This window comes from Coregonus lavaretus (genome assembly GCF_964263955.1).
Source record: "Coregonus lavaretus genome assembly, chromosome: 30".
Classification (NCBI taxonomy): domain Eukaryota; kingdom Metazoa; phylum Chordata; class Actinopteri; order Salmoniformes; family Salmonidae; genus Coregonus; species Coregonus lavaretus.
Window position 1 is genome coordinate 36,882,285 of NC_140017.1, and position 63,253 is coordinate 36,945,537.

A 63,253-nucleotide genomic window follows, 5' to 3' on the forward strand; every position below is an offset into this window, starting at 1 on the left:
ACACTAGGACAGAGAGGGGGGCGGGGGGGGGGGGGGGGGGGCAGGCATTCTTTCTCGCTGGTTTTGAGAATCCCAGCGGGGGTGGGGGGGGGCAGGCATTCTTTCTCGCTGGGTTTTGAGAATCCCAGTTATGTGATTTTCCCGTAATTTGTTTTTATTTATGTCCATTATATATTTAGTCAGTCATTTACTTAATTCCTGTTAACAAGACTGTGGTGCCAGTCTAGCAGGAGAGCTGCTTCTCTGTCTCATCTGATAAAACACAACGTGGTCACACACACACACACACATACATACACACACACACACACACACACACACAGAGAGAGACACACAGACACACACACCACACACACACTGGTGCTGTGTTTTTGCTATCCCTGGTCATCATGACTGTAAATTGCTTTGGATAAAAGTGTCTGCTAAATGGCATATATTCTATATATTGTAATTATATGGTAACTGCTGTGTCAGAGGTGATAGTTGTTCAGGTCTTCGTGGTGGTAAAACAGGTCATTAGGATTTAGGTCTGAAAAGGGACTGATGTAATTTCAGACGCTTTGGGTTGGCACAGCAGGAGGTTTTCCTATGTAGGGCACTGTTCCTATACATACAGAATCACCAGCTGGTTTACAGGAATACTCAATCCCACAGATTACTCAAGCCACTAGAATGAGATCAATCCCACAGAATACTCAAGCCATTAGAATGAGATCAATCCCACAGATTACTCAAGCCATTAGAATGAGATCAATCCCACAGAACACTCAAGCCATTAGAATGAGATCAATCCCACAGATTACTCAAGCCATTAGAATGAGATCAATCCCACAGAACACTCAAGCCATTAGAATGAGATCAATCCCACAGATTACTCAAGCCATTAGAATGAGATCAATCCCACAGAACACTCAAGCCATAGAATGAGATCAATCCCACAGAATACTCAAGCCATTAGAATGAGATCAATCCCACAGATTACTCAAGCCATTAGAATGAGATCAATCCCACAGAATACTCAAGCCATTAGAATGAGATCAATCCTACATATTACTCAAGCCATTAGAATGAGATCAATCCCACATATTACTCAAGCCATTAGAATGAGATCAATCCACATATTACTCAAGCCATTAGAATGAGATCAATCCCACAGAATACTCAAGATTAGAATGAGATCAATCCACAGATTACTCAAGCCATTAGAATGAGATCAATCCCACAGATTACTTTTGATATACTGTACATGCTGTAAAACAGTCACTGTTGGGCCAGTTAGTTAGCCTACTCTGATATAACTATCTTTCAGTTGAATCATATCGGTTACTATGTGTCCTCTTTAGGACAACATATTCTCTGTTCACAGGACATTATTCTGTGTTGTTCACATGGACAGACAATACTGTGGGGATTCCCGTGCAGTCAGAGAGGGTAAATACCTTGTTCTATATTTCAAACAACGCCACAAGAATGTAAACAGACGCTCAACAAAATATAAACACATCTCTCTTTCTACACACTTTAGAATAAAAGGTGCTGTCTAGAACCTACAACGGTTCTTCGGCTGTCCCCAAAGAAGAACCCTTTAAAGGAACCATTTTGGTTCCAGGTGGAACCCTTTTGTACAGAGGTTCTACATTGACCCCAAATAGTTATACTGGAACCATAAAGGGTTTTCCTATGGGGATAGCCGAAGAACCCTTTTGGAACCTTTTTTTCAAAGAGTATCCTTCTTCTACCCACACTTACTTTCTTTCTTTCTTTCTTCTTTCTTTCTTTCTTACTTTCTTTCTTTCTTTCTTTCTTTCTTTCTTTCTTTCTTCTTCTTCTTTCTTTCTTTCTTTCTCTCTCTCTCTCTCTCTCTCTCTCTCTCTCTCTCTCTCTCTCTCTCTCTCTGTCTGTCTGTCCTGTCTGTCTGTCTGTCTGTCTGTCTGTCTGTCTGTCTGTCTGTCTGTCTGTCTGTCTGTCTGTCTGTCTGTCTGTCTGTCTGTCTTCTGTCTGTCTGTCTGTCTGTCTGTCTGTCTGTCTGTCTGTCTGTCTGTCTCCTTCTCGCTCTCTCTTAACCATAGTGTGTGTGTGTCCATGTGTGATTAGTACTTAATATGGGAAGGTAAAGGGCAGCAGCAGTGTTTTTAGTCAGGTATTTTCCACTACATCACATTTCCTACTCCTCATTCCCACAACATGCTAAACAACCCCAGTGAACTTGTAATGTGTCATTTCACAATGTTGATTTACACACTCAGGCTGCCGATTCATAGGAGATTCCACTGGGAACATTGTATAGGATTGTTGGCCCGCTGCCCTGGCTGGATAAACCACACGCACAAACACAGCCTTTCTCCGTTGAGTCACTGTGACTCCATTAGAAACAACACCAACTGCAGAGTGACTGAGTGTACTGTAATACTACTGTAGTAATACTACTGTAGTAGACTGACTGAACTGTAATACTACTGTAGTACACTAACTGAACTGTAATACTACTGTGGTAATACTACTGTAGTACACTGACTGAACTGTAATACTACTGTAGTAATACTACTGTAGTACACTAACTGGACTGTAATACTACTGTAGTAATACTACTGTAGTACACTAACTGGACTGTAATACTACTGTAGTAATACATAGTACACTAACGGGACTGTAATACTACTGTAGTAATACTACTGTACTACACTAACTGAACTGTAATACTACTGTGGTAATACATAGTACACTAACTGGGACTGTAATACTACTGTAGTAATTCATAGTAAACTAACTGGACTGTAATACTACTGTAGTAATACTACTGTAGTACACTACTGAACTGTAATACTACTGTAGTAATACATAGTACACTAACTGGGCTGTAATACTACTGTAGTAATACTACTGTAGTACACTAACTGGACTGTAATACTACTGTGGTAATACATAGTACACTAACGGGACTGTAATACTACTGTAGTAATACTACTGTAGTACACTAACTGAACTGTAATACTACTGTAGTAATACATAGTACACTAACTGGGATGTAATACTACTGTAGTATACTACTGTACTACACTAACTGAACTGTAATACTACTGTAGTAATTCATAGTAAACTAACTGGACTGTAATACTACTGTAGTAATACTACTGTAGTACACTAACTGAACTGTAATACTACTGTAGTAATACATAGTACACTAACTGGCTGTAATACTACTGTAGTAATACTACTGTACTACACTAACTGAACTGTAATACTACTGTGGTAATACATAGTACACTAACTGGACTATAATACTACTGTAGTAATACTACTGTACGACACTAACTGAACTGTAATACTACTGTGGTAATACATAGTACACTAAACTGGACTGTAATACTACTGTAGTAATACATAGTACACTAACTGGCTGTAATACTACTGTAGTAATACTACTGTACTACACTAACTAATACTACTGTAGTAATCCATAGTACACTACACTAACACTACTGCAGTTCACTGACTGGACTCCCTCTGGCCCTGACCGGAGCACCAGGGAGAAGAGGGGTTAAAAGAAACGGACGGAAGGGTGGAGGTGGTGAGATAAAACCATTGCATTTCTTGCGATTTATCTGTAATGTTGTTTGAATTCTTCTCTGCCCTGCCCACTAGAACAACATGTGGTTCAAATAACTGGCCCTGTTAGGCCCCCTGCAGACCCCTCAGGTCTACCACTCATTAGAGAGAGAGAGAGAGGAGAGAGAGAGAGAGAGAGAGAGAGAGAGAGAGAGAGAAGAGATGATGAGAGAGAGAGAGAGAGAGAGAGAGGGGGGAGAGAGAGAGAGAGAGAGAGAGAGAGAGCAGAGAGAGAGAGAGTGTGTTGAGATAGAGAGAGAGAGCTGAGAGAGAGAGAGAGCAGAGAGAGAGAGCAAGAGAGAGAGAGAGAGAGAGAGAGAGACAGCAACAGAGAGGCCCTAAACAGAGAGTACACAGTGGTAGAATACCTGACCACTGTGACTGATCCAAAATTAAGGAAAGCTTTGACTATGTACAGACTCAGTGAGCATAGCCTTGCTATTGAGAAAGGTCACCGTAGGCAGACCTGGCTCTCAAGAGAAGACAGGCTATATGCACACTGCCCACAAAATGAGGTGGAAACTGAACTTCCTAACCTCCTGCCAAATGTATGACCATATTAGGAACACATGTTTCCCTCAGATTACGCAGACCCACAAAGAATTCGAAAACAAATCCGATTTTGATAAACTCCCATATCTATTGGGTGAAATACAACAGTGTGCAATCACAGCAGCAAGATTTGTGATCACTGTTTCATCAGCCCAGCCAGGCAATTTATAAACTTGATCTCACATTTCTTTTAGACTAACATTTAGTTTTCAACAGCGGAGATTTGTATAAACCTTGCTGTCTGTCTCTCTGACATTTGCAACATTGTTTCAAAATTCAAATTCGATCTCCAGCTGTCCCATAGTAATGAATGTGTCGGGAGTCGGGACGAGACAGACAGGCAGCGTTTCTCCTCCAGTCGAAATCATGAATCAGCTGGCATCATTTTTATGGATATTACAAAGAAATGTCAATTGAAAAAAGGTCAAACGAAACAAAGTGCAGCTAGTTTGCAGTCTTTCCAGCTTCAGTTTGAAATGATTGTGTTGGCTTTGTTGGCTAGCTCCTCTGAACAACAGCGTCCTGACGAGAGAGCACATTTCCTATGCCAGGCGAAATCGCCTGGCATAGGAAGATACACTAACTAACACACACAAGATACACTAACTAACACACACTGTGTAACATACACTAACTAACATACACTAACTAACATACACTAACTAACATACACTAACTAACATACACAAACTAACATACACTAATTAACATACACTAACTAACATACACTAACTAACATACACTAACTAACATACACTAACTAACATACACTAACTAACATACACTAACTAACATACACTGACTAACATACACTAACTAACATACACTAACTAATATACATTAACTAACATACACTAACTAATATACACTAACTAACATACACTAACTAATATACACTAACTAACATACACTAACTAATATACATTAACTAACATACACTAACTAATATACACTAACTAACATACACTGACTAACATACACTAACTAACATACACTAACTAACATACACTAACTAACATACACTAACTAATATACAATAACTAACATACACTAACTAACATACACTGACTAACATACACTAACTAACATACACTAACTAACATACACTAACTAACATACACTAACTAATATACAATAACTAACATACACTAACTAATATACAATAACTAACATACACTAACTAACATACAATAACTAACATACACTAACTAACATACACTAACTAACATACACTGACTAACATACACTAACTAACATACACTAACTAATATACATTAACTAACATACACTAACTAACATACACTAACTAACATACACTAACTAATATACATTAACTAACATACACTAACTAATATACACTAACTAACATACACTAACTAATATACACTAACTAACATACACTAACTAATATACACTGACTGACATACACTAACTAATATACACTAACTAACATACACTAACTAATATACACTAACTAACATACACTAACTAACATACACTAACTAACGAACCATCAAACAGGCAAAGAGTCAATACAGGGCTAAGATTGAATCGTACTACACTGGCTCTGACGCTCGTCGGATGTGGCAGGGCTTGAAAACTATTACAGACTACAAAGGGAAGCACAGCCGCGAGCTGCCCAGTGACACAAGCCTACCAGACGAGCTAAACCACTTCTATGCTCGCTTCGAGGCAAGCAACACTGAAGCATGCATGAGAGCACCAGCTGTTCCGGATGACTATGTGATCACGCTCTCCGTAGCCGATGTGAGTAAGACTTTTAAGCAGGTCAACATTCACAAGGCCGCAGGGCCAGACGGATTACCAGGACGTGTACTCCGAGCATGTGCTGACCAACTGGCAAGTGTCTTCACTGACATTTTCAACATGTCCCTGACTGAGTCTGTAATACCAACATGTTTCAAGCAGACCACCATAGTCCCCGTGCCCAAGGACTCTAAGATAACCTGCCTAAATGACTACCGACCCGTAGCACTGACGTCTGTAGCCATGAAGTGCTTTGAAAGGCTGGTCATGGCTCACATCAACAGCATTATCCCAGAAACCCTAGACCCACTCCAATTTGCATACCGCCCCAACAGATCCACAGATGATGCAATCTCTATTGCACTCCACACTGCCCTTTCCCACCTGGACAAGAGGAACACCTACGTGAGAATGCTATTCATTGACTACAGCTCAGCATTCAACACCATAGTGCCCTCTAAGCTCATCACTAAGCTAAGGATCCTGGGACTAAACACCTCCCTCTGCAACTGGATCCTGGACTTCCTGACGGGCCGCCCCCAGGTGGTAAGGGTAGGTAACAACACATCTGCCACACTGATCCTCAACACGGGGGCCTCTCAGGGGTGCGTGCTCAGTCCCCTCCTGTACTCTCTGTTCACCCATGACTGCATGGCCAGGCACGACTCCAACACCATCATTAAGTTTGCCGACGACACAACAGTGGTAGGCCTGATCACCGACAACGATGAGACAGCCTATAGGGAGGAGGTCAGAGACCTGGCCGTGTGGTGCCAGGACAACAACCTCTCCCTCAACGTGACCAAGACAAAGGAGATGATTGTGGACTACAGGAAAAAAAAGAGGACTGAGCACGCCCCCATTCTCATCGACGGGGCTGTAGTGGAACAGGTTGAGAGCTTCAAGTTCCTTGGTGTCCACATCACCAACGAACTATCATGGTCCAAACACACCAAGACAGTCGTGAAGAGGGCACGACAAAGCCTATTCCCCCTCAGGAGACTGAAAAGATTTGGCATGGGTCCTCAGATCCTCAAAAAATTCTACAGCTGCACCATCGAGAGCATCCTGACTGGTTGCATCACCGCCTGGTATGGCAACTGCTTGGCCTCCGACCGCAAGGCACTACAGAGGGTAGTGCGTACGGCCCAGTACATCACTGGGGCCAAGCTTCCTGCCATCCAGGACCTCTATACCAGGCGGTGTCAGAGGAAGGCCCTCAAAATTGTCAAAGACTCCAGCCACCCTAGTCATAGACTGTTCTCCCTGCTACCGCACGGCAAGCGGTACCGGAGTGCCAAGTCTAGGTCCAAAAGACTTCTCAACAGCTTCTACCCCCAAGTCATAAGACTCCTGAACAGCTAATCATGGCTACCCGGACTATTTGCAGTGCCCCCCCACCCCATCCTTTTTACGCTGCTGCTACTCTGTCAATTATTTATGCATAGTCACTTTAACTCTACCCACATGTACATATTACTTCAACTATCTCAACTAGCCGGTGCCCCCGCACATTGACTCTGCACCGGTACCCCCCTGTATATATAGCCTCCCTACTGTTATTTTATTTTACTTCTGCTCTTTTTTTCTCAACACTTTTTTTGTTGTTGTTTTATTTTTACTTTTTTTGTTAAAAATAAATGCACTGTTGGTTAAGGGCTGTAAGTAAGCATTTCACTGTAATGTCTGCACCTGTTGTATTCGGCGCATGTGACCAATAAAATTTGATTTGATTTGATTTGATTTGATGCTCCAGATACTCAACTAGTCTCAAGAAGGCCAGTTGTATTGCTTCTTTAATCAGCACAACAGTTTTCAGCTGTGCTAACATAATTGCAAAAGGGTTTTCTAATGATCAATTAGCCTTTTAAAATAATAAACTTGGATTAGCAAACACAGCGTGCCATTGGAACACAGGACTGATGGTTGCTGATAATGGGCCTCTGTACGCCTATGTAGATATTCCATTAAAAACTGCAGTTTCCAGCTACAATAGCCATTTACAACATTAACAATGTCTACACTGTATTTCTGATCAATGTGATGTTCTTTTAATTGACAAGAAAATTGCTTTTCTTTCGAAAACAAGGACATTTCTAAGTGACCCCAAACTTTTGAACAGTAGTGTAGGTTGCATCATTAACAGCCTGAGGTGAATAACAGCCTGCGGTGAATAACAGCCTGAGGTGAATAACAGCCTGAGGTGAATAACAGCCTGTGAGGTGAATAACAGCCTGAGGTGAATAACAGCCTGTGAGGTGAATAACAGCCTGTGAGGTGATAACAGCCTGAGGTGAATAACAGCCTGTGAGGTGAATAACAGCCCTGAGGTGAATAAAATGACTAATGTATATGTTGTTAAATAGACAGTACTAGAATTCAATGTCAGTCAGTCCCCCCCCCCCCCCCCCCCCCCCCCCCCCCCCCCCCCCCCCCCCCCCCCCCCCCCCCCCCCCCAGTCCCTCGTATATATCTACTATCCTCTCTCTGTGTTTGTTTAAACTTCTCAGGACCCCACAAAACGAAGACTCATTAATCTTACACCCAGGAGGACAGAAATCTCCTCCTTCCACTCTCCCCCTCACCACATTGCTACCTCTGCCACCCACACTGTCTGTCTCTCGCTCTCTCCCACCCACTGTCTCGCTCTCTCCCACCCACTGTCTGCACTTTCTCTCTCTCTCTCTCTCTCTCTCTCTCTCTGGGTTCTAACTTTAAGCTCTTCTCTCCTCGTTTACCTCAAACACTCCTCCATTTCCTTCCATCCAGGTAAACAGGCCTCTGATGTCATCAAAAGAAAGAGGAGTCTTAGATGAAGTCACTGAGAGAAAGTGAACTCACAGTACTGCTGTGCTGCTCAGTCCTGTGGTGTTAAAAGACAACTGTGAATCACCACAGTGCTTGGCCTTTCGCTCCCTGTGGCGGGATGTCCCTGGTCTGGCCCAGTGAGTCAGGGGGAGCAGACTGGACTGGGACATATCCTCTGTGTCAGACACAACACATCACACACAACCTCAACCCCTAATATCTGACTGTCTGTCTGTGAGACTGGCTCACTTTTTCTATGACACTCTATGGATTTCTGTTATTTGTACTGAGTGAGCACTGCCCCACATTGGGACAGGGATGAATGGGTTATATGACGAGTATGGACTTTAGTATCTGGTCAAATTATCAGGAAAAAAAAAACTATTGAGTTACAAGATAGACTGTGTGTTTGTTACCTGTGAGCTCACAGCTTAAAGGACAAGTAAAACATTTATTTTGGGACAAATTTGTATTTTGGATCTTATCTTTATTCACAGCGTTATATTACATTTTTGGGGGGATTTTAGCAATACTTTTGTGTGTTGCCCCCCGCGCATGCGCACGCGGAAAAGTATCGCTCGAGTCCAACAAATTGGAATATAATGTTACGGATGAATTCGGAATGACACAATTTAATATGTACAACATCTAAACACCTGCATCACTATACTGAGCGTTTTGTAGTTCCTGTAAGGTCGCATTTGGGTGTTTTTGGAACCTTTGTTTATGTTGTGATGTAATGCACTGTTACCCTACTTTTAGTTTTTTCGTTTTTTATGCATCCTGCTCAGGCCTTTGTTTATGGGAAATAATTATGATAATACTATTTTGCCTGTTGTTGCAAATTGCACTTTTGTGAATATATATATATATATATATATATATTTTTTTTTTAAGGTCCTTGACCGTTGGAGCTTTGAACCAGCACAGATGTTAGTAATTTGCTAGTTAGCGATGTTAGCGATTTAGCTAAATTGGGCTAACTGTAGAATTTCGTGACATTTGTAGGGTGTGGATAACAAAAACATCATGCACTTCCTGTACCGTTTAGTTCAGGCATGACGTGCTTCCTGTGTGCCAATCATAAATTCAAACTTTCCTCACATACAATGTTATTTCATTCAAATCTGTTTTCACACATGCATATAAAACATTTATTTAAACTTTTTATTAATACACACTTGTACATATACAAATATAAGCACCCACCAAATTATTATTATTATTATTTTTAAATGACAATCAATGTAATTTGACTGTTTTTGGCAAAAAGCAAGTAAATATTATGTAGAATTTTCTGTAAAAATAAGTAATTCTTACATTTACAGTGCAGAGAGAGAGCTGATTAGCCATTCAACAATACTTTTGTTAACAGGGGTCGTGGCTTTGGCCATGAAAGGTGTTTCTAGTGTGTTTCTGTTTAAGGATGCGTGTTGTTTTTGCCAGCCAGTCGTTTGAGGCGAGGGTGCGTCAGATGTCAGGCTAAGTGACTCAGGTTGTGTAGAGAGACACCTGTGTTGTTCTGTTCCCTTCCTCACACAGCATCATGGTATACCAGGATCCACATGCTGAGTCCAGCTGGCAGGAAACACACCATATCCTCATTCCTCAGCACAGATGGATGGTCACGAAGAGCAGAGGCAGGGGGCAGGGGGTAGAAGGGGGTAAGGGACAGGACAGGGGGCAGGGAGTAGAAGGGGGTAAGGGACAGGACAGGAGGCAGGGAGTAGAAGGGGGTAAGGGTCAGGGATCAGGGGGTAGAAGGGGGTAAGGGACAGGGGGCAGGGAGTAGAAGGGGGTAAGGGACAGGACAGGAGGCAGGGAGTAGAAGGGGGTAAGGGACATGACAGGGGGCAGGGAGTAGAAGGGGGTAAGGGACATGACAGGGGGCAGGGAGTAGAAGGGGGTAAGGGACAGGACAGGGGGAAGGGGGTAGAGGGGGGTAAGGGACAGGACAGGGGGAAGGGGGTGGAGGGGGGTAAGGGACAGGACAGGGGGAAGGGGTAGAGGGGGGTAAGGGACAGGACAGGGGGAAGGGGGTAGAGGGGGGTAAGGGACAGGGGGAAGGGGGTAGAGGGGGGTAAGGGACAGGGTGCAGGGGGTAGAAGGGGGTAAGGACCAGGAAAGGGGGGTGAGGGTGTGGTTGCGGGTCCATTTCAGAGAGGCCTCTTCTATCACATGCAGATCTCTCTCTAAACCTAGACCCCCCCCCCCCCGCCTCAATCTGGTAAGGCTTCTCTTCTGCATAGCTCTGCTGCCACCTGGAGGTTGATTCACACTATTGCCCCCTGTTACTTAAAGCTTCTGTGATTCTGTATGGCCTAATAATGAACCAGCATAGGTTCTCTATACAGAACAGTAAAGGTTGTTGTTTTATTCTGAATTATCATGAAATGACAGACGGCTACAGTGGATGTGAAATTTGGCCAAGAAATTCCAATATATTCCTTCATTGTAGACTAATAACTTATTCTTTCAGTTTCACTTATTTAAAAAAAAAGAAAATTCTGCTTATTTCTGTTAAAACCTAGTGTCAATGGTTATTTATTTATTTTCAAATTAGGACAACTCTGCTACCCCAGACAGTTGACGCTTCAGTGAAGCGATTGAAAACTGACTCCAGATCTGGGCTCAGTCGAAAAGTATAGTTTGCGACCTTAGGACTGCAACGTGCGCACTTTGCGACTGTACTGTCAATGGCGAACGGTACGGCAACTTCCGCTAGCGGCAGCAGAGAGAAGATGGCGGAGGGAGATAAAAATGCAGAGAAACTCAAGGAGATGGCGAATAATTGTTTTAAAGGTAATATGACAACCCTGTAAAGTTGTTCTAGATCAACGTTATCTTTCAATCTATCTGGATAAAAGTCTGCAATGATCCAAATTCAGTGCCCTTCATATGGGCAACAACGGTGGATTTGTCTAGCACACATGAGCCGGTTGCTATGCTATCAGCTAGCTAGCAAACCGCTAACACACTCCGTGAAAACGTGCCTCACAGTCGTGTGGTTGTGTTGTCGTCGCAACTTGGGTCTTCTTAAAAAAAACAGAAAACGATCCATTTATATTCCGTGTAATATTGATAATTGTGATTATCCAGTATGTCGTAAGTAATCTTGATGACACCAACCACGATTCTTCTAGATGGCTTTTTACGCTGAACAAGTCGGTGTTGTCAGTATCACACTGGCGCGTTGCAGACAGGCCATGTCAAGTCATTCATTCGTTAGCTAGTTTACTGGTCGTTAGCAAATATGATTTCACTGTTTTGGTTTGATTTTGGCAATTTCACACCCGTCATCATATATTTTCCGTTTGAAAAGAGAAACCTGTCTCACACGATAAATCATAGTTTGCACACAATACCCTAAATGTCGTCGCTACTATAGTTAGCTTATTGGCTAACGTTAGTGACAAGGCCCCCAAATTGAGATATCCCTACCCGAGGTAGAACAAAACACAATCATGTTTTTTCACATCCCTAATGTCTCCCATTTATGAAACGGATGGTTGTGTAAAAATATTTCCCATCAAAAGTGGTTAAATTGATAGACATTGTGACACACCCCCAGGTCACTCTACAGTGCGACCATTTTACTCGCATATGCGCCTAAATATCTTTATTTACGAGCGCCAGTGGTTTCTAACTTTAATATCTCAAATATTTTTCGTTGTGCTCCTAAATGACTCTGCGTGTGGACTTTTTTCCCAACTTAGGTGCACACATGCTCCTTGAGGAAAAAAAGGTCAGGGTATATCCCTTAATCAAAAAGTACAGAATAATGCCTGGCTGGAGGTGCGAAAGGCTGCAGAAGATCATTTAACTCAATATTGCAAGCTCTGATATTGCTAAAATGTGGAATACAAGTAGTTTGTTGTCTGTCCTACATACACAAACAAACAGCATTAGGATATATTAGTGCATATTTGAAATATAGACCTGTAAACATAGATTTCAACTGTGAGCGTTACTTTTTTGGTGGCTGATTTAATAGACAACTTTCAAGTAAAATTTGCTTCCATTCAGTGCTGTATGGTCCTGCATGACAAAAATGCATAAAGTTACACATCTTTTTTGATGTTGTGGCTATTGTAATCAGCTCTAAGGAAAACAAGTGGGCTCAGACATCGGAATTATATTTTTTGTGGTCCAACGTTTTGTAACTTTAGCCCCTATTCTTGTAATTAGTCAGTGGCAACCACAGATTATCTTTGGGGGCCACCATGGATGTAGCCTCAAATCCAATATGACGTCCAAAATCCAAGATGGCAGCCATAGTACCATTTGATTGAGGTTAAATCACGTGTAAACATGGATTTAGGAGATTATACTTTTTTTTCTTCAGAATTGTGTGCAACACTCATGCCCATGAAGACTGTTTTGGTGTAATTTTATTCAATATCCAATATGGCCAACATGATTACAATCTAACACCTATAGATAAGATCTTCCTACCATGGAAAGGAAAATACCTGTGTGGAAACATCACCCTGATTAACTCTTTAGTCATACCCCAGTTTACCTGTTTGCTTATGGTCTTGCCTATACTTAGCAACCTGTTATTTAAATTAAATGAGCAAAATATATTAAATTTTATTTGGAATGGCAAGCCAGACAAAATTAAAAGGGCCTATTTATATAATGAATATGAATTTGGAGGGCGGAAATGATTAAATATTAAAGCATTAGACCTCTCACTAAAGGCGTCAGTCATACAGAAGTTATACTTAAATCCAAACTGGTTCTCTAGCAAATTAGTAAGAATGTCTCACCCCATGTTCAAGAATGGCCTTTTTCCCTTTATTCAGATTACAACCTCTCACTTTCGGTTATTTTGAAAATGAAATCATCTCCATAATATAGTTATTTTTAAAACAAGCAATAGAAGGTTGGTTGCAATTTCTGTTTAATCCACCAGAAAAGACAGAACAAATAATACAACAAATATTGTGGTTAAACTCAAATATACTAATTGATTAAAAAAAACATAATTTTTTGATTAAATGTTCAAAAAAGGTATACTCTTTGTAAATGATATCATAAATAGGACTGGTGGAGTTATGTCACACATGCAGCTAACAAAAATATATGGGAATGTCTGCTCTACTCAAAATTAACACCAACTAATTGCAGCATTACCGCAAAAATGGAAGAGGCAAGTGGAATTGGGGGAAAAAGTAAGGAATTTGTCTGTCTGCCCTGCATTAAAGACCAAAATTGGTTAAAGAAAATTGTGATAAATAAAAAAAATATACCAGTTTAATTTAAGGACCAAAAAATGTACAGCTGTGCCATATAGTTTGCAAAATAGTTGGGAAGAGATTTTCACATGGTTTATGAACTGATACGTAAAATGTCGCCAGATTCAAAGCTTAGAATTTTTCCATTTGAATTATTATACACAATTCTTACAACCAATAGAATGTTATATATATATATATATATATATATATATATATATATATATATATATATATATATATATATATATATATATATATATATATATATATATATATATATATATATATATATATATATATATATATGGGGGATACAACCTTCCCAGCTCTGCAGATTTTGCTGCGAAGAGACAGCCATTAGCCCCCCGTGTAGCTCAGTTGGTAGAGCATGGCGTTTGCAACGCCAGGGTTGTGGGTTCGATTCCCATGGGGGGCCAGTATGAAAATGTATGCACTCACTAACTGTAAGTCGCTCTGGATAAGAGCGTCTGCTAAATGACTAAAATGTATCATTTATTTTGGTACTGTCCATATGTAGCTTGTTTTTGGTCACAGGTCCAGGAATGGCTGAAGAATTGCAGAATTTACCTGGAGCTAACACTGCAGATAGCAATACTGGTGATTTGAAAAGTCAAAGTCAATCGTTCAATAATATAATAATACTTTTAGCTAAAATGTTTATCTTTCATTTACAATCTGTAGAAACTATGAGAATAGAAAGGTTCCGAACTTTTGTGAAGCATCACAGCACAGTTGAAAAATATATGGCAAAAATAAATCCAATATGGATGGTGTTAAGAGATAGATGGGAGGTGTTGAATGGAGTAACAACAAGATAACTAATGTAAAATATACTGTGTCTGTAAAATGTATATAGGTTCACAACTTTTGTGAAACATCACAGTTAAAAATGTAAGGCAAATAGAAATCAAACTGGATGGACATCAGAAATAGATGGGAGAGGTAGAGGGTAGAGGAAGGGCAGGACTAAAAACAAACAAAATAGAACTATTGTAAAATTGACTGTGTCCGTAAAATGTATATAGTGTGTATAAGTTGGAAGTAGAAGCCTACGTTTTGTTGTTCATTAGTTTACTCCAATTAGGGGAGGGGTGGTAGGGTTAGGGGAAAATAATAAAGGAAAATAAATATTTTTAAAGATATGCATGTACAGTACCAGTCCAAAGTTTGGACACACCTACTCATTCAAGGTTTTTCTTTTGTTTTTACGTTGTAGAATAATAGTGAAGACATCAAAACGATGAAATAACACACATGGAATCGTGTAGTAACCAAAAAAGTGTTAAACAAATCAACGACACATTTTTAGATTTGAGATTCTTCAAATAGCCACCCTTTGCCATGATGACAGCTTTGCACACTCTTGGCATTCTCTCAACCATCTTCACCTGGAATGCTTTTCCAACAGTCTTGAAGGAGTTCCCACATATGCTGAGCACCTATTGGCTACTTTTCCTTCACTCTGTGGTCCGTCTCATCCTAAACCATCTCAATTGGGTTGAGGTCGGGGGATTGTGGAGGCCAGGTCATCTGATGCAGCACTCCATCACTCTCCTTCTTGGTAAAATAGCCCTTACGCAGCCTGGAGGTGTGTTGGGTCATTGTCCTGTTGAAAAACAAATGATAGTCCCACTAAGCCCAAACCAGATGGGATGGCGTATCGCTGCAGAATGCTGTGGTAGCCATGCTGGTTAAGTGTGCCTTGAATTCTAAATAAATCACAGACCGTGTCACCAGCAAAGCACCCCCACACCATAACACCTCCTCCTCCATGCTTTACGGTGGGAACTACACATGCTGAGATCATCCGTTCACCCACACCGCGTCTCACAAAGACACAGCGGTTGGAACCAAACATTTCCAATTTGGACTCCAGCCCAAAGGACAAATTTCCAACGGTCTAATGTCCATTGCTCGTGTTTCTTGGCCCAAGCAAGTCTGGGCCAATGAAATTGCAATTCGACCATGAAGGCCTGATTCACACAGTCTCCTCTGAACAGTTGATGTTGAGATGTGTCTGTTACTTGAACTCTGTGAAGCATTTATTTGGGCTGCAATTTCTGAGGCTGGTAACTCTAATGAACTTATCCTCTGCAGCAGAGGTAACTCTGGGTCTTCTATTCCTGTCGCGGTCCTCATGAGAGCCAGTTTCATCATAGCGCTTGATGGTTTTTGCGACTGCACTTGAAGAAACTTTCAAAGGTCTTGACATTCTCCGTATTGTCTGACCTTCATGTCTTAAAGTAATGATGTACTGTTGTTTCTCTTTGCTTATTTGATCTGTTCTTGCCATAATATGGACTGGATATTTTACCAAATAGGGCTATCTTCTGTATACCCCCCCCCCCACCTTGTCACAACACAACTGATTGGCTCAAACGCATTAAGAAGGCAAGAAATTACACAAATTAACTTTTAAGAAGGCACACCTGTTAATTGAAATGCATTCCAGGTGACTACCTCATGAAGCTGGTTGAGAGAATGCCAAGAGTGTGCAAAGCTGTCATCAAGCCAAAGGGTGGCTACTTTGAAGAATCTCAAATATAAAATATATTTTAATTTGTTTAACACGTTTTTGGTTACTACATGATTCCATATGTGTTATTTGATTGTTTTAATGTCTTCACTATTATTCTACAATGTAGAAAATAGTAAAAATAAAGAAAAACCCTGGAATGAGTAGAGCAGGGTTCTTCAATTCCGGTCCTGGAGGGCTGAAACACCTCTGTTTTTCATCCTCTCCTTCTAATCAGGGGCTAATTCAGACCTGGGACACCATGTGAGTGCAATTAACTACCAGGTAGAAATAAAAAACAGAAGTGTTTCGGCCCTCCAGGACCAGAATTGAAGAACCCTGGAGTAGAGGATAATTAACGTAGCAGGTTAGGAGAATTAGGTTAAAGTTAGGAAAATGGTTAGGGTTGGCTAAAATGCAGAAAATATCAACTTTTGATGTTAATTTGATAAAAGCTGTATCCCTTCTAGCCATGGCTTGGCCGGCCCGTCCCACTCCCCATTCCCGAAATGAAGAAATTATCAAATTGATGTTGGACAACTTCGATGTGTAAATAAGCAAAATTCATTAAGGCTGGTTCATTGAGAAAGAGCTTATTTTCCAATGCTCCTGTGGAATAAGGCCCGAGCCCATGCATTTATGAAAGCACTCGTTTCCAAAGCTCAAATGATATCTCTCTTAACATTTATTAACATCCAGTAGAACTGTAATGGTTATTGTAATTTGAACTGTTGTGACTCGTGTCGTGTGATATAAGTGGCTTATTGATATCAACTCTGTTTCCTACTATAGACAGTTGGCTGCCTAGTGATTGATAACAACACTGTTTCCTACTATAGACAGTTGGCTGTCTGGTGATTGATAACAACACCGTTTCCTACTATAGACAGTTGGCTGTCTAGTGATTGATAACAACACTGTTTCCTACTATAGACAGTTGGCTGCCTGGTGATTGATAACAACACTGTTTCCTACTATAGACAGTTGGCTGCCTGGTGATTGATAACTGTTTCCTACTATAGACAGTTGGCTGCCTGGTGATTGATAACAACACTGTTTCCTACTATAGACAGTTGGCTGCCTGGTGATTGATAACAACACTGTTTCCTACTATAGACAGTTGGCTGCCTGGTGATTGATAACAACACTGTTTCCTACTATAGACAGTTGGCTGCCTAGTGATTGATAACAACACTGTTTCCTACTATAGACAGTTGGCTGCCTGGTGATTGATAACAACTCTGTTTCCTACTATAGACAGTTGGCTGCCTAGTGATTGATAACAACACTGTTTCCTACTATAGACAGTTGGCTGCCTGGTGATTGATAACAACACTGTTTCCTACTATAGACAGTTATTTTTTATTTTTATTTTAGTCATTTAGCAGACGCTCTTATCCAGAGCGATTTACAGGAGCAATTTGGATTAAGTGCCTTGCTCAAGGGCACATCGACAGATTTTTCACCTAGTCGGCTCGGGGATTAGAACCAGCAACCTTTCGGTTACTGGCACAACGCTCTTAACCACTAAGCTACCTGCCGCCCAGTTGGCTGTCTAATGATTACAACATTGTAACTCTATCCGATGTAATAAGTTGACAACAATGTTTCGTTTCCAAGTGCTACTGTATAAGCTCAACTGAAATGCACCAATTGCTCATGATGCACATCATTACTCTATCAATCCATTCCAAATCGTTATACTATACGTGACACAGGGGCAGCATATGTTGATCTTGCCTAGGGAGGCAGCAGAACTGCTGGGACCGGGTCTGACCAACACAGCGGCGGCAGACCTTGGCCTGCTCAAAGTGAGCCGCTGCTGTTGGGAAGTCAAAACTGTCCAACTCCTTGGAGCCGCTTGATGCACATCAGCCCCATTACTTTGTCCTCAAGAAGGAGCGTTTGGGAGGACGTCTTTACTCTGTTTTGGAGAACGAATCTCCTCTTGGCGGGCTAATGTCCCAGCAGCTTGAGGATTTATTATCCAATGAAGTATATTTCCCTTTGATGTTGGAGCACACTGACTGGTGCCATGCTGCTGTTGTTGCCAGCTAGCCATCATAAACTAGCTAGCTGGGAAGGGCTCATCAGGATGACTGAACCGAAATCCATTCGTTTCCACTCGACTTTCAGCTGCGCGACATATGTCATCAATTTGGGCACCCCACGGAGGATTTCACATTTAAATGCCCTTTTCCTGTAGTTTTCTTTCTTGTAATGGATGTTACTGTTTATCAGGGAGACACAAAGATGAAGTAAACTAATGTCATCGCTGAATTCATGTTATGGTTGCTATTTCATGCAGCCACGGAATAGAAAGGATCGAAACAAATGTTTAAAGTTGAGATACTGCATCATTCACACAAAGTGGGACTGTAAAATGAGCCTGGGTGTGTGAGTATGCCTCCAGGACCAGTTGGCCTCATGTCTGGGTGTGTGAGTATGCCTCCAGGACCAGTTGGCCACATGTCTGGATGTGTGAGTATGCCTCCAGGACCAGTTGGCCTCATGTCTGGGTGTGTGAGTATGCCTCCAGGACCAGTTGGCCTCATGTCTGGGTGTGTGAGTATGCCTCCAGGACCAGTTGGCCTCATGTCTGGGTGTGTGAGTATGCCTCCAGGACCAGTTGGCCTCATGTCTGGGTGTGTGAGTATGCCTCCAGGACCAGTTGGCCACATGTCTGGGTGTGTGAGTATGCCTCCAGGACCAGTTGGCCACATGTCTGGGTGTGTGAGTATGCCTCCAGGACCAGTTGGCCACATGTCTGGGTGTGTGAGTATGCCTCCAGGACCAGTTGGCCTCATGATTGGGTGTGTGAGTATGCCTCCAGGACCAGTTGGCCACATGTCTGGGTGTGTGAGTATGCCTCCAGGACCAGTTGGCCTCATGTCTGGGTGTGTGAGTATGCCTCCAGGACCAATTGGCCACATGTCCTCCAACAAATAAGACCAAGGACATCCAAAAATCCACCAGATTAACCGTTTCTAATGAAGCAACGCTGATACCAAATTCATTCTAGGGAGGAAAAACTCAACTTTTAGAACCCCAGTAAACGTTTAGATTGCTTAGAACCCCAGTAAATGTTTAGGTTGCTTAGAACCCCAGTCAACGTTTAGATTGCTTAGAACCCCAGTCAACGTTTAGATTGCTTAGAACCCCAGTCAAGGTTTAGATTGCTTAGAACCCCAGTCAACGTTTAGATTGCTTAGAACCCCAGTCAACGTTTAGATTGCTTAGAGCCCCAGTCAACGTTTAGATTGCTTAGAACCCCAGTAAACTGTTAGATTAGAACCCCAGGAAACCTTTATATTGCTTAGAACCCCAGTAAACCTTTATATTGCTTAGAACCCCAGTAAACTAACATCTGCTAACTGTGAAACATTTACAATATAATGAGCGGTTCACATGATCACATCAGTCCCTGAAAAGGGAGGGGGAAAGGCTCAGTTAATCAGATTCTGTTAATCTAAATGCAAATAACTCATCTGTGATTGACAGAATGCAGCTATTATTGCATGTTGACTAACCAATCGCAGTGAAATGAGATTAAATCTAGTCATGATCAGTTTCATATATTGCATTCCGTAGCGTAAGTGTAGTAGGTTGGCTTGATAGCAGCATTCATTGACGTTGTTGGTTGGCTAGCAAGCAAAACCTGACATTACACATCATTCCATTTTTTTGAAAACGTACGTTTTTAAGCCCACTGTGATGTATAACACTGCCAACCGGGCGAAATGGCGTGAAAGGTGTCCCGTCATTATGTAGTCTCTCAAGCCAGACGGCTTACTTACTTCCACAATCTTTGAATGCTACAGGGTCTGGCTACGTGAGACTGCTAGCTAACGTGATAAACTCTGGTGTTTATCTAGCAAATTAAGTAATAACAGTATCAGTATTCTCCTGCAGTGTGTTTCCTGTAACTCAGGATACCAAGTCAATAGGTTGACGATACATTCTGGCTAGAAGATGGTTTAGTTATTGTCCAAGGCAAATCAGAGTTGTTGCCAAAAGAAGTGCACTGATTTGAAATAGCTAGCTAGCTACATGGCCACAACTCAATGTGCAAGTGTCTGCACATTGTCATATCAACCATCAAGTTTACGGGGCAATGGATGGAAAATATGTGAAAGGAGACGTCCATGCTGCCCCTCTCTTTCCATGACGGATGTGAGAAGATATCTAGTCACAGCAGAAACTTCCGGTGCAGTGCAGCCCCAAGAGTCTTTACTGTGGTTAAAACCCAATAGACAGCAGGCCTTATGATGGCTGCTACAGTACCCTGCTATAGTACCCTGGTACGCTACACTACTACACTACAGTACCCTGCTACACTACACTACAGTACCCTGCTACAGTACCCTGCTATAGTACCCTGGTACACTACACTACTACACTACAGTACCCTGCTACACTACAGTACCCTGCTACAGTACCCTGCTATAGTACCCTGTTATAGTACCCTGGTACGCTACACTACTACACTACAGTACCCTGGTACACTACACTACTACACTACACTACCCTGCTACACTACAGTACCCTGCTACAGTACCCTGCTATAGTACCCTGTTATAGTACCCTGCTACACTACACTACAGTACCCTGCTACACTACACTACAGTACCCTGCTACAGTACCCTGCTACAGTACCCTGCTATAGTACCCTGGTACACTACACTACTACACTACAGTACCCTGCTACAGTACCCTGCTATAGTACCCTGTTATAGTACCCTGGTACGCTACACTACTACACTACAGTACCCTGGTACACTACACTACTACACTACAGTACCCTGCTACAGTACCCTGCTACAGTACCCTGCTATAGTACCCTGGTACGCTACACTACTACACTACAGTACCCTGCTACGCTACACTACAGTACCCTGCTACAGTACCCCGCTATAGTACCCTGGTACACTACTACACTACAGTACCCTGGTACCCTACATTACTACACTACAGTACCCTGCTACAGTACCCTGGTACACTACTACACTACAGTACCCTGCTACGCTACACTACAGTACCCTGCTACAGTACCCTGATACCCTACACTACTACACTACACTGGTAGTGTAGAGTTTCCACGGGGTAGCTAGTTACTGTAGTAGCATACCACTGTTATCCTGCTATGGATCCCATCAGTGTGTTGTAGGATTGCACTTGAAATCTAGGAGAATGTAACACTTCCATATCACAGCAACACAGTGCTAAGATAACACTTCATCAATGAGCCAACCAATCCACCCGCTAAGGGAAAGACACTTCCTACTGTGTGGGTTTGTCTTACAGTGGTACACATTATAGTGCAGCCTTTGAACCTTGTGGTTTTATGACTTTGCTCAATACAGCCATTGACAACTCCACTCCGTGGGTTTTCATTGAGAAGTTGAGTAGCCCGTTCCTTGTTGGGCATTAAGCCAATAAATGCATATTATTGAAGATAATGAGTGACTAGGGGAAGTCCACTTTAGCCTTGTTAGTTGTCAGCCTGAGAAAGCGGCCCTTCAGGCTTCTGGTTCAGTGGAACTGATTCTGATCTAAATGAATGTGATGTTGTTTTCTAGAGAAATACTATGACCATGAATGTGATGTTTTCTAGAGAAATACTATGACAATGAATGTGATGTTGTTTTCTAAAGAAAGACTATGACAATGAATGTGATGTTGTTTTCTAGAGAAAGACTATGACAATGCGATCAAATACTACACGGAGGCGTTGGAGCTCAACCCGGCCAGCGCCATCTACTTCTCCAACCGCAGCCTGGCGTACCTGCGGACAGAATGCTATGGCTACGCCCTGGCCGACGCCACCAAGTGTCTGGAGATCGACAAGAACTACATCAAGGGCTACTACCGCCGAGCCACATCCAACATGTCCCTGGGAAAGTTCAAGGCTGCACTCAAAGACTACGAGACGGTAAGACCGGACACGGTTAGACGAGAGTTAAAGGTACACTCAGCAAGATGACAGGAGAGGAGGCTTCAAGGTACACTTAGGATGATGACAGGAGAGGAGGCTTCAAGGTACACTTAGGATGATGACAGGAGAGGAGGCTTCAAGGTGCTCTTAGGATGATGACAGGAGAGGAGGCTTCAAGGTGCTCTTAGGAGGATGACAGGAGAGGAGGCTTCAAGGTACTCTTTGTAGGATGACATCATTGTAAATCCCCAGGTGGTATATTTACTGTAGTGGCTACATTGTCCAATATAATTGTTCCAAAACATTTCCATTTTAATCCTTTAGCCACGATGGAGAGTGGTGACATGTTAGTCTTGACGCATACAAATCCAATGTCCAGAGTTTGATTCAAGTCGAAAAATAATAATACATTTATTTGTCGTTCTTCTGGATACAAAAATGTATAGGATTCTACCAAAACAAATTGTGATCATTAAACTAAAGAAACAAACAGCAGGGTGAACATGGTCTGGTACGGTCAAAAGACTGTGCGCTGCCATTCCGGCCACTCCCATTAGGCCTTGGAGCGTGTATTCCTTTTTAATTGTATTCTCCATTGGCCTGTAGATGGGGTACACACACTTGACAGCGGATCAATGGCAAACACACAAACAACAGAAATGCATCATGAATTGGAAACATGCAAATATACAATATTTACCTATTTGGCTCCGACAGTTACAGTATGGAACACAGATCTTAAAGACTACCAACAAAATACAGATTGGAGAAGATTCTGGAACAATATCCCAATGAATATCCCCTATGAATCATCAACTAATTACACTACAAATTAATTTCCAGATTTTATTTGACTCTAAATTGTCTGTTGTGTTCTCAAATAAATATTGGAACCTACATTGCACATGTGGGACTGCCCCAGTGTGAACACGTTTTGGTTACAGGTTGCCAGGTCTGTGTCAAGTATAGTTGGTGCTGCCATTCCCCATCTCCCTAATATTTTATTGTTGAACAATTACTCTTCATTGACTCTCACAGTACCCCAGAAACGAGTATAGTTGTACGGATTGACTCCGGCAAAAATAATGTTGGTGACCAGATGGAAACCTCCACATAAGCTCAGTTGTTGTAGTAGTAGTAGTAGTAGCAGCAGTAGTAGTAGTAGTAGTGGAGGTGGTGGTGGTGGTGGCGGCACCGAGGGGCGCAGTGGTCTAAGGCGCTGCATCGCAGTGCTAGCTGTGCCACTAGAGATCCTGGTTCGAATCTAGGCTCTGTCGTAGCTGGCCGGGAGACCCATGGGGCGGCGCACAATTGACCCAGCGTCGTCCAGGGTAGGGGAGGGAATGGCTGGCAGGGATGTAGCTCAGTTGGTAGAGCATGGCGTTTGCAACGCCAGGGTTGTGGGTTTGATTCCCACGGGGGGCCAGTATGAAAAATAAAATAAAAAATAATGTATGCACTCACTAACTGTAAGTCGCTCTGGATAAGAGTGTCTGCTAAATGACTAAAATGTAAATGTAAATGTAAATGTAGTAGTAGTAAGATGAGGACAGAAGTGGAGAATGTGGGCGTGTCACAAGGGAGGAGCCAATAATGGGGGCGTCTTCACAGTTTAGAAAGTCGCCCTGTTTGAGATGATGTCATCTTGCAGAGGTCTCTACCTTGACAGTGTGATAACAAGGCAGTCGCCCTGTTTGAGATGATGTCATCTTGCAGAGGTCTCTACCTTGACAGTGTGATAACAAGGCAGTCGCCCTGTTTGAGATGATGTCATCTTGCAGAGGTCTCTACCTTGACAGTGTGATAACAAGGCAGTCGCCCTGTTTGAGATGATGTCATCTTGCAGAGGTCTCTACCTTGACAGTGTGATAACAAGGCAGTCGCCCTGTTTGAGATGATGTCATCTTGCAGAGGTCTCTACCTTGACAGTGTGATAACTAGGCAGCCATTTACTGCCAGGGCTAGATTCTGTTTTAATTGTGGTCAGTTCAGTAAATCGATCAAAGGTTTAATCCATCAATGAAATATTCCATCAAATATACATTTTGGTCAGTGGAAAAAGGTAATTTAAAAACGGCTGGTCTTCGTTCCATGTTGACATAAACACCCTAAAGCTCTGGCAACAGGGAGCTCTGCTGGCTGGCTGGCTGGCTGACTGGCTGACTGGCTGGCTGGCTGGCTGGCTGGCTGGCTGACTGTGCCACATCACTGACAGTGATAGCTGCCTGTCTGTCACTGAGACAAATTTAGAGCATTGGTGTCATGGACATATTGCTCCACACAGATGCAACCGCCTCTATTGGAGGCTATCACTGAAGCCTTAGTGAGAGGAGAGAAGCATTAACGATTTCTAGAAATCAAAACGGTTTGTATTAATTTACTACCAAACCATGGCTGTAAAATCTTTTACTTTGCATTTTGGACTGACCCTTATGTTATGTAACTCACCGTGGTACTGACCCATATGTTATGTAACTCACCGTGGTACTGACCCATATGTTATGTAACTCACCATGGTACTGAACCATATGTTATGTAACTCACCGTGGTACTGACCCATATGTTATGTAACTCACCGTGGTACTGACCCATATGTTATGTAACTCACCGTGGTACTGACCCATATGTTATGTAACTCACCGTGGTACTGACCCATATGTCATGTAACTCACCATGGTACTGACCCATATGTAGTACTGGTACCAGCATAGTGTTTAAATGTGAGACTGACCCTAGGCCTGGCCCTGTGTGTTTCTGCCTGGTGTTGTGGGGTTAGGTAGTGCGGGTGCGACCCAACGATAAGGACGCTAAGATGAAATACCAGGAGTGCAACAAGATCGTGAAACAGAAAGCCTTCGAGAGAGCCATCGCCAGTGACGAGATCAAGAAATCGGTCGTAGACTCCCTAGACATCGAAAACATGAGTGAGTAGTTTGTCATTTTTATATTTTAGGATTCATTACTTTTTTAAATCTTTTTGGTTATAACTGTTTTAAAAGTATGGATTTTATATAATTTGAATGTCTAAATAAAGGGCTACTGCCTCTATACATCATGGTGCTTTAGAATGGAAGATCTTCAAGGCTGAGTTACAAGGCTGAGTTACTGTAAAGCACCTGGTGACAAATGTTGCTGTAAAATGGGCTGTATACATTTGGTTGGTTGATTGTGCCACCATGTAGTGATCGAGGACGAGTACACAGGACCGAAGCTGGAAGAAGGGAAGGTGACGATGACGTTCATGAAAGAGATGATGGAGTGCTTCAAAGACCAGAAGAAACTGCACAGAAAGTGTGCCTATCAGGTACACCTATAATAATACTGTCATATTAGTGTACTTATCAGGTACACCTATAATAATACTATAATATTAGTGTACTTATCAGGTACACCTATAATAATACTGTAATATTAGTGTACTTATCAGGTACACCTATAATAATACTGTAATATTAGTGTACTTATCAGGTACACCTATAATAATACTATAATATTAGTGTACTTATCAGGTACCCCTATAATAATACTGTAATATTAGTGTACTTATCAGGTACACCTATAATAATACTATAATATTAGTGTACTTATCAGGTACACCTATAATAATACTATAATATTAGTGTACTTATCAGGTACACCTATAATAATACTGTAATATTAGTGTACTTATCAGGTACACCTATAATAATACTATAATATTAGTGTACTTATCAGGTACACCTATAATAATACTATAATATTAGTGTACTTATCAGGTACACCTATAATAATACTGTAATATTAGTGTACTTATCAGGTACACCTATAATAATACTATAATATTAGTGTACTTATCAGGTACACCTATAATAATACTGTAATATTAGTGTACTTATCAGGTACACCTATAATAATACTGTAATATTAGTGTACTTATCAGGTACACCTATAATAATACTGTAATATTAGTGTACTTATCAGGTACACCTATAATAATACTATAATATTAGTGTACTTATCAGGTACCCCTATAATAATACTGTAATATTAGTGTACTTATCAGGTACACCTATAATAATACTATAATATTAGTGTACTTATCAGGTACACCTATAATAATGCTGTAATATTAGTGTACTTATCAGGTACACCTATAATAATACTATAAAATTAGTGTACTTATCAGGTACACCTATAATAATACTATAATATTCGTGTACTTATCAGGTACACCTATAATAATACTGTAATATTAGTGTACTTATCAGGTACACCTATAATAATACTATAATATTAGTGTACTTATCAGGTACCCCTATAATAATACTGTAATATTAGTGTACTTATCAGGTACACCTATAATAATACTATAATATTAGTGTACTTATCAGGTACACCTATAATAATGCTGTAATATTAGTGTACTTATCAGGTACACCTATAATAATACTATAAAATTAGTGTACTTATCAGGTACACCTATAATAATACTATAATATTCGTGTACTTATCAGGTACACCTATAATAATACTATAATATTAGTGTACTTATCAGGTACACCTATAATAATACTATAATATTAGTGTACTTATCAGGTACACCTATAATAATACTGTAATATTAGTGTACTTATCAGGTACACCTATAATAATACTATAATATTAGTGTACTTATCAGGTACACCTATAATAATACTATAATATTAGTGTACTTATCAGGTACACCTATAATAATACTGTAATATTAGTGTACTTATCAGGTACACCTATAATAATACTATAATATTAGTGTACTTATCAGGTACACCTATAATAATACTGTAATATTAGTGTACTTATCAGGTACACCTATAATAATACTGTAATATTAGTGTACTTATCAGGTACACCTATAATAATACTATAATATTAGTGTACTTATCAGGTACACCTATAATAATACTGTAATATTAGTGTACTTATCAGGTACACCTATAATAATACTATAATATTAGTGTACTTATCAGGTACACCTATAATAATACTGTAATATTAGTGTACTTATCAGGTACACCTATAATAATACTATAATATTAGTGTACTTATCAGGTACACCTATAATAATACTATAATATTAGTGTACTTATCAGGTACACCTATAATAATACTGTCATATTAGTGTACTTATCAGGTACACCTATAATAATACTGTCATATTAGTGTACTTATCAGGTACACCTATAATAATACTGTAATATTAGTGTACTTATCAGGTACACCTATAATAATACTATAATATTATAGTACCTAGCAGGTACACCTATAATAATACTGTAATATTATAGTACTTAGCAGGTACACCTATAATAATACTGTAATATTAGTGTACTTATCAGGTACACCTATAATAATACTATAATATTATAGTACTTAGCAGGTACACCTATAATAATACTGTAATATTATAGTACTTAGCAGGTACACCTATAATAATACTGTAACTTTATAGTACTTAGCAGGTACACCTATAATACTGTAATTGTATAGTTCTTATCCGGTACACCTATAATACTGTATTATTAGTGTACGAATCAGGTAAACCTAACCTTATGCATCAGCTTGAAACCTTATGTAACCCTGTATTTGTGTTGACTAATAAATTGTCTCCTTTTAGATTCTGATCCAAGTCAAAGAACTCTTATCCAAACTGCCCAGTCTAATTGAGATCACATTAAAAGAGGTGAGACATCCGTGATGTATGTTGACTTCCTGGTATTGCTCTTCATCCTGTCCAGTCCTCCAATTGTCAGATTTGTATTTGTATTGATTATGGATCCCCATTCCTGGGGTCCGGCAAAATGAAGGCAGTTATACAATTTTAAAAACATTACAATACATTCATTACAGAATTCACAACACACTAAGTGTGTGCGCTCAGGCCCATACTCCACTACCACATATCTACAACACAAAATCCATGTGTACGTGTGTGTATGTTATTGTGTGTGTCTGCATGTGTCTGTGCCTATGTTTGTGTTGCTTCACAGTCCCCGTTGTTCCATAATGTGTATTTTTTATCTGTTTTTTCAATCTGATTCTACTGCTTGCATCAGTTACCTGATGTGGAATAGAGTTACATGTAGTCATGGCTCTATGTAGTACTGTGCACCTCCTATAGTCTGTTCTGGACTTGGACTGTGAAGAGACCTCTGGTGGCATGTCTTGCGGGGTATGCATGGGTGTCCGAGCTGTGTGCTAGTAGTTTAAACAGACAGCTCGGTGCATTCAACATGTCAATACCTCTTACAAAACAAGTAGTGATGAAGTCAATCTCTTCTTTACTTTGAGCCAGGAGAGATTGACATGCATATTATTGTTTGCTCTCTGTGTACATCCAAGGGCCAGCCTTGCTGCCCTGTTTTGAGCCCTCTTTGTGGCACCTGACCACACGATTGAACAGTAGTCCAGGTGCGACAAAACTAGAGCCTGTAGGACCTGCCTTGTTGATAGTGCTGTTAAGAAGGTAGAGTAGCGCTTTATTATGAACAGACTTCTCGCCATCTTAGCTACTGTTGTATCAATATGTTTTAACCATGACAGTTTACAATCCAGGGTTACTCCAAGCAGTTTAGTCACCTCAACTTGCTCAATTTCCACATTATTCATTACAAGATTTAGTTGAGGTTTAGTGTTTAGTGAATGATTTGTGCCAAATACAATGCTTTTAGTTTGATAAATATTTAGGACTAACTTATTCCTTGCCACCCATTCTGAAACTAACTGCAGCTCTTTGTTAAGTGTTGCAGTCATTTTAGTCGCTGTAGTAGCTGACGTGTATAGTGTTGAGTCATCCGCATACATAGACACACTGGCTTTACTCAGTCTGTGGCATGTCGTTAGTAAAGATTGAATAAAGTAAGGGGCCTAAACAGCTGCCCTGGGGAACTCCTGATTCTACCTGGATTATGTTGGAGGCTTCCATTAAAGAACACCCTTTGTTCTGTTAGACAGGTAACTCTTTATCCACAATATAGTACAGGGTGTAAAGCCATAACGCATACGTTTTTTCCAGCAGCAGACTATGATCGATAATGTCCAAAGACTCACTGAAGTCTATTAAAACAGCCCCAGCAATCTTTTTATCATCAATTTCTCAGCCAATCATCAGTCATTTGTGTAAGTGCTGTGCTTGTTGAATGTCCTTCCCTATAAGTGTTCTGAAAGTCTGTTGTCAATTTGTTTACTGTAAAATAGCATTGTATCTGGTCAAACAATTTTTTCAGGCTGATTGGTTGACTATTTGAGCCAGTAAAGGGGGCTTTACTATTCTTAGGTAGCGGAATGACTTTTGCTTCCCTCCAGGCCAGAGGGCACACACTTTCTAGTAGGCTTAAATTGAAGATATGGCAAATAGGATTGGCAATATCGTACGCTATTATCCCCAGTAATTTTCCTTCCAAGTTGTCAGACCAAAGTGGCACGTCATTGTTCATAGACAACAATAATTTTTTCACCTCTTCCACACTCACTTTACGGAATTCAAAAGTACAATTCTTGTCTTTCATAATTTGGGCAGATATACTTGGATGTGTAGTGTCAGCGTTTGTTGCTGGCATGTCATGCCTAAATTTGCTAATCTTGCCAATCGTGCATGCTTATTAATAACTGGAATAAGTAATTTCATAAATGTCAATATTTAAATCACCCAGAAAATATACCTCTCTGTTGATATCACATACATTATCAAGCATTTCACACATGTTAGCCAGATACTGACTGTTAGCACTTGGTGGTCTGATTATCCCCTACAGCATATATGAACTGTCCCTGTGCCTAAATCTGTTCTGTTTCCTCCCCAACAGACAGAGAAGATTACCATTTGTGGCGACACACACGGACAGTTCTACGACCTTCTGAACATCTTTGAGCTGAACGGCTTACCCTCCGAGACCAACCCCTATGTATCCTGCTCAGTCATAGCCACGGTCACATGTGCAGTAAAACTGTTTGTATTCAAATAAATGTACATGATAACCCTTAACAATATAACACAGCTGTTTAATGGAGACTTTGTGGACCGTGGTTCGTTCTCCCTAGAGGTCATCCTGACTCTGTTTGGCTTCAAGCTGCTCCTCCCTGACTCCTTCTACCTGCTCAGAGGTCAGTATGCTCCTCCCTACAGCTGCTCAGAGGTCAGTATGCTCCTCCCTGACTCCTCCTACCTGCTCAGAGGTCAGTATGCTCCTCCCTGACTCCTCCTAGCTGCTCAGAGGTCAGTATGCTCCTCCCTGACTCCTCCTAGCTGCTCAGAGGTCAGTATGCTCCTCCCTGACTCCTCCTAGCTGCTCAGAGGTCAGTATGCTCCTCCCTGACTCCTCCTACCTGCTCAGAGGTCAGTATCCTCCTCCCTACACCTTCACAGAGGAAGTTGAGAAGAACACTGTATATCAGTGGCCATTCATCCGTCTTTGCTAATGTTTATATTCCCCGTGTGTAATTGACCCTTCGCTAAGCCCTGCCACCCTTGGTTACTGTTACAACCTTGGTCAACATTTTACCAGGAAGCCCAATTCCCCATTCAAACCACTGGAGAAAACCCTCACAATGATCTTAAACTGTGCTTTTAATACACAATGAAATGAAACACAGACTACCCCTTGCTGATCAGGAGACCCTCGGGTATGTTGTGGTGAACTGTCATTACAATTGCTTTATGGGAACCTGGTCAAATGAAGTTTGTAGTGTGGCTAACCACTGGATGGCGCTAAAGGCACTCTGCAGGCAGTCAAAGGTATTAACCACGTTTGGTGCTCTCAAATGGTTTGCTGATGTCGACAGCCTATGAGAGTTATATTCCTAATAGCCAATTTTGCTATATTCCAATTAGTTATATTAACTAATCTCAGAAAAAAAAGAAACGTCCTCACTGTCAACTGCGTTTATTTTCAGCAAACGTAACATGTGTAAATATTTGTATGAACATAACAAGATTCAACAACTGAGACATAAACTGAACAAGTTCCACAGACATGTGACTAACAGAAATTGAATAATGTGTCCCTGAACAAAGGGGGGGGGTTAAAATCAAAAGTAACAGTCAGTATCTGGTGTGGCCACCAGCTGCATTAAGTACTGCAGTGCATCTCCTCCTCATGGACTGCACCAGATTTGACAGTTCTTGCTGTGAGATTTTTATCATTTATTTATTTGTCATTTAGCAGACGCTCTTATCCAGAGCGACTTACAGGAGCAATTAGGGTTAAGTGCATTGCTCAAGGGCACATCGACAGATTTTTCACCTAGTCGGCTCGGGGATTAGAACCAGCGACCTTTCGGTTACTGGCACAACGCTCTTAACCACTAAGCTACCTGCCGAGATGTTACCCCACTCTTCCACCAAGGCACCTGCAAGTTCCCGGACATACTGACCCTCCAATCCAACAGGTCCCAGACGTGCTCAATGGGATTGAGATCCAGGCTCTTCGCTGGCCATGGTAGAACACTGACATTCCTGTCTTGCAGGAAATCACGCACAGAACGAGCAGTATGGCTGGTGGCATTGACATGCTGGAGGGTCATGTCATGATGAGCCTGCAGGAAGGGTACCACATGAGGGAGGAGGATGTCTTCCCTGTAACGCACAGCGTTGAGGTTGCCTGCAATGACAACAAGCTCAATCCGATGATGCTGTGACACACTGTCCCAGACCATGACGGAAATCGATCCCCCGCCAGAGTACAGGCCTCGGTGTAACGCTCATTCCTTCGACGATAAACGCGAATCCGACCATCACCCCTGGTGAGACAAAACCACGACTCGTCAGTGAAGAGCACTTTTTGCCAGTCCTGTCTGGTCCAGCGACGGCGGGTTTCTGCCCATAGGTGACGTTGTTGCCGGTAATGTCTTGTGAGGACCTGCCTTACAACAGGGCCTACAAGCCCTCAGTCCAGCCTCTCTCAGCCTATTGCAGACAGTCTGAGCACTGATGGAGGGATTGTGCGTTCCTGGTGTAACTCTGGTAGTTGTTGTTGCCATCCTGTACCTGTCCCTCAGGTGTGATGTTTGGATGTACCGATCCTGTGCAGGTGTTGTTACACGTGGTCTGCCACTGTGAGGACGATCAGCTGTCCGTCCTGTCTCCCTATAGAGCTGTCTTAGGCGTCTCACAGTACGGACATTGCAATTTATTGCCCTGGCCACATCTGCAGTCCTCATGCCTCCTTGAAGCATGCCTAAGGCACGTTCACGCAGGGACCCTGGGCATCTTACTTTTGGTGTTTTTCAGAGTCAGGAGAAAGGCCTCTTTAGTGTCCCAAGTTTTCATAACTGTGACCTTAATTGCCTACCGTCTGTAAGCTGTTAGTGTCTTAATGACCGTTCCACAGGTGCATGTTCATTAATTGTTTATGGTTCATTGAACAAGCATGGGAAACAGTGTTTAAACCCTTTACAATGAAGATCTTTGAAGTTATTTGGATTTTTACGAATTATCTTTGAAAGACAGGGTCCTGAAAAAGGGACGTTTCTTTTTTTTGCTGAGTTTATGAGCACTAACCAGCTAGCGTTAGCAATGTTTTCGATGAGCGCTAGCTAATCAGCTAGCTTTAGCAATGTTTTCGATGAGCGCTAGCTAACCAGTTAGCGTTAGCAATGTTATCAATGAGAGCTAGCTAACCAGCTAGCGTTAGCAATATTTTCAATGAGACCTAGCTAACCAGCCAGCTAGCTAGCTAGCTAACAATGCAACAACAGTATAAGTTATTATTCTAAAAACACAACAGGCTCTGTATTTCATGTATCATAGTTGCAAGTACCCCTGGTGCACTGTTAAATTATTTAGCCCTTTAAACAATATATTCTTTTAATGAAATCTCAGTTTTTGCCATAGCCATCCTTGGCTTCCAAGGGTTTGAAACGTGACCTTGTCTGAGGTGTCGGACTCAACTACAGTTGCTATCCATCGAAGCGTTGCGATTGGTTGCCCAAAATTCTGGGGCGGGGCTTAGCGAAGGGTCGGTCAATTGTGTTGGTAACTAATGTCCATATGTTCCTGTGTAACTAGGAAACCACGAGACTGACAACATGAACCAGATGTATGGTTTTGAGGGGGAGGTGAAGGCCAAGTACACCACTCCAATGTTTACGCTCTTCAGTGAGGTCTTCCAGTGGCTGCCTCTGGCACAGTGCATCAACGGAAAAGTTCTGGTAGGTAACCCTGACCTTTAACCTCTGACCCCTAACCTCTAGCACAGTGCATCGACGGCAAGGTCCTGGTAGGTAATTCTGCATTCATAACTATGTGGTAAATACGTCGTAAATAGTCGTAAATACGAGATGAGTACATTCACGTTTTGAACTTGGAATTTGGGGAATACACTATTCAAATTAGTGAATTCTGCAATTTCAGCCACACCCGTTGCTGACAGGTATATAAAATCGAGCACACAGCCATGCAATCTCCATAGACAAACATTGGCAGGAGAATGGCCTTACTAAAGATCTCAGTGACTTTCAATGTGGCACCATCATAGGATGCCACCTTTCCGACAAGTCAGTTCGTCACATTTCTGCCCTGCTAGAGCTGCCCCGGTCAACTGTAAGTGCTGTTATTGTGAAGTGGAAATGTCTAGGTGCAACAACGGCTCAGCCGTGAAGTGGTAGGCCACACAAGCTCACAGAATAGGAACGCTGATGCGTAAAAATCGTCTGTCCTCGGTTGCAACACTCACTATCGAGTTCCAAACTACCTCTGGAAGCAACGTCAGCGCAAGAACTGTTCGTCGGGAGCTTCATGAAATGGGTTTCCATGGCCGAGCAGCCGCACACAAGCCTAAGATCACCATGTGCAATGCAAGCGTCGGCTGGAGTGGTGTAAAGCTCGCCGCTATTGGACTCTGGAGCAGTGGAAACGCGTTCCCCGGCGGGATGAATCACGCTTCACCATCTGGGAGTCCGATGGACAAATCTGGGTTTGGCGGATGCCAGGAGAACGCTACCTGCCCGAATGCATAGTGCCAACTGTAAAGTTTGGAGGAGGAATAATGGTCTGGGGTTGTTTTTCATGGTTCGGGCTAGGCCCCTTAGTTCCAGTGAAGGGAAATCTTAACGCTACAGCAAACAATGACATTCTAGACGATTCTGTGCTTCCAACTTTGTGGCAACAGTTTAGGGAAGGCCCTTTTCTGTTTCAGCATGACAATGCCCCCATGCACAAAGCGAGGTCCATATAGAAATGGTTGGTCGAGATCAGTGTGAAAGAACTTGACTGGCCTGCACAGAGCCCTGACCTCAACCCCATCGAACACCTTTAGGATGAATTGGAACGCCGACTGCGAGCCAGGCCTAATCGCCCAACATCATTGCCCGACCTAACTAATGCTCTTGTGGCTGAATGGAAGTCCCTGCAGCAATGTTCCAACATCTAGTGGAAAGCCTTCCCAGAAGAGTGGAGGCTGTTATAGCAGCAAAGGTGGGGGACCAACTCCATATTAATGCCCATGATTTTGGAATGAGATGTTCGACGAGATACTTTTGGTGATGTAGAGTACCATCAAACATTGAGGTCATCAAATCAAATGTTATTTGTCACATGAGCCGAATACAACTGGTGTAGACTTTACCGTGAAATGCTTGCTTACGAGCCCTTCCCAACGATGCAGTTTAAAAATGAAATAGTAACACAAGGAATAAAATACAATACACAGGATTGGAGTTACAGTGGGGGAAAAAAGTATTTAGTCAGCCACCAATTGTGCAAGTTCTCCCACTTAAAAAGATGAGAGATGTTTTGGGGCTGTCGCTGGGCAACACAGACTTTCAACTCCCTGCAAAGATGTTCTATGGGGTTGAGATCTGGAGACTGGCTAGGCCACTCCAGGACCTTGAAATGCTTCTTACGAAGCCACTCCTTCGCTGCCCGGGCGGTGTGTTTGGGATCATTGTCATGCTGAAAGACCCAGCCACGTTTCATCTTCAATGCCCTTGCTGATGGAAGGAGGTTTTCACTCAAAATCTCACGAAACATGGCCCCATTCATTCTTTCCTTTACACGGATCAGTCGTCCTGGTCCCTTTGCAGAAAAACAGCCCCAAAGCATGATGTTTCCACCCCCATGCTTCACAGTAGGTATGGTGTTCTTTGGATGCAACTCAGCATTCTTTGTCCTCCAAACACGACGAGTTGAGTTTTTACCAAAAAGTTATATTTTGGTTTCATCTGACCATATGACATTCTCCCAATCCTCTTCTGGATCATCCAAATGCACTCTAGCAAACTTCAGACGGGCCTGGACATGTACTGGCTTAAGCATGGGGACACGTCTGGCACTGCAGGATTTGAGTCCCTGGCGGCGTAGTGTGTTACTGATGGTAGGCTTTGTTACTTTGGTCCCAGCTCTCTGCAGGTCATTCACTAGGTCCCCCCGTGTGGTTCTGGGATTTTTGCTCACCGTTCTTGTGATCATTTTGACCCCACGGGGTGAGATCTTGCGTGGAGCCCCAGATCGAGGGAGATTATCAGTGGTCTTGTATGTCTTCCATTTCCTAATAATTGCTCCCACAGTTGATTTCTTCAAACCAAGCTGCTTACCTATTGCAGATTCAGTCTTCCCAGCCTGGTGCAGGTCTACAATTTTGTTTCTGGTGTCCTTTGACAGCTCTTTGGGTCTTGGCCATAGTGGAGTTTGGAGTGTGACTGTTTGAGGTTGTGGACAGGTGTCTTTTATACTGATAACAAGTTCAAACAGGTGCCATTTAATACAGGTAACGAGTGGAGGACAGAGGAGCCTCTTAAAGAAGAAGTTACAGGTCTGTGAGAGCCAGAAATCTTGCTTGTTTGTAGGTGACCAAATACTTTACCCTAAATTAAAAGGAAAAATAACAGAATACATTTTTATCAATTTGTGTTTAGTTCTTACCATAATCAACAACTGCTGAAGATGTCGCCATGCTTGCTGTCTTGTTTGTTGACAACTGACGTCAGAGACACAAGTGGGAAACTCTGGACGATAGACAAGTTTCCCACTTGTAATAACCAGTTGGAGGGGCGTCCAAGTGCATTTTTTTCCAGTTGTATGCTGGTATTTACGAAATTACAAGCTGTTGTGAACGCAGCATACGCTTTACCCTGACCCCTAACCTCTGGCACAGTGCATCAACGGCAAAGTCCTGTTAGGTATCCCTAACCTTTGACCTCTAACCCCCGATAGCCCTCACACAGTGTATCAACAGCAAAGTCATGGTAGGGTTTCTGTTAAGGCGTCCGCATGCTTCCCAGCCGAAACCGTTTGATAGAGTTTGTGCATATATTATGACGACATTTTGGACTTCGTGAGTTTTTTGGGGGGGGCTGTTCGGGCACACATTTTTCTGGAGGCAAGAAAAGTCTACGCCTCTTCGTCTGTGATTGGTCAACAGTAGGGATTCTTCAATAAAGTCTGTCATTCAGTGAGAGACGACTCATTTTCCTGCACATCTTTTCATTGATAAACACTGCACCAAAATTCTTAGTTAGATGTAAAATTGCGTGACTAAGATCTCTTCGGCAAAAACGTCAAAATTAATGACAGATTTCTTGAGTTAGATTAATTCTGACTATTTTGAGGAAGTGTATACTGGCTACGGCGTCTCAAAATGGACAAACTGTACTATTGCTGCTTTTTTCTCGTTTTTCAAGCAAGGGTCTTTTAAGAGAGTATTCAAGCACTCTCGTTCAGTTCAGCTAGCCGAGTTCTGCTAGGCCCCAGCCCAACTGAAGCATGCTGACACCTTTAGGCTTCCAATGGTAGAACTGGACATTTTGAGAATATTGTCTATAGTTGTGTTGTGTCTGTGTCAGGTGATGCACGGAGGGCTGTTCAGTGAGGACGGAGTGATGCTGGATGATCTGAGGAAGATCGACAGGAACAGACAGCCCCCAGACTCTGGTAAGAGCGATCAATTAATCGATATCTTTGTCTCATTTAGGACCTAGGATTTAAAATGTTGTTTAATCAACTGTTTGTTTTCTTCAGGTCCCATGTGTGATCTTCTCTGGTCTGACCCACAGCCACAGGTTTGGTGCCCGGCACTGCCCTAGAAATATACTCTGTCATCAACAATATATAATTATTATATAATCTGGTTTAAATAGCTGTGCTGCATGATGTCATCTGTCTATTTAATGATTTTCTCTACCCCCTCCCGACCCTCAGAATGGGCGGTCTGTCTCTAAGCGAGGTGTGAGCTGTCAATTTGGACCTGACGTCACAGAGCGGTTCCTGGAACAGAACAACCTGGATTACATCGTCCGCAGCCACGAGGTCAAGGCCGAGGGTTATGAGGTCACACACTCAGGGAAGTGCATCACAGTCTTCTCAGCGCCCAACTACTGGTAACTAGGGCAACAGACTCACTATTCAATCCCACTTTAGTGATTTGCTTCTGCATTGTCAGATCTAAAACAATATCTATTGTAAGACTCTCACATGTCAAATGTCACCCCCTCTAAAGGCGTAGAGTTTAAGATCACAGTAAATGTCTTCTCTCTCTCTCTCCCTCCCCCTCTCCCCCCTCTCTCTCCCCCTCCCCCCCCCCCTCTCCCCCCTCTCTCTCCCTCCCCCCTCCCCCTGTCTCCCTCCCTTCTTCCCCCCTCCCTCCCCTCTCTCCCTCCCTCCTTCCCCCCTCTCTCTCCCTCCCTCCCCTCTCTCCCTCCCTCCTTCCCCCCTCTCTCTCCCTCCTTCCCCCCTCTCTCTCCCTCCTTCCCCCCTCTCTCTCCCTCCTTCCCCCCTCTCTCTCCCTCCCTCTCCCTCCTTCCCTCCCCCTCCCTCTCTCTCCTCCCCCCCTCCCTCTCTCTCCTCTCTCCCCTCTCCCCCCCAGTGATCAGATGGCTAATAAAGGAGCGTACATCCACCTCAGGGGATCAGACCTCAAACCAGAGTTTCACCAGTTCACTGCTGTGGTCAGTACATCTGATTTTAACTATGACATATTAACCTTAACAATAACAGTACATCTCTTTAGTTACAGTACCTTTCAGGCCTTTAAATCAAATATATTTTTCTTGTCATGATCAAATTCGGACTGCACTTGAGTGATGGAATGCATATCTGGAACATGTTGACCATATCTTTAGTGTACAACATTACATTCCTCCTCCATGTCAATGAGGGGGCAGTGGGAAGCACTGAACAGCAGCTACGTAGACAGCCGAGTGGGAAGCAGCTACGTAGGAAGCCGAGTGGGAAGCAGCTACGTAGGAAGCCGAGTGGGAAGCAGCTACGTAGACAGCCGAGTGGGAAGCAGCTACGTAGACAGCCGAGTGGGAAGCAGCTACGTAGGAAGCCGAGTGGGAAGCAGCTACGTAGGAAGCCGAGTGGGAAGCAGCTACGTAGACAGCCGAGTGGGAAGCAGCTACGTAGGAAGCCGTGTGGGAAGCAGCTACGTAGGAAGCCGAGTGGGAAGCAGCTACGTAGACAGCCGAGTGGGAAGCAGCTACGTAGACAGCCGAGTGGGAAGCAGCTACGTAGACAGCCGCCGAGTGGGAAGCAGCTACGTAGACAGCCGCCGAGTGGGAAGCAGCTACGTAGACAGCCGCCGAGTGGGAAGCAGCTACGTAGACAGCAGCCGAGTGGGAAGCAGCTACGTAGACAGCCGCCGAGTGGGAAGCAGCTACGTAGACAGCCGCCGAGTGGGAAGCAGCTACGTAGACAGCCGCCGAGTGGGAAGCAGCTACGTAGACAGCCGCCGAGTGGGAAGCAGCTACGTAGGAAGCCGAGTGGGAAGCAGCTACGTAGACAGCCGAGTGGGAAGCAGCTACGTAGACAGCCGAGTGGGAAGCAGCTACGTAGACAGCAGCCGAGTGGGTAGCAGCTACGTAGACAGCAGCCGAGTTGGAAGCAGCTACGTAGACAGCAGCCGAGTGGGAAGCAGCTACGTAGACAGCCGAGTGGGAAGCAGCTACGTAGACAGCCGCCGAGTGGGAAGCAGCTACGTAGACAGCAGCCGAGTGGGAAGCAGCTACGTAGGAAGCCGAGTGGGAAGCAGCTACGTAGGAAGCCGAGTGGGAAGCAGCTACGTAGGAAGCCGAGTGGGAAGCAGCTACGTAGACAGCCGCCGAGTGGGAAGCAGCTACGTAGACAGCCGCCGAGTGGGAAGCAGCTACGTAGACAGCCGAGTGGGTAGCAGCTACGTAGACAGCCGAGTGGGAAGCAGCTACGTAGACAGCCGAGTGGGAAGCAGCTACGTAGACAGCCGAGTGGGAAGCAGCTACGTAGACAGCCGCCGAGTGGGAAGCAGCTACGTAGACAGCCGCCGAGTGGGAAGCAGCTACGTAGACAGCCGAATGGGAAGCAGCTACGTAGACAGCAGCCGAGTGGGAAGCAGCTACGTAGACAGCCGCCGAGTGGGAAGCAGCTACGTAGACAGCCGAATGGGAAGCAGCTACGTAGACAGCCAAGTGGGAAGCAGCTACGTAGACAGCCGAGTGGGAAGCAGCTACGTAGACAGCCGCCGAGTGGGAAGCAGCTACGTAGACAGCCGCCGAGTGGGAAGCAGCTACGTAGACAGCCGCCGAGTGGGAAGCAGCTACGTAGACAGCCGAGTGGGAAGCAGCTACGTAGGAAGCCGAGTGGGAAGCAGCTACGTAGGAAGCCGTGTGGGAAGCAGCTATGTAGGAAGCCGTGTGGGAAGCAGCTACGTAGGAAGCCGTGTGGGAAGCAGCTACGTAGGAAGCCGTGTGGGAAGCAGCTACGTAGGAAGCCGAGTGGGAAGCAGCTACGTAGACAGCCGAGTGGGAAGCAGCTACGTAGGAAGCCGTGTGGGAAGCAGCTACGTAGGAAGCCGTGTGGGAAGCAGCTACGTAGACAGCCGAGTGGGAAGCAGCTACGTAGACAGCCGCCGAGTGGGAAGCAGCTACGTATACAGCCGAATGGGAAGCAGCTACGTAGACAGCCGCCGAGTGGGAAGCAGCTACGTAGACAGCCGCCGAGTGGGAAGCAGCTACGTAGACAGCCGCCGAGTGGGAAGCAGCTACGTAGACAGCCGCCGAGTGGGAAGCAGCTACGTAGACAGCCGCCGAGTGGGAAGCAGCTACGTAGACAGCCGCCGAGTGGGAAGCAGCTACGTAGGAAGCCGAGTGGGAAGCAGCTACGTAGGAAGCCGAGTGGGAAGCAGCTACGTAGGAAGCCGTGTGGGAAGCAGCTACGTAGGAAGCCGTGTGGGAAGCAGCTACGTAGGAAGCCGTGTGGGAAGCAGCTACGTAGGAAGCCGTGTGGGAAGCAGCTACGTAGGAAGCCGTGTGGGAAGCAGCTACGTAGGAAGCCGTGTGGGAAGCAGCAGAGTCTGCTTCCCACTGCTCCGCTGCCGCTTCCCCCTCATTGACATGGAGGAGGAAATGTAATGTTGTACACTAAAGATATGGTCAACATGTTCCAGATATGCATTCCATCCCTCAAGTGCGATTTGTGTGTTATTTTTTCATGTTTTAGCCTCCACAAAAGACATGTTGGTGCACACTTTGTCTGTTCTGACAGTATATGTAGGCCAGCATATTGAACACAAGCACGACACATACAGGCAGTCAAAATAGCCATGATTTTCTCATCATTGCAAACATTGGCTAGTTCTTTTCTTCCAGCAACTCTCACTACGATAAGGCAGCATAACTATGAAGATTATCATCACCAATAGGAGACAGTCTAAAGCAGTAGTTAACGATGAAGATTATCATCACCAATAGGAGACAGTCTAAAGCAGTAGTTAACGATGAAGATTATCATCACCAATAGGAGACAGTCTAAAGCAGTAGTTAACGATGAAGATTATCATCACCAATAGGAGACAGTCTAAAGCAGTAGTTAACAAACGACGTAAGGAATAACAGTGTGATTTTTAAAAAACTAACTCGCCCGTTGTCAGACTCTGATTACCGGTCCGGATACACATGCTCGGGCTGCCGAGAATGTTTGGCTGCCCAGGGGTGAGCGGTTAAAACGCAGATAGTTTTTTTTGCCCCGACGCAAAACTCAAGTGGGGAGTTACTCTTTTTTTTCCAGGAGCACTGACTAGTGGCTACGATATGGCAGCGACTATTAAGATTTGGCTACACCACACAAAACGCTGACTGCTTTTGCTACAATGCAGTGTGTTGGGACTGTCCTGCTTGCGCAACTGCAATATCGGTTACAACAGACGGGGTCGTTATAGCCTTAAATAAATATTTGTGGGAATGGCCACAGGGTTTTTAATTTCAGCTGTTCATAAATATGAGGCAGAGAGAGGCTATATGTCGTCATGGTTCAGAAGAGTGTGATTTAAAGAGAAACATGAAGGCAGGTGGAGTGTGAGCAATAGCTACGTAGTGTGCAGAAAATAACACATGCGCAGAACGGATCTGGATCCCTTAGCTTTGAGACTAAAACTCCGTATTCGTAGCCACGGCCAATAAATTATCTCTCTATCTCTCCTCCACAGCCTCATCCGAATGTGAAGCCGATGGCGTACGCGAACTCCCTGATGCAGATGGGGATGATGTAGAGGCCACGCCCACGACACTCAGCCTGACCCCTCCCTCCTGGCCGGCCACACCCACCAGTCCTTCCAGCACTTAGACAACAACATGCCCTGGTCCACTGGTCCATGGGATCCCTCTCTCCCAGCAGTTCCCTACCCCCTCCCCTTGGCCTTATTTCTTTGATGTTTGTACATCTGAAGGGTCAGCACTTTACAGATCTGCAAACATCAAAGGGGTTAGTGCCAAGCGGAAGGAATGGGGAGCGAATTGCGACCAGTTCCGATAATCCCTCTTGTTGCATTCTGAGTAGACAACATGGTGGTGTAATGGTAGTTAAGGTGGAAAGAGATATATTCGACCGGCACAGTCAAGAACTGGGTGTGTTCATTTTTTTTTGTATTGCTAAAACTGGAAAACTCAATCTCTCCCAAATATCTGTCCATATTGGTCCCACACCATGGGTTTCATTTCTGGCTATTGATGCGTTTCATTCCCGGTAGTGATTTAGAACTATGAATTATACTGTATTGTTATATAAGAACTGGAATGATCAGAACTGTCTGGTTTTACAAGAACACACGGCAGCGAAACTGTTCTGCTACTGTTGGTTGTTCTTCTTGGTCTACTGCAAAGATTATAGCGTCTCTGGTTTGGGGGGGGGGGGCAGCAGAATGTCTATGCTATAGTATTGGTTCATACATCCTGTAAAATATAGTTTAAAGTTACATATTTTTTACAGTATGGCAAACGTAAGTTGTAGAAAATGTAGCTATGATTCCATCTTCAGGAGAAAACAAGGTGTTTTGGGATGAACCTGGTTGTTTTGTCTACAGTCTCACTGCATGGTGCTGTTCATTACTGCTAGTCAGGTGTTTTAGACACGCATGTAGGTTCCTTCACATTCAACATGTACAAAACTCATCGTTGTGACGTTGCTGTTGTGCACTGCTGCGCCTCTCCTCTACCTGTTGGGGGCAGTGTTGCCGCTCTCCACGTCAACTCTTCAGTCTCCTGGCAGCACAACCGCTCTTCTCTCCCGACCTGCTTTGCTACAATTCCAAGTCACTGGTGTGACGCTCCAACCCGCTCCACCGTTAGTTTTGTCCACCAGTGACTTTTGCCGTTGTGTGGATGTATAGCCCAGAAGTCCAGACAACAAGCCTCCTCTTCTCTCTCAAGCGCACAGCTGCAGTGTCCAATATTGGCCCTAAACTTTTTAGATAATGATATACACTGAAGTGTATGTGTGTGTGTGTATATATATATATATACTATCATTTAAAATTAATTCTGTGTACATGCTTGGAGAAAAAAAAAGTTATTGAATAAAAAAAAATCCAGTCCAGTGATTTATAAATGAATGATTATTTCTGTGTGAAATGTAAGTACACAGGGTCTGCATCAGGACACCAGAGCGCAGCAATGATTATCGATCGAGTCAAGAAACGGACCCACTGCAAAGAAATTACCAATATATTTGCTATTGCAGCCAAGTACAGTTTATTACCATGTTGTCTTTAGACATATACCAACCATTGAGTTGTGGGTTCGATTCCCACGGGGGGGGGGGGGGGGCAGTATGAAAAAATTTATGCACTCACTAACTGTAAGTCGCTCTGGATAAGAGCGTCTGCTAAATGACTTAAAATGTAAACGGAAATATAAGAACGACACCAACAGGCAGATGTGGAGATAATGATCTCTTGTGACGCTACAGCCGAAGATGCTTTATAAGTAACCAAGATAGACCAGAGCCTGTCGTTTCCAATGGGAGCAAAAGAGTCATAGTGGGCAGAGCCAAGCACGAGCTAGTGAGATAGTTTAGTGGTTAAGAGCGTTGTGCCAGTAACCGAAAGGTCGCTGGTTCTAATCCCCGAGCCGACTAGGTGAAAAATCTGTCGATGTGCCCTTGAGCAAGGCACTTAACCCTAATTGCTCCTGTAAGTCTGCTTACAGGAGCAATTATTATAATTATTATCCTATTGGCGCGTTCTAGCATTTATTTACGTTTTACCTTCAGGGAACCGCCTACTCTGAACCGCGCGTGTGCAATAACTCAATTCGCCCTTGCGCTCCTAAACAACGCAATTTTTTAAAAACTTTGGCAAAGGGTAAAGTTTACAAAACACAGTCCACTCTATTTGTTACAGATTCTAGTTTTGGAAACAGAAAACTGTACGGAGATCAAATGTTTCATCGATTAGCAGAATCTCGGCCAAAAATCCATCTCGCTCCAGCTTGAATCACTGCCGGCCATTGGGCTTTGTCTCGTCACCATATCTGGTAGGGAGTGGAAACGCCTTCTTCTTCAGTGGGGTTTATCGGCGGTTGGCATCCAACATTATGGTGCATTACCGCCACCTACCGTACTGGAGTGTGGGCCAGAGACAGGGAGAAACTAAATCCTACCTGCCAACCCCGTTTCTCTTAAAAAATATACAATATTTGAGACTATATCTAATGACGTTCTGCTCAATATACTCTTTAAACTAATTTCCTGTATCCCCTTCTCCCTCATACTAAATCTCATCCTCTCCCTTTCCCTCTGATACTGCCCACACTGTAGCAATACATGCTCCACGGTCTCTATTTCCTGACAATAATCACACTTTCCTGATGGATGCTTTCCTATCATGTTTAATGTCTTATTCAACTGGCTGTGTCCCACCCTTAATCTTGTAAAAAATAGCCTCCTCTCTTCTGTCCCTTCCTGCCGTCCTCCCCTCCCCTCCCCGACTTTCCTCTGTACTTGAAATAAATGCCTTCCCTTATTATCTCTATTCCACTGCTCCTGCCATCTCTGCACCATCACTGTATATATCAGTATTTTTGCCTCTGCCTTGCTCATTGACACTTCAACATCAACATCCCCACTACTAATTGCTTGTTACTCCCGAGTGGCGCAGTGGTCTAAGGCACTGCATTGCAGTGCTAGCTGTGCCACTAGAGATCCTGGTTCGAATCCAGGCTCTGTCGTAGCCGGCCGTGACCGGGAGACCCATGGGGCAGCGCACAATTGGCCCAGCGTCGTCCAGGGTAGGGGAGGGAATGGCCAGCAGGGATGTAGCTCAGTTGATAGAGCATGGCGTTTGCAATGTCAGGGTTGTGGGTTCGATTCCCACAGGGGGTAGGATTTTTTTTTTAATGTAAGTCGCTCTGGATAAGAGCGTCTGCTAAATGACTAAAATGTAAATGTAATATAAATGTAATGATGTTTAGCCTGTTCATCTACCGCCTCTTTCCCCTCCACCCCCACATGGGCTGGGACCCAAGTAAATCTTATCTGAATACCCATCTGTCTAATCCTGCCATGGGTTTGTAGCACCTCATAAAGCAGGTATTGTCTGCTACGTGAGCTAAAGGACTGGAGACTCATTAACACTGCACATTAATCAGAGCAAATAACTACTCTGTCTGGCTTAACTTCCTCCACCCACTGCAAGGCCAACAGTATGGCCACCAGCTCCACCCACTGCAAGGCCAACAGTATGGCCATCAGCTCCACCCACTGCAAGGCCAACAGTATGGCCATCAGCTCCACCCACTGCAAGGCCAACAGTATGGCCACCAGCTCCACCCACTGCAAGGCCAACAGTATGGCCATCAGCTCCACCCACTGCAAGGCCAACAGTATGGCCATCAGCTCCACCCACTGCAAGGCCAACAGTATGGCCATCAGCTCCGCCCACTGCAAGGCCAACAGTATGGCCATCAGCTCCGCCCACTGCAAGGCCAACAGTATGGCCATCAGCTCCGCCCACTGCAAGGCCAACAGTATGGCCATCAGCTCCACCCACTGCAAGGCCAACAGTATGGCCATCAACTCCACCCACTGCAAGGCCAACAGTATGGCCATCAGCTCCGCCCACTGCAAGGCCAACAGTATGGCCATCAGCTCCGCCCACTGCAAGGCCAACAGTATGGCCATCAGCTCCACCCACTGCAAGGCCAACAGTATGGCCATCAGCTCCACCCACTGCAAGGCCAACAGTATGGCCATCAGCTCCACCCACTGCAAGGCCAACAGTATGTCCATCAGCTCCGCCCACTGCAAGGCCAACAGTATGGCCATCAGCTCCACCCACTGCAAGGCCAACAGTATGGCCATCAGCTCCACCCACTGCAAGGCCAACAGTATGTCCATCAGCTCCGCCCACTGCAAGGCCAACAGTATGGCCATCAGCTCCACCCACTGCAAGGCCAACAGTATGGCCATCAGCTCCACCCACTGCAAGGCCAACAGTATGGCCATCAGCTCCGCCCACTGCAAGGCCAACAGTATGGCCATCAGCTCCACCCACTGCAAGGCCAACAGTATGGCCATCAGCTCCACCCACTGCAAGGCCAACAGTATGGCCATCAGCTCCACCCACTGCAAGGCCAACAGTATGGCCATCAGCTCCACCCACTGCAAGGCCAACAGTATGGCCATCAGCTCCACCCACTGCAAGGCCAACAGTATGGCCATCAGCTCCACCCACTGCAAGGCCAACAGTATGGCCATCAGCTCCACCCACTGCAAGGCCAACAGTATGGCCATCAGCTCCACCCACTGCAAGGCCAACAGTATGGCCATCAGCTCCACCCACTGCAAGGCCAACAGTATGGCCATCAGCTCCGCCCACTGCAAGGCCAACAGTACGGCCATCAGCTCCACCCACTGCAAGGCCAACAGTATGGCCATCAGCTCCACCCACTGCAAGGCCAACAGTATGGCCATCAGCTCCGCCCACTGCAAGGCCAACAGTATGGCCATCAGCTCCACCCACTGCAAGGCCAACAGTATGGCCATCAGCTCCGCCCACTGCAAGGCCAACAGTATGGCCATCAGCTCTGCCGTATATACAGCCAGATGACCTGTATTACGTTTCCTGACTTCCACCCCACACTACAAATGCTGACCCAGTTCGTCCTGTCCTTGGATCTTTTGAACCATCTGTGTAAATGGCCACAAAATCCTGATACACAGTTTCCAGAAGTCTCTTTAAAGAAATTAGCTGGATCAACCCCCTCCCTATCTTTCTGTAGTCTCTCCAACACTTCTAGATCAACTACTGGAGGCGGGAGTAGCCATGGTGGATTTACAGGAATAACTACCGTTGGACTAAACTCCCTTCCATACAGTCCCATCTCCTTCGCCTGGGTATTACCCACCCACCCCAAAGCTCGTGTTCAGTCTTTGCTCATGTTCCCAGCATGCCTGTAAAACCCCTTTTGCAGGATGAGACACCCCATGTCCTTGTAGTTAGACCCAGTAACTCATTGCTAGCTGCTGTCTCCTAATCTGCAACGGCATATGCCCCATCTCCACCTGTAATGCAGCCACTGGGGAGGTCCGAGCCCCTGTATGACATCTAGCCTTTCCAGTGAGGTCCGGGCTGCCGAACCATATGCTATACTTCCATAGTCTATTACAGATCGGATCAATGCAACATACATGGTCTTCAATGAGGAACGCCCAGCCCCCCACTCCTTCCCTGTCAGACAACGCATCACATTTAGCACCTTCTTACACTTTCCCACCACTCTCTCAATGTGTTCAGCCCAGGTCAGTCTAGTATCAAAGTATACCCCAAGGAACCTGAAGGCCCCCACCCTCTCCAAGTTTCTCCCATATAACCTCAAGCATACCTCATCTCCCACCTTCCTCCTGGTAAAGAACACTTTGAGTTTTCTCTACAGAGAACCTGAATCCCCACATTAATGCCCACCGCTCTACCTCATCAATTGCTTCCTGCACCTTCCTGACTATGTATGGCACATTTCTTCCCCTCTCTGGGGAGCCAGGTAGCTTAGTGGTTAAGAGCGTTGTGCCAGTAACCGAAAGGTCGCTGGTTCTAATCCCCAAGCCGACTAGGTGAAAAATCTGTCGATGTGCCCTTGAGCAAGGCACTTAACCCTAATTGCTCCTGTAAGTCGCTCTGGATAAGAGCGTCTGCTAAATGACCAATTAATTAATTAATTAATTAATTCCATAAGGCCCCATCATCTGCAAATAACGACCTCCCTATATCCGGCTGTACCTGAGAGTAAACATCATTGATCATGATTGAGAACAACAGAGGACTAATCACGCTCCCCTGCGGTGTACCGTTATCCACCAGGTAGCTGCCTGATAAAGACTTCCCCACCCTCACCTGGATAGACCTTCCTAACAGGAAGTCCTTCATCCAGTTGTACATTCTTCCTCCTACCCCCATAATATCAAGCTTGATTAACAACCCCTCCTTCCACGTCATATCATACGCCTTCTCCACATCAAAAAAGACAGCTACAACAGTCCTTGTTCACCTGAGCCTTCCTGACCTCTGCTTCTAAGCAGAGCACTGGATCCATAGTTCCCCTACCCTTCCTGAACCCACTCTGATGTGGCGATACTAGCCCTCTGCTCTCCAGGAAGTAAGTTAGCCTCTCCGTAATCATACGTTCCATAATCTTACATACATGTGATGTTAAAACTATTGGCCGATACCTTGTTGGCTTCGTTGGCTCCTTCCTGCCTCCTTCCAACTGCCTGGTAGTTTCCCCTCCTCCCACACTCTGTTGTACAACACCAATACAGGGGGGATGTAGCTCAGTTGGTAGAGCATGGCGTTTGCAACGCCAGGGTTGTGGGTTCGATTCCCACGGGGGGCCAGTATGAAAAAATAAAACAATTATGTATACACTCACTAACTGTAAGTCGCTCGGGATAAGAGCGTCTGCTAAATGTCTAAAATGTAAATGTAATACCTTATCCAGCGCCTCATCACTAAGATGGGCCAACATAACATAGCACACCTCATCTTTCCCAGGTGAAGTTAACCCAGCCTTACCTATTGCTCTTCTCACCTCTGCCCTGGTAAATGGTGCACTCAACGCATCCTTTACATCCTCCCTCCTTTCCAGCACTCCAGGATGCTCCTCTCTCGTGTTCTCCCTCCCCCTCTGCCCCTCCTCTGACAGATTTGCGGAGCTATGCACTTGGACAAATGCTTTGCCCATCATCTCTGCTATCTCCTCATCTGTTACTGCCACATCCTCCCCACTCGTCAACACTGGATAATCCCACTCCCTTCTGACCCCACTCATCCTCTTAATCATGCCCCACACTTCTCCCACAGGTGTCGCCCTTCCAATGGTGTCACAGAACCGATGCCAACATGACCTATTTGCCTGACGGATAGTTCTCCTCACCATGGCCTGGGCCTGCTTATACTGAATCAGATGTTGGAAGTTATGCATCCTTTTCAGTCCTCTAAATGCCCTGTTCCTACTCCTCACCGCTGCCCCACATTCCTCCGTCCACCATGGGACTGCTTTCCTCCTCCTCCTCCCTGAACTCTTAGGTATAGCCTCAGTAGCTGCCCCCACTAACGCTGTTCTCCCCCAGTTATTCATACTATCCACATCCCCTCTCATATCCACCCGAGCCATCACCTGCTCACTCAGCTCCTGAAACTGATCCCACTTTGCCCTTCCAAACACCCACCTGCCTACTCCCTCCACTGACACCTCCTCCTCCCTCTGGCCTACTGTGCATACTATGGGATAATGATCACTCCCTACTGTCGACTCCTCCCATACCTACATTTACATTTACATTTTAGTCATTTAGCAGACGCTCTTATCCAGAGCGACTTACAGGAGCAATTAGGGTTAAGTGCCTTGCTCAAGGGCACATTTACGTCATTTAGCAGACGCTCTTATCCAGAGCGACTACAAATTGGTGCATTCACCCTATAGCCAGTGGGATAACCACTTTACAATTATACTTTTTTTTTTGGGGGGGGGGGGGGGTAGAAGGATTACTTTATCCTATCCCAGGTGTTCCTTAAAGAGGTGGGGTTTCAAATGTCTCCGGAAGGTGGTGAGTGACTCCGCTATCCTGGCGTCGTGAGGGAGCTTGTTCCACCATTGGGGTGCCAGAGCAGCGAACAGCTTTGACTGGGCTGAGCGGGAACTATGCTTCCGCAGAGGAAGGGGAGCCAGCAGGCCAGAGGTGGATGAACGCAATGCCCTCGCCTGGGTGTAGGGACTGATCAGAGCCTGAAGGTACGGAGGTGCCGTTCCCCTCACTGCTCCATAGGCAAGCACCATGGTCTTGTAACGGATGCGAGCTTCAACTGGAAGCCAGAGGAGTGTGCGGAGGAGGGGGGTGACGTGAGAGAACTTGGGAAGGTTGAACACCAGACGGGCTGCGGCATTCTGGATGAGTTGTAGGGGTTTAATGGCACAGGCAGGGAGCCCAGCCAACAGCGAGTTGCAGTAATCCAGACGGGAGATGACAAGTGCCTGGATTAGGACCTGTGCCGCTTCCTGTGTAAGGCAGGGTCGTACTCTCCGAATGTTGTAGAGCATGAACCTGCAGGATCGGGTCACCGCCTTGATGTTAGCGGAGAACGACAGGGTGTTGTCCAGGGTCACGCCAAGGCTCTTCGCACTCTGGGAGGAGGACACAACGGAGTTGTCAACCGTTCTGTGAGCTCGCAATGAGTCATCAAGCCACAGAGCTGGAGGGGAGGACCGAGCCGGCCGGGAGGATAGGGGACACAGGGAGTCAAAGGATGCAGAAAGGGAGGAGAGGAGGGTTGAGGAGGCAGAATCAGGAGATTGGAGGGAGAAGGATTGAGCAGAGGGAAGAGATGATAGGATGGAAGAGGAGAGAGTAGTGGGAGAGAGAGAGCGAAGGTTGCGGCGGCGCGTTACCATCTGTGTAGGGGCAGAGTGAGTAGTGTTGGAGGAGAGCGAGAGAGAAAAGGATACAAAGTAGTGGTCGGAGACATGGAGGGGAGTTGCAGTGAGATTAGTAGAAGAGCAACATCTAGTAAAGATGAAGTCAAGCGTATTGCCTGCCTTGTGAGTGGGGGGGGATGGTGAGAGGGTGAGGTCAAAAGAGGAGAGGAGTGGAAAGAAGGAGGCAGAGAGAAATGAGTCAAATGTAGACGTGGGGAGGTTGAAATCCCCCAAAACTGTGAAGGGTGAGCCATCCTCAGGAAAGGAACTTATCAAGGCGTCAAGCTCATTGATGAACTCTCCAAGGGAACCTGGAGGGCGATAGATGACAAGGATATTAAGCTTAAATGGGCTAGTGACTGTGACAGCGTGGAATTCAAATGAGGAGATAGACAGATGGGTTAGGGGAAAAATTGAGAATGACCACTTGGGAGAGATGAGGATTCCTGTGCCACCACCCCTCTGACCAGATGCTCTCGGGGTATGCGAGAACACATGGTCAGACGAGGAGAGAGCAGTAGGAGTAGCAGTGTTTTCAGTGGTAATCCATGTTTCCGTCAGCGCCAGGAAGTCGAGGGACTGGAGGGTAGCATAGGCTAGGATGAAGTCAGCCTTGTTGGCGGCAGAACGGCAGTTCCAGAGGCTGCCTGAGACCTGGAACTCCAGGTGTGTGGTGCGTGCAGGGACCACCAGGTTAGAGAGGCAGCAGCCACGCGGTGTGAGGCGTTTGTGTAGCCTGTGCGGAGAGGAGAGAACAGGGATAGGCAGAGGCATAGTTGACAGGCTGCAGCAGATGGCTACAATAATGCAGAGGAGATCGGAATGAAATGAACTAAACATCAGGGAAAGGAGAGAGCAGGCCTCCCTCACCAAAAAAAAAATATATATATAAAAAAAAATATATATATAACTCTCCCAACTTCCACCTCAGAAACTATAATTGTTTCACTGAACCACCCGAGTAAAACTCTCCCAACTTCCACTTTAGAAATTAGAATTGTTGTAAACTACAGCAGACTGTTATCAGTAGCTGTAATTAAGTACAGCAGCTACCAACCACCTAACGTTAATGCCTCGGATGAGGTTAGAAAAACAGCTGAATGGTAGCAGCTAGCTGGCTCAATCACAGGTACTCTTAAGCATGAAATAACATTGGAAACAATTAACCACAGTTGCAAAAAGTTACCAGTAGCTACCCGCTCCCACTCACAGATTCCTGCCATCGCACTAGATACCGGAGTGAGGTCCAAGGCAGACTCTTTCCCTGTGGCTACATCAATCCTGGTCCCTCTGCCATCATTCAGGCACACCAGATCTTTATTTTCTATCAAATTTTCCATCACTTGGCCATTTCCATCCATCCATACTTTGCCTATCATCTTGTAGGGAATTCCTTGCTTTATGAAGGTGGCATGTCCCTGCCTCAGCATATGACACCCTTCTCTCCACTCCCACTTGTTGCACCTCCACTGCCTTCTTCATAGCCTCACACCCACTATATGTCACACTATGAGCACCACCACAGTTGCAGCACTTTGGTTGTACACCATCTCCACACTTCCCATACTCATGCTCTCCTCCACACCTGGCACACCTCTTTTTCTCTTTACAGACTGTTGCCACATGCCCAAACCTCTGGCATTTATAACATCTTAAAGGCTTCGGTACATAAGCCCTCACATAAATCAAATCAAATCAAACGTTATTGGCCACACGCGCCGAATACAACAGGTACAGACATTACAGTGAAATGCTTACTTACAGCCCTTAACCAACAGTGCATTTATCTTTTAATAAAAAAGTAAAATAAAACAAAAAAGTGTTGAGAAAAAAAGAGCAGAAGTAAAATAAAATAACAGTAGGGAGGCTATATATACAGGGGGGTACCGGTGCAGAGTCAATGTGCGGGGGCACCGGCTAGTTGAGGTAGTTGAAGTAATATGTACATGTGGGTAGAGTTAAAGTGACTATGCATAAATAATTAACAGAGTAGCAGCAGCGTAAAAAGATGGGGTGGGGGGGCAGTGCAAATAGTCCGGGTAGCCATGATTAGCTGTTCAGGAGTCTTATGACTTGGGGGTAGAAGATGTTGAGAAGTCTTTTGGACCTAGACTTGGCACTCCGGTACCGCTTGCCGTGCGGTAGCAGAGAGAACAGTCTATGACTTGGGTGGCTGGAGTCTTTGACTATTTTGAGGGCCTTCCTCTGACACCGCCTGGTATAGAGGTCCTGGATGGCAGGAAGCTTGACCCCAGTGATGTACTGGGCCGTACGCACTACCCTCTGTGCATAATAACTCATATATCCTATTGTTACCTTATTTGGCAATACCCGGTCCTTAAAATGTAACAGAATAGACGTGCCATCTACCCTATCTCCACCCCTTGTTGCTTGCAATCTGTGTACATTCACTAGAACGCCTCCTTTCAAATTGTCCCTTACCTCTTTAGTGCTAACACTCACAGGCACTCCTGTTACCACCCCTTACATTTTAACATTTTAGTCATTTAGTAGACGCTCTTATCCAGAGCGACTTACAGTTAGTGAGTGCATACATGTTTTTGTTTTTTTCATACTGGCCCCCCGTGGGAATCAAACCCACAACCCTGGCGTTGCAAGCGCCATGCTCTACCAACCGAGCTACACGGGGCCACGGGCCTTTTACTCCACTGCTTCCCTGCTTGATCAGTCCAGCTGCTCGACTCCACCTCACACTTCCCTGCTTGATCAGTCCAGCTGCTCGACTCCACCTCACACTTCCCTGCTTGATCAGTCCAGCTGCTCGACTCCACCTTACACTTCCCTGCTTGATCAGTCCAGCTGCTCGACTCCACCTTACACTTCCCTATTTGCTTCACTCTGATAGCTTTTTCCCTCTGCACCATGTCCTTACAGCACAACAAGCTCCCATCTCTTAACACTTTAGCATTAACAACTTCCCCAATCAACTCGTTTATCACAGCCGTCCACCTTATGGGACTCATCGCCCCAACTCTCCCTTCCTCCCTAAACTTCATAATCACTTTATGCTCCTCCTCACCTCCATGTTCCTCTCGTGTCTTATCTTGCCCTTCCTCTGCACTTTCTACCTCCGAACTTCCGCTAGCGTCGGAAGCTAGGTTGCTCTCCTCAAACCTCCTTTTCTGCCTCCTCTCTACCTCCGTAGACCTCTCGCTCCCCTTCATTCCCCTACTCCCTTTCTCTCCCGCTTTCGTTTTCTCTCTCACTCCCTCCTTTATTTGTACCACCATGTTCCATACTTGCTTCACTTTCCTCTCCATCACTATCTCCTACCATCTCTCACCCATTCACAGCACGGCCGTGCGGAGTAAAGTTTGTTTGTTTTTCAACGATTTCAAAAATCCCTCTCCTGGCGGCTGGCTAGCTAACGTAGCTAGCTAAAGATAAACTCAATGAAAGATTCCCCGAAACAAACTTTCATCCGCCGTCCCTGCACTGACGTCAGTGACAGACAGACTTCAAACGCAAAGCTGTGACGGAAGTCCTGTCTTGAAAGCACCAAAAAAAAAAAGGTCTAAATTCCAGTTAGCTGCCGCTCAATATGTCGAAAGGAAAGTAGTAGGCGTGTGGAAAGGAGTGGGTGTGTCCAAAGGAAAGAAGTAGGCGTGTCGAAAGGAGTGGGTGTGTCGAGAGGAAAGTAGTAGGCGTGTCGAAAGGAGTGGGTGTGTCGAGAGGAAAGTAGTAGGCGTGTGGAAAGGAGTGGGTGTGTCGAAAGGAAAGTAGTAGGCGTGTCGAAAGGAGTGGGTGTGTCGAAAGGAAAGTAGTAGGCGTGTGGAAAGGAGTGGGTGTGTCGAAAGCTCTCTGGTTTTGATTGAGCTGTGTTTTTTTTCCTTCTGTTTCTTACCGAAGTGGAAACGCCAACCGGATGCTTCACATTTATACATCCGGTGAAATAGATGGCTCATTGTTCTGACTGTGCTACAGCTGTTGAGAATCTCAGAAGTGGGAGTTTAATGCCGCATTCAAAAAAACTCGGAACTCTGAAAAATACGAGATAAAATCATGACGTCGGTGTTCTTCAGTTTCGAATGTCGGAGATCTAGAAAAAGGCCAGGGTTCCCGAGTTGGAATTCCGAGTTGGATGACCGTTCAAATCGATTTTTCCCAGTCAGAGGCTGTTTTTTTTTTTCCCGAGTTCCCAGTTTTGAACGCACTGAAGTCGGATAGTTATGTTTATTTATTTTCCTTTTTGTACTTTAACTATTTGCACATCATTATTAAACAGTATACACATAATATGACGTTTGAAATGTCTTTATTATTTTGGAACTTTTGTGAGTGTAACGTTTACAGTTAATTTTGTATTGTTTATTTCACTTTTGTTTATTATCTATTTCACTTGCTTTGGCAATGTAAACATATGTTTCCCATACAAATAAAGACCTTAAATTGAATTGAAAATGGATTTCCCAGTTCCGAATTCCCAGTTATTATGAACGCCGCATAACACGTGATATGCGAGTCGCATCATTCTGACGTAACGCACAGAAGCTAACAGCTGACGCACGCTACAAGTTGATCACAAAACTGACAACTCACCTTGCCAGGCACAAAACTGACAACTCACCTTGCCAGGCACAAAACTGACAACTCACCTTGCCAGGCACAAAACTGACAACTCACCTTGCCAGGCTAGTTTTAAAGATAACCCCTCAAGGTGCTCGACGAGATGCCGAAGTATTGTTCTGCACCGAACTGCAAGAATGACTCTGGAAACAACAATTCTGATAGGAAAAGCTTCTACAAGTAAGCATGGCTGTATTTGTTGCTAGCTTGACTATAACTATGCGAGCAGTAACTTTCGATATTAATGATAGCCGATTAAACTCAACAATTTACGATGGAGTTAAGCGGCGACTAGTGTGGGCGAACTAGTTTTTCAATAACGCCATTTTATGTGACATAAAATGTCATTTATATATATATATGATTAAAATATAAAATATTATTATTTTTTAAACACATTGTCTTGTATAATTGCGGGCTAGTGTTTGGCTGCCAAAAACAATAGTTTTGGATAAACGTAATTGTATCTGTCATTTCAACTCCAGGCCGCCCACACTAACGTGGAGTTAAGTTTAGTTGGCTACTATGAATGGCAAGGTGTCAAGCATTATCATGTCGCTCAAAGGCTAATACTATTTTGACAAATATTACATATGTGCTAAACCATATTGATAGTTAGCTAAGTTAACACAATGTATTTGATGTGTAAGCTGATCTGCCATATGGTCGATGTTCTACAGTAGCTAGCAGTTATTTTTCCTCCATGTGTTAGCCACTCATATTGAATGTTTCGCAATGTGGGTCACAGTTGCATGACCTGACTCAAGCAGGTTTCTGTTGGAAACTAATACTGTTGTTCTCCTGCTCCTGTAGGTTTCCGCTGCAGGACCCAGCCCGCTTAGAGCAGTGGTTGAAAAACATGGGTCGTGAGGACTGGACCCCTTCCAGACACCAGTATATCTGTCATGAACATTTTGCATCCTCCAGCTTCAAGCTGCGCTGGGGGATCCGTTACCTGGAGAACAACGCTGTGCCCACTGTCTTCCAGCTCACAGAGGTGCAGTGCATTTGGAAAGTATTCAGACCCCTTCACTTTTTCCACATTTTGTTATGTTACAGCCTTATTCTAAAATTGATTAAATCGTTTTTCCCCCTCATCAATCTAGACACAATACCACATAATGACGAAGCAAAAACTGGTTTTTAGACAATTTTGCAAATGTATTAAAAATAAAAAACTGAAATATAACATTTACATAAGTATTCAGACCCTTTACTAAGTACTTTGTTGAAGCTACAAGTATGATGCTACAAGCTTGGCGTACCTATATTTTGGGAGTTTCTCCCATTCTTCTCTGCAGATCCTCTCTAGCTCTGTCAGGTTGGATGGGGAGCGTCGCTGCACAGCTATTTTCAGGTCTCTCCAGAGATGTTAGATCAGGTTCAAGTCTGGGCTCTGGCTGGGCCACTCAAGGACATTCAGAGACTTGTCCCGAAGCCTCTCCTGCGTTGTCTTGGCTGTATGCTTCGAGTTGTTGTCCTGTTGGAAGGTGAACCTTCGCCCCATCTGAGGTCCTGAGCGCTCTGGAGCAGGTTTTCATCAAGGATCTCTCTGTACTTTGCTCCGTTCAACTTTCCCTCGATCCTGACTAGTCTCTCAGTCCCTGCCGCTGAAAAACATCTCCACAGCATGAGGCTGCCACCACCATGCTTCACCGTAGAGATGGTGCCTGGTTTCCTCCAGACGTGACGCTTGGCATTCAGGCCAAAGAGTTCAACCTTGGTTTCATCAGACCAGAGAATCTTGCTTCATGGTCTGAGAGTCCTTTAAGTGCCTTTTGGCAAACTCCAAGCGGGCTGTCATGACTTTTACTGAGGAGTGGCTTCCGTCTGGCCACTCTACCATAAAGGCCTGGTTGGTGGAGTGCTACAGAGATGGTTGGCCTTCTGGAATGTTCTCCCAGATCTGTGCCTCGACACAATCTTGTTTCAGAGCTCCACAGACAATTCCTTCGACCTCATGGCTTAGTTTTTGCTCTGACATGCACTGTCAACTGTGGGAACTGATCTAGACAAGTGTGTGCCTTTCCAAATCATGTCCAATCAATTGAATTTACCACAGGTGGACTCAATCAAGTTATAACAACATCTCAAGGATGATCAATGGAAACAGGATGCACCTGAGCTCAATTTCGAATCTCATAGCAAAGGGTCTGAATACTTAAGTAAATAAGGTATTTCTGTTTATTCTTCATACATTTGCAAAAATTTTGAAAAACCTGTTTTTGCTTTGTCATTATGTGATATTGTGTGTAGATTGATGAGGGGGAAAAACAACTTAATCCATTTTAGAATAAGGTTGTAACGTAACAAAATGTGGAAAAAGTCAAGGGGTCTGAATACTTTCAGAATGCACTGTTAAGGTCACTCTAACCCTAGGTTATTGTCTGTAAATGTGGTGACATGTTATCCCTGATAAAGTCAACCTAAATGTAACAGGGGAAAGCCATCCATGTTGGTTTATGTTCCTTCTTTCAAGTTCTGCATGTATTTGAGTCTGTTAGATGATTTTTGTGCTTTTTAAATGATTAGATTCAGAAGTTGAACAACGCTCTTCCTCTTCCCTTTGTGTTTTGGACAGAAACGTAAAGGTGAGGAACACCGTGAGAGTCGGAAATCCAAAAGGCTGCGACACAGCAGGAAAACACGGACCACCTCTTCTGACTTTGGGATGCCAGCTAGCGACTCCACAGACAGTGACAGTGCGAACACAGTGACACTCTATGACACGGTTAACCCCTCAGCGACTGAGGAGGCAGAGCTGCTGGAGGAGAGGGACGTGACTGGGCACACAGTGGACCTACTGCACACAGCAGCTCTGCCTCCGTCAGCATTAGAGGGGTGGAGCCATGACGGTGCTGCAGGAGGCTTCCCTGTTACTGTGTTCCAAACAGTAGAGGATCTGGGTGGGCTGGAGGGTGGAGGGGAGCATGGTGGGCTGGATGGAGAGGTGGTGGTGTCGGAACAGCTGGAAGAGGTGGAGGTGAGTAGGGTCACAGCAGCCATCTTGACTGAAGGTTATGACCTGGGAACAACGGAAGATGTCGGTCATTTTGTGTTGTCCCCGACAACTCTGCTCATCGAGAACGTCTCTCCTGAGATGGAGGAGCTGTCTGTCTCCCAGGACTACCACGGTGGCGGGGCTCAGATCATCGCCTACTTTGAGACGATCCCCAACATTCTGTCCAGCGGGGCGGCTCAGTTCAGCATTCCCCCAGACACTGTGCTGTCCTCAGCTCTCAGCCCCACACCCATCGTCTCCACACTGCCTATAGTGTCCAAGCACATGCCCCCCTCTCCCGGATCACTTATCCTCACACTGGAGAGACTGGAGACTGAGGAGGGGGAGACGGAGGAGGAGGAGGAGGACCGTATGGAACACCGGGGAAGCCAACTGGAGGAACACCGGTAAAGAGCATCCTTAACCCTCTACACCTTAACCCTCTACACCTTAACCCTCTACACCTTAACCCTCTACACCTTAACCCTCTACACCTTAACCCTCTACACCTTAACCCTCTGCACCTTAACCTTAACCCTCTGCACCTTAACCTTAACCCTCTACACCTTAACCTTAACCCTCTACACCTTAACCCTCTACACCTTAACCCTCTACACCTTAACCCTCTACACCTTAACCCTCTACACCTTGACCCTCTACACCTTAACCCTCTACACCTTAACCTTAACCCTCTACACCTTAACCCTCTACACCTTAACCTTAACCCTCTACACCTTAACCCTCTACACCTTAACCCTCTACACCTTAACCCTCTACACCTTGACCCTCTACACCTTGACCCTCTACACCTTGACCCTCTACACCTTAACCCTCTACACCTTAACCTTAACCCTCTACACCTTAACCCTCTACACCTTAACCTTAACCCTCTACACCTTAACCCTCTACACCTTAACCCTCTACACCTTAACCCTCTACACCTTGACCCTCTACACCTTAACCCTCTACCCCTTAACCCTCTTCACCTTAACCCTCTTCACCTTAACCCTCTACACCTTAACCCTCTACACCTTAACCCTCTTCACCTTAACCCTCTTCACCTTAACCCTCTACCCCTTAACCCTCTTCACCTTAACCCTCTACACCTTAACCCTCTACACCTTAACCCTCTACACCTTAACCTTAACCCTCTACCCTCTACCCCTTGACCTTAACCCTCTGCACCTTGACCTTGACCCTCTACCCCTTCACCTTAACCCTCTACCCCTTCACCTTAACCCTCTACACCTTAACCCTCTACACCTTAACCCTCTACCCCTCTACCCCTTCACCTTAACCCTCTACACCTTAACCCTCTACACCTTAACCCTCTACCCCTCTACCCCTTGACCTTAACCCTCTACCCCTCTACCCCTTGACCTTAACCCTCTACCCCTTGACCTTAACCCTCTACCCCTTGACCTTAACCCTCTACCCTAAGAATGAGGGTCTTGGTCCTGGTGCCTCAGACTCTTGCTAGCCTTAATGTTAATGCCAGTATGTTCTGCTAAGATACCCGTGTCACCCCAACATTAATGTGATCTGAGTGACTCAAATATTACAACAATGTTAGCTACAATAACAACAGCCTGAGTAACCCTAACCGCTGTAACATCTCCTCCTCTGTTAGCTACAATAACAACAGCCTGAGGAACCCTAACCGCTGTAACATCTCCTCCTCTGTTAGCTACAATAACAACAGCCTGAGGAACCCTAACCGCTGTAACATCTCCTCCTCTGTTAGCTACAATAACAACAGCCTGAGTAACCCTAACCGCTGTAACATCTCCTCTGTTAGCTACAATAACAACAGCCTGAGTAACCCTAACCGCTGTAACATCTCCTCCTCTGTTAGCTACAATAACAACAGCCTGAGGAACCCTAACCGCTGTAACATCTCCTCCTCTGTTAGCTACAATAACAACAGCCTGAGGAACCCTAACCGCTGTAACATCTCCTCCTCTGTTAGCTACAATAACAACAGCCTGAGTAACCCTAACCGCTGTAACATCTCCTCTGTTAGCTACAATAACAACAGCCTGAGTAACCCTAACCGCTGTAACATCTCCTCCTCTGTTAGCTACAATAACAACAGCCTGAGGAACCCTAACCGCTGTAACATCTCCTCTGTTAGCTACAATAACAACAGCCTGAGGAACCCTAACCGCTGTAACATCTCCTCCTCTGTTAGCTACAATAACAACAGCCTGAGTAACCCTAACCGCTGTAACATCTCCTCCTCTGTTAGCTACAATAACAACAGCCTGAGTAACCCTAACCGCTGTAACATCTCCTCCTCTGTTAGCTACAATAACAACAGCCTGAGTAACCCTAACCGCTGTAACATCTCCTCCTCTGTTAGCTACAATAACAACAGCCTGAGGAACCCTAACCGCTGTAACATCTCCTCCTCTGTTAGCTACAATAACAACAGCCTGAGTAACCCTAACCGCTGTAACATCTCCTCCTCTGTTAGCTACAATAACAACAGCCTGAGTAACCCTAACCGCTGTAACATCTCCTCCTCTGTTAGCTACAATAACAACAGCCTGAGTAACCCTAACCGCTGTAACATCTCCTCCTCTGTTAGCTACAATAACAACAGCCTGAGTAACCCTAACCGCTGTAACATCTCCTCCTCTGTTAGCTACAATAACAACAGCCTGAGGAACCCTAACCGCTGTAACATCTCCTCCTCTGTTAGCTACAATAACAACAGCCTGAGGAACCCTAACCGCTGTAACATCTCCTCCTCTGTTAGCTACAATAACAACAGCCTGAGTAACCCTAACCGCTGTAACATCTCCTCTGTTAGCTACAATAACAACAGCCTGAGTAACCCTAACCGCTGTAACATCTCCTCCTCTGTTAGCTACAATAACAACAGCCTGAGGAACCCTAACCGCTGTAACATCTCCTCCTCTGTTAGCTACAATAACAACAGCCTGAGGAACCCTAACCGCTGTAACATCTCCTCCTCTGTTAGCTACAATAACAACAGCCTGAGTAACCCTAACCGCTGTAACATCTCCTCTGTTAGCTACAATAACAACAGCCTGAGTAACCCTAACCGCTGTAACATCTCCTCCTCTGTTAGCTACAATAACAACAGCCTGAGGAACCCTAACCGCTGTAACATCTCCTCTGTTAGCTACAATAACAACAGCCTGAGGAACCCTAACCGCTGTAACATCTCCTCCTCTGTTAGCTACAATAACAACAGCCTGAGTAACCCTAACCGCTGTAACATCTCCTCCTCTGTTAGCTACAATAACAACAGCCTGAGTAACCCTAACCGCTGTAACATCTCCTCCTCTGTTAGCTACAATAACAACAGCCTGAGTAACCCTAACCGCTGTAACATCTCCTCCTCTGTTAGCTACAATAACAACAGCCTGAGGAACCCTAACCGCTGTAACATCTCCTCCTCTGTTAGCTACAATAACAACAGCCTGAGTAACCCTAACCGCTGTAACATCTCCTCCTCTGTTAGCTACAATAACAACAGCCTGAGTAACCCTAACCGCTGTAACATCTCCTCCTCTGTTAGCTACAATAACAACAGCCTGAGTAACCCTAACCGCTGTAACATCTCCTCCTCTGTTAGCTACAATAACAACAGCCTGAGTAACCCTAACCGCTGTAACATCTCCTCCTCTGTAGCTACAATAACAACAGCCTGAGTAACCCTAACCGCTGTAACATCTCCTCCTCTGTTAGCTACAATAACAACAGCCTGAGTAACCCTAACCGCTGTAACATCTCCTCCTCTGTTAGCTACAATAACAACAGCCTGAGTAACCCTAACCGCTGTAACATCTCCTCCTCTGTTAGCTACAATAACAACAGCCTGAGGAACCCTAACCGCTGTAACATCTCCTCCTCTGTTAGCTACAATAACAACAGCCTGAGGAACCCTAACCGCTGTAACATCTCCTCCTCTGTTAGCTACAATAACAACAGCCTGAGTAACCCTAACCGCTGTAACATCTCCTCTCTGTTAGCTACAATAACAACAGCCTGAGTAACCCTAACCGCTGTAACATCTCCTCCTCTGTTAGCTACAATAACAACAGCCTGAGGAACCCTAACCGCTGTAACATCTCCTCCTCTGTTAGCTACAATAACAACAGCCTGAGTAACCCTAACCGCTGTAACATCTCCTCCTCTGTTAGCTACAATAACAACAGCCTGAGTAACCCTAACCGCTGTAACATCTCCTCTGTTAGCTACAATAACAACAGCCTGAGTAACCCTAACCGCTGTAACATCTCCTCCTCTGTTAGCTACAATAACAACAGCCTGAGTAACCCTAACCGCTGTAACATCTCCTCCTCTGTTAGCTACAATAACAACAGCCTGAGGAACCCTAACCGCTGTAACATCTCCTCCTCTGTTAGCTACAATAACAACAGCCTGAGGAACCCTAACCGCTGTAACATCTCCTCTGTTAGCTACAATAACAACAGCCTGAGTAACCCTAACCGCTGTAACATCTCCTCCTCTGTAGCTACAATAACAACAGCCTGAGGAACCCTAACCGCTGTAACATCTCCTCCTCTGTTAGCTACAATAACAACAGCCTGAGTAACCCTAACCGCTGTAACATCTCCTCCTCTGTTAGCTACAATAACAACAGCCTGAGGAACCCTAACCGCTGTAACATCTCCTCTGTTAGCTACAATAACAACAGCCTGAGTAACCCTAACCGCTGTAACATCTCCTCCTCTGTTAGCTACAATAACAACAGCCTGAGTAACCCTAACCGCTGTAACATCTCCTCCTCTGTTAGCTACAATAACAACAGCCTGAGTAACCCTAACCGCTGTAACATCTCCTCCTCAGTTAGCTACAATAACAACAGCCTGAGGTCCCTAACCGCTGTAACATCCTCCTCCCTGTTAGCTACAATAACAAACAGCTGAGTAACCCTAACCGCTGTAACATCTCCTCCTCTGTTAGCTACAATAACAACAGCCTGAGTAACCTAACCGCTGTAACATCTCCTCCTCTGTTAGCTACAATAAACAACAGCCTGAGTAACCCTAACCGCTGTA

At 44.6% G+C, this 63,253-nt stretch overlaps 2 protein-coding genes across 2 annotated transcripts; both read left to right on the forward strand.

The window, feature by feature from the left end:
- Nucleotides 1–11,429: 11,429 nt before the first annotated feature.
- LOC311105393 (serine/threonine-protein phosphatase 5-like) lies at nucleotides 11,430–43,254 on the forward strand (the record flags this gene model as incomplete). The annotated part of the gene is made up of 13 exons (XM_084147537.1): nucleotides 11,430–11,535; nucleotides 22,203–22,444; nucleotides 25,224–25,371; nucleotides 25,630–25,751; nucleotides 28,080–28,145; nucleotides 30,268–30,366; nucleotides 30,460–30,565; nucleotides 33,468–33,610; nucleotides 37,241–37,328; nucleotides 37,416–37,456; nucleotides 37,596–37,774; nucleotides 38,260–38,341; nucleotides 41,854–43,254. The coding sequence occupies 13 exons, from the start codon at nucleotides 11,430–11,432 to the stop codon at nucleotides 41,914–41,916; spliced, it is 1,485 nt and encodes a 494-aa protein (XP_084003663.1). The 3' UTR covers nucleotides 41,917–43,254.
- Nucleotides 43,255–55,144: 11,890 nt separating this feature from the next.
- On the forward strand, nucleotides 55,145–58,607 carry LOC311106249 (uncharacterized protein; the record flags this gene model as incomplete). Its single annotated transcript, XM_084148544.1, has 3 exons — nucleotides 55,145–55,375; nucleotides 56,009–56,192; nucleotides 57,777–58,607. Exons 1-3 carry the CDS (start codon nucleotides 55,299–55,301, stop codon nucleotides 58,605–58,607), a joined length of 1,092 nt encoding a protein of 363 aa, XP_084004670.1. The 5' UTR covers nucleotides 55,145–55,298.
- Nucleotides 58,608–63,253: the final 4,646 nt, after the last annotated feature.